The following is a 72089-nucleotide window of genomic DNA, read 5'->3' on the forward strand; positions in this document are numbered from 1 at the left end:
GAGTGGTAGCAAGTGAGTACTTAGAGCACAATGTGTGCTACATACTCCTTTTGTAATTTTTAGTTTGGTTTGAATACATTGTTTTGCTCATAGCACTTCATATGATGTTTTTGATTTGGATTCACAAGTACTCTATGATTGGGTGACATTCTATGAATGAGGAGCATGATTGTGCATATACTCATGGCACTCAAGCTCTCCTTGATAGGGTAGATTGTGAGGGATTCCCTATCGATTGGATGGAAGTTGCATGTAGTGTAAGACTCCGATCCTCCTTGTTCTCAATCATTTTTCTTTCCATTTTTAAAATCAAGCACTTGGATGAGGATGTATTCAAGGGCGAGGGAGTAGACGAGAACAAAGGTGTAGATGAGGAGGATAAGGACCGCGAGGATGATATAACTGTGTTTACCTAGCCACCTTTCAAAAAAATTGCCATTTTCTAGCTCTCTTTTGACATGCATTCACATTTTGTATGTACCCTGTTTTGAAGGGGACTTTTGTAATACATTATATGAGAGTTTATAGAGTATTTTTGTCATGTAGCCAAACACAATGGAATTCTACACATGGTAATGAAACTAATTTTGATTTTCAATTGTAGTGGGGCAAAATGCGGCTATAACAAGCCCCAATCTTTTGTACCCCCCCCAAAAAAAAGGAGCATAGTGTCAATGCCAGATGCATAGACCGACATTGTCAGGCTCTATCGGGGCTCGATGCATATACCAACAAGGCTCTTCCGACAGACATACCAATGTGTATACCGATGTTTCGACACTTAGGAAGCAAAATTCAATGTATTTTGTGCCAAAATGTTTGTTTGAAAAGTGGTGTATGTCTTGTAGTGACTTCAAGGATCTTTAGGTAGTTGTGTTGTGGAAATATGCCCCTTGGATTTGGCTATAGTAGGGGGAGGTATCTAGTGCATTATAGTATCAATGACTACTATGTGCCATATTTGACTAATGTGTGCCATATTTGAATGTGATCGTGCTTGAGGTTTGCGAGTGCGTTAATGTAATTGCACTTGAAGATGTGACTCACTTGTTTGCTTGGATCTTTGGGCCTGATGGAGCTTAAACCATGAGATGAAATCAAGGAAGATACACCATTTGAGCTTGCAAGCTCACAAGTAGAGATTGAGACAAACATACTTGAGCATAACTACCCCCATCCCAATCTCATGCATTCCCATCAAGTGAGGATCCACATTACCTTACTTTGACTGATTACCTTAGTCTATAGAAATCCAACTTCTTGACCTAATCTCTCTTCCCAAGCATTCCCATCTCACTGGCACCTTGTGAGGATCCACATTCCAAGATGGACTGAGAAAACCAAAATAGATCAAGGATGAACCATTGGTACCATGAGGACACGACTTCAAGAACAAGGTTGAACCCCGAAGAAAAGGTTCTCAACAACAATGCAAAGATTGATAATTTTGTATTTGATTGTCGCAATGGCAAATTTATTTAATGGTTATTTAGGAAGGTAGTGCTTCTAAGAAGTATTGAGTAACTTGCATCTTCTTGATTTATCAGCATAATTGTCATGTTTGGCATTCTCAATTTTTGTTCTCAATATCAGTGGACTCCAATCTATAGACAACCTGAATTTCAATATCATTGAACTTCAACATGCAGACAACACATGATGACATAACAATCATAAGTTTCAAATATCATTATATTTTATGGATCTAGCACCCAAGCTTTTTAGAGATCTAGCACTTAAGTTCAACATTTAGTAAGTAATATGACATATATTTTGAGGATCACATTAAATGTGACAAAGTCAATCATTTAGGTCATCTAATACCATGAATACATCAAAAGTATTTCAAGTAGACACAAAATATGTTATAGCTTACTTTGTTTCTCAAGTACTGTGCTCTACTTTTATAATCACACTCATGAATATGTGATCAAGCTATCAAAGCAAATCATGGCAACTTTTCAATAATTTTAGCACAGTACAGCTAGTGCATTGAGTGCTAAATAAGAACCTTTAAAAGAACACATGTTGCAAGCAATGGTGATGGCTGAACAAGCCATTGCACATCCAAGAATAACAGGTGCCTCGCTTTAGATACTATGGATCAAAACACTATGCCATTTCCTCATCTTATTGCCATACCTCTAAAGCTACAAGGAAATGCTTTCTTAAAATTGATTTGATGTGGGATATTGTTGCAAGGAATCAAACTCTCCCTTGTTTTGTGGATCAATTCCTTACACCAACTTGATAACAACTGAATTGTAAATAGACTATGCTTGATCACTTATAAACTCTATGGGACATACAAAATGACAAATAATATATATAAAGAGTAATTATTTTCCTGTAAGATCAAATTGTCTCAAAGTGCCTTAGTTTAAACTAGGCCCACACCTCTAGAAGGCTTCCCAAATCAATTTACTTGTAATGAAATGTAGTTGGTTAGCAAGGAGTTTCCTACTTATCGAGAGACGTCACATTGCTTGTAGTACTTGGATGCATCTCAAAGTAGAGTAATTATCCACCACAAAAACAAAATTTGTTGTCATTAAATAAAGGTCAATGATCAATGTGATGTGTTTGAATAGGTAAATTATGCGATCTGTGGGTTGAGGTTACCTACTATCACCAAGTTTGACTTATATATAGAGTTTTGTTTTCCTTAATATATATATTATTGAAGGTGATGCCCGAGGTATGTTTTGTTGTGTGCTCTGCCATGTCTTCTCTCTCATGATTTTTTACAAGGTATCAAAGCAACTCTTATACCTCCTTGTGTCCTTTCATTTTTAGCCACCAATTTGCCACGGTACTCAATATCAAAGCATTTTATATAGCTCTTCAATACTCCTATAGCCAATTATACTGAGAGGGTAAAATTTAGAAAAATCCATGTATCATAGACATGAGACCTCCAACTAAAGGGGAACTACTAAGACCCATTTGTACATAAGATTTTGTTTCCCTTAATAGATGTACATTTATAGGTCACGCTGGATATGCGTGTGGTGTGCTCTATTATGTCTTCTCTTTGTTTTCAAAATGGTCATTTTCTACATTTAGATTTGCATGGTAGTTGTAGGGGCTTCATAAAAACTACAAAGGGGGGTGCTTAAATCAATGTAACAACTCCCCCCCACCCATGTAGTACATATTTTTTTGGCCTTATTATTGCTAGACTATGTGCTGAATTGATGAAGACAGTGTGACATGCTGTAGCTTTAGAGTGTTCAATTATTTGTTGATGCTATAATGGCCATGAAAAGATGTGTGTGTGTGTGTGTGTGGAGAGAGAGAGAGAGAGAGAGAGAGAGAGAGAGAGAGAGAGAGAGAGAGAGAGAGAGAGAGAGAGAGAGAGAGAGAGAGAGATTTAATTAGCATTGCTTGTCCTTGTAGTTACAAGTCCATGAGACCCTTGTGCAATAACAATTAATTTATGCCCAAAGTCCAAGAAATCAATTTAGGTCGAAAGTCCAATTGAGACCCCAACAAAGACAAGGATAGAGCCCCTTGTGTTGAGGGCTCGCAAGGGGCTCATGTGCTTCTTGGAGTAGGTAGAGGCCATGCGGAGGCCTTTACCCGATGTAAAAGTGATGAGCGATGAAGTTGCGAGTTACTTTGACATAGGGTAAAGGTTGACCAATGGCTTCTACTGGCCATCAAAGTAGATGTGATGGGCGCATGTGGAAGTTTCAAACACATGAGCATTTATAGAGGGCTTGATTAGCCGGCCCAGATTGAGCCTCCGAGCCCTCCCAACGACTTTGATGGTGTGAGTCACGAACATGGGGTGCGTGTGCCCAGGTGTGCGTGAGAATGCCATTTTGAACGTACCACCAGGATGGCCAGACTCATCCCGCAACGCAGTTGGGTATCTATCGGATTGGGCAGCGTTGCCTACTTCTACAGAGAGCGGCCACTGCCATTGCACCCGTGAGAGCGGAAAAGCTTCTAGAGTGGGGTCACTAGAGTCTCAAAAAGTGACTTGATTGTCACTCTCATGGAGTTTGACTAAGAGGGGGCATTTTCCCCAAAGCGTACAAGGCACGATTAAAAGTAAGGAAAGAAAGAAATGAGGAACACTTAGGTTTGAACTTTTGGAGGGGAAGGTAGAAAGGCAAGGTAGAGAGGAGGAGCTGATCCGATGCTGCTGCTCATTCAAAGCTTGTGGAATGTTAGCGATCCTTGCGAGCTCTTCAATTTTTGCTCTGGTACGTCTTCTCCTCTCCGATCATCACTCCCATTTTGATCGCTTCCAGCATCTCTTCGTGTTTTGCTGTTCGTTTGCTCCCGCTTCCTCAAGCCTTCTCAGATTCTTTCACCTGAACCTGAATGCTCAGCGAAAAATGTTGCTCAAGCTTCACGCTAGGCATGCACGCCCTGCCTTTGGTCTCCGGAAGTATCTCGGTAGCTGTTCGAGCTGCGTGTCCTGGACCTATACATGCTAGATAGAGATCCCCCCGATCGCAGTTATAACAAGCATTTATCCTAAGCCCGAATTCTCTCCTATTTGTCTTATAAAGTCAGTTAGAGAGTGTATACATAGCATTTCCTGAAAAAGAGAATGAAAAGAAAAATGATCTCGTCTACCACGTGAAAAAAACCGGCTGCCCAGACAATGGAGGATAAACCCCGCCTTAAAATCCTGATTCATAACTGGAACGTTCGTCCTCCACTTGTGGATACCCTGTAGACCAAGGCCCATCAAAGGATGGCAAAAGCCACAGAACGGCTGACGAAAATCCCCTTTACAAATAACTGGCTGAAGTAACATAGAGAAACAGACCAAGCTATAAAGAAACTGGGGATCAATTTCAGACCCACGGATAAGCATGCTGCTTAGAGCAAACCAACGTAACGCCTCCATCTGGCATGAGTGATGAGGGAGTTTTGTTTTGCTTTAAGAGGATATTTCTGCACGTCCTGGATTCACATCATTCTCTCACTTGAAAACAAAAACCCTGCATTTCAACTTCAACAGAAGAATAACAAGGATAGCCAAGAGGAGGTACTGCTATGAATGACGGAGTTTCTGGTTTTAATCTTGTGCGTGCATGGATGGTTTTGCTTTAACATGCCGATTATCATCTAGTATACATCTGTCTCTCAAAAGCAGTGCAGTCAACGACGACACAACACAGCACACACCTTAAAATTGAGAACAAAAACAACAAGGAAAGCGAATTGTATATCCTGTTGGGTCTCCAACGGATATTAATAATTTCATGTCATATTAAGGAGGAGACTTAACCTCTTGGCAACGGACCATTAAAGCATGCAAAAAGCAATAGAACAGGTCAGGGAAAGCCTCTACACGAAAGTAGCTGAAGTGACTTCTCTTCACTTGCATAAGCATACATTGTGGCCATGTTGGAGATCAATGGCTATTTTGCTATGGTCTTAATTGTTACACACTTTTTTTGGTGAAATTCTTAATTGTTACACCCACACACACACACGCACGTACGGTACATACGTATGTATGTATGTATATGCATATGTATACATTATATATGTGTATGTGTATGTGTATATAGATAGATAGACAGATAGATAGATATAGAGAGAGAGAAAGAAAGAAAGAAAGAAAGAAATATTAACGTCCACGGGAGACCTCACGGGCCTATGGGACAAAGTACACAGAAAAGTGAACTCATACAAGCCTCGGTGGGCTGAAGCAAAGGGCACACTAGGACCCTTGTTGAGTACTATAGTAATCTATGCTAACAAAGTCATAATCATGAATAGAAATAGTCAACTGCAACTGCATAGTGGGCCAGATCAATCTATCTAGTACCAGGAACAAACTGAAAAACAAGTCAGTATCGGCAGTGGGACTCAGAACAGAATTAGAAACCGAAGCCTGGTATAGTGATGGCTCTCTGGGGGCTGCGAAGATGTCTTGTATCTGTGTCCGTCGAGTTGTCTCGCGCTGTGGTGGGGGATGCGGTCTCCTCGCTTTCTGGACTCTTTGAGCTATGTCTAGAGTGACCCCTTGTCTCTGTCGGTCCCACCTAAGGAAAGCTGTGATAGGTCGGACCTCAATAGATTGTACTCTGGGACTCTCTGTCGCGCATGTGGTCTCTGCGTCCCTCTCTCGGTGGTACTGTGCCGGCTGCTCATCCAGACTGCTCTCATGTCGGCTAGCTCCTCCTCCACTCCACTGTGTTCTGAGGCTGACTCAAATGTATAGAAGTCTGTGACGTGTCGTTGTGCCTGGTCATTCTCTATATCCTGTGGTGGTCTGGCCATCCTTTGTTGCTCTTTGATCTGTCGTAGAAGTGTCTCACTGTGTTGAGGTATCTCCATCAGATAAAGCCCGATACAGACTTGGTCATGGAAGTGGATCAGTCGTGACTACTCCCCTCCCGATAGAGATAGTGGTAGCGCCCCCATATCTCGTAGCAGGCTGCTCCTATGTCTCAACTGCCCCCAGCGTGCATAGCGTGTAGACCCGTTGCTCTCTGGGTATACCTGCTGCTCTCCCTATCTCGATCCTCAACTGATGGGATGGACCCACCTCCGACCAATGGCAATCCTCAGTACATGGGAGACTCCTTTGTCCTCGAGATATTGGGGTCTGATGATGAATCCCTCCTTTGATACTCTCAGGAAGTGGTCGCGATAAAATTGGGTCTTGGTGGGGAGCTCCTGGTCCTCCCTCCAAGTCGGGGATGTATGAAGCTGGAGGAGGTCTAACCGTATGATACGGTTGATCTCATCTTGCGGGATCGACTCAAGAGGCGCATCCATGTTGTATTGAAAGGGGCGAAGCTTGTCCATACCGTGCCTAGCAAACCAAGTGGATATGCGTGCATACCATGTGTCTGCCCCGCTCTCTGCTAGTCGTCTGGATGACTCTAAGGCCAACCTTGGAAGTCTCCAATGGGGTAAGTCCCAGACTCTGTGGATGAAAGTCACTGTCTGAAATGGCATCAACCTGAGAGGTGTCATGGTGAACTCTGCCTGTACTATCTCATGTGGGACTGAGGGCTTACATCGGATCATCCTGGACCCCATCGTCACCTGTAACCGCTATGAGAGAGAGAGAGAGAGAGAGAGAGAGAGAGAGATCAGAACTTACCACTATGATATGGATGCAAGAGATGGACGGAGAGGGATGACCAGGATCGTAGTAGTAGTAGTAATGATATCGCCAGCACATCACATGGTGATGAGTGGGATCAGCATTCAAATGTAGGAAGAGTGCATGAGTGCAGCAGCAACGGCTCAGCCTAGAGCAGCTCCTGAAGCTACTACAGAGGCACACGACAGTTCATGAGGATTTTGCAAAAAGATGGTGCAGCATACAATGCCATTTAGGGTGGTTACCTCAGCCAACATATGCTGCAGGTGTTGGTACATATTTGGACAGGTTTTGTACTTTGTTTCTACATCTATAAATGAGACCTTTTGGCTGTACATTTTAGTGTTCGAAAGTGTCGTCTATCTACTTGTGTGCGCATGTTGAAGGGAGATTAAGTGGTTGTAGTATCCAGGCATATCTTCCAAATTAGGATGATTTGTGTTCATAGTTGGTGATGCAAGGTGATTTGTCTTTTGCTAGGATCAAGACCTTTTTAGCCATAGGATAAGAACATTGTGGGAAACGATTGAGGTTCCCCTTTTCGTTGATCCTCAAGCTCCTCTATGATGACTGAAGTCACTTTGGCCGGGGCTGAGCATAGTAGACCTTCATCCCCATGGTTATCCGTTTCTTCATTTTTCAATAATTTATCTTTTGTCCGCATAGTTACGGGAAACGTGCGTTTCAGGAGAAAAAATAGGCGAAACGGTGTTTCGGGGTTGATCTGGAACAGAAACGGCGTTTCTGTGGGAAACGTTTCTGCCTGCAAACCCTGACAAAACAAAAAAATTCCTGCGCAGCCCGTCACTTTTGTCGCCGCCTGTTCGTCGCTCCTTCCTTGCTTTCTGCTGCCCGTTTTGTGTCCTCTCCAGTGCCCAAGGCTCAAGCCTCAAGCCTCAAGCCGTGTCCTCCCGAGTGCCCAAGGCTCAAGGCTCAAGTGCCCTCAGCCTTCAGCCCTCTCTTCACTCTTGTCCTCCACGGTGCGCAGGCCCAAAGGCCCCTTTGATCTCGTGTGAAGGTAAGCTCTCATTTCTGAATTTATTTTTAATCTTGACTCTTGAGTCTTGACCCATCCTACCCTCCTCTTTCAAGTTCCAATTTTCAGATTTGAATTGCATGTTTGTGCTGTAGCGTCCGTAACTTGCATGCTTGCCTTGTTCTCGCCATGGCTGAGAGAGGCACCGTGAGCGAAGTCACGCAGTCGGATTATTGGTGGCAACAAGTTGAACTTGAGGAAAAAAGGAGGAGCTCGTAAGTGGAGATGCAGGTTTTGTGGATTGCGTATACACATGTGGATTGAGACAGGAGTATACACATGACAAGTATATTGGTTTTCATAGACCAGATGGGACCAATGGTACTGATGATGATGATGATGATTCCATGCCAGAGGAGGAGGTTGAGGTTGAAGAGGATCCCATAGATCCGCCAGATGTTGATGTATAGGTCTTATGGGCCAAGGCTTAGGGCCTACACTTTTTGGGCTTTTTACCTTTGTAGTATGTACTCTTTCATTTTTGTCCTGGAGGCTGAGATGGAACTTGGAATTTTGCAATGCCATTTTGTTACTCTTGAGTCATTATGCAAATTGTAAATGCATGACACATGTGGTGTATATACTATAGTTTATAATGTATTGGAATTTGGCATTGATGATTGATCATTGGTTGAACTTTAATGTTGTCTTTCTTCATGTATTCTCAAATGTGAGTACTAAATGGTGGCTCCTTTTCCCTCTCGTAAAAGCCCCTTGCTGACGTGGTGTTTCCCCATTTCAGCCCTTTCAAAAAATCCCGAAACGTTTCCGTTTCCCCCCTTGCCGTTTTCGTTTCCGTTTCCGTTTCCCGTAACTATGCTTCAAACCCCTTATCTTCAGCAAATCCAATACATTTGAAATACGTCTTTCTATGGCTTTTGCAATGAGGCTAACACACCATCCATGACCCATGGGCCAATGTATGTATGTATATATAAATATACGTACATATGTATATATGTATGTATGTATGTATATATATATATATATATATATATATGTATCTATGTATGTATGTATGTGTTCGCATGTATGTATATGTGCATATGTATGTATGTATGTATATATATATATATGTATCTATGTATGTATGTATGTGTTCGCATGTATGTATATGTTCACATCCGTATCATAGACGGCAAGTTTCGATACCACACACTTTTTTTGGGTGAAATCCATGCAACTTTATATTACAATAAGCAGTTTTGAGAAAAGGAACATGCATTTACATCCGATAAGACAAGTAAGTAGGATAATCTATCTGTCAAGCACATAGACAATCATAAAACGATTGTCGTAGTGACATGCAGAAAAGTGAAAATTGGAGAAGGTGGAATCACCTGAGACTTGATGATTTCTGTCCTTCCATATAGTCCAAAGTGCCCAATAACAAACTCAATAATGAACACACACACACACACACACACACACAATAATTATCTTTTGAAGTGATAGTACTAGCATACTTATATTCAAGAATGACAAATTGCGCGCAATATCACTAACTTTAGATTTGCAAAGATAGCATTTTCAGCAATTTCTCAAGCATATTTTTAGAAAGATCGCAAAGTGGAAAGTTCGACCACTAGTTTTCAATTTAGATTGTTGATATTAAATTAAAACTAGGTATTCAAAAGGATTCTAAATAGCATAGCCATTGTTATGTTTCAGGTAGCTGTCTTGTAGGAGAATGACTGATGAAATGTTTGATAGTCATGGTGGAGGCTTCAGGTTTGATACCCTCCTCTAATCCTCTTTGTGAGATCTTTATTTTGCACCATTGTATTGCATGTCTAAGATATTGTTTAAGATCTATATGATCATAATTGTGTAGTCTTGATTTGATTGTTGCAAAGGTTTGATGTTGCATGGATTATGTTTATCTTTCATGATTTTAGCTCCCTATATGCCATAATTATGTGTATTTGTGTGATCGTTCTCAAAGGTTTGATGTTGCATGGATTATGTTTATCTTTTATGATTTTAGCTCCTCATTGTTGGAGGCGTTGTTGTTGTACCTATCCTACTCGTTGCTTTGGAAAAGGACTAGTCTACTCGCTTGTTAAGGAAGAGTGGGTTTTAAATACATATTAGGTTATCAATAGTGTGTTTAGTTTTGTGCTGTTTTTGGATGTTATGTGTTTGTGCCACTTTTCTTGGTGATTTTGCTTTCGGGAGAGCGCTTCGCCCTCCACCTAACAGATACAAAAGAAGGCAAGCGACATTGTTGGGTGTCTAGCTAGTATCTGTGGTTGAATGGCCGTAAGAATTTGGTAGACAAGCCATTGTAGGGCATCTTGGGCTCTCTCTTGGGATAGAGAGGGAACGTGCAGAGACGCCCCTCACTACCCTAGAGAATCCTTGGCCAATGGGCATACAATCCCATGAAACTCAGCTTTTATACAGAGCACTGTCTATAGATCTTAGAGGAGGGTCTCATCTACCTGCTTGGCTACACCCAGATCCACCTCCCCCATGGCTTGAGGATCTCGATTGGGTAGTTTCACGTTTCTTCTCATCGGACTGGACGAGTTGAGGGCATCCCAAGAGGGCCGCCACGACCTGCAGGACGTCGAGTCAGAGGGACACTTTGCTTTCACATGTCTTGTGTACTATGAGATTAGATGCTCATGATATAGAGGAGATTGTGAGGCCTAGTCGGAGTTTAGCCACAGGGTGATAGTTGGAGTTCAGCCACAGGGTGATTAGTGTTTGTTTTCCAGCCGGATAGCATCGTCGAGCAGTCCTAAGAGAGACAACGTAGTTGAGATCCGAAGAGAGAGACATGATAGACGTGGTAGTGGGTTGATCTATATGTGGATGACATGCTGATTGCCAGCAAATCTCAGCAGGAGATTAGTGCTTTGAAGAAACAACTGCATAAGTCTTTTGATATGAAAGACTTGGGTGATGCAAACCATATTCTTGGTATGCGTGTTCTTCCCACATTTCTAGAAGGTTTGGCTCAAGTGTGGTATGACAAGTAGACCAAAGACGTTCGCCAAAGCTGGCCAAGGTTGACAGCAGCAATGATTGAGTATTTCGGCAAAGAAGAGGAGCTGGAGAATGTGTACCTGTAGGTGGCAAACTTGAAGCAGTCAGAAGGTGAGACGAAAAGTTCCCATAAGAGGTCTTTTCAGCCTGAACATTGAACACAAGAGTATCAGAAATAGTAAGCATGATAGCTGCCCTTGCGGACAAATCAAGCTCTTCCCATTCATCATCTGCCATGTTAGATGGCTTGACACCCTTCACCCTTATGGGCTTAGAAATCTTCTTTAGCAGAAGTACATTCAAACACTGTTCTGCCCATAATGCATAATTGTGTGCTCCTTCCAATTTCTTTATGTTCAGAATTGAAGATTCACTTCCCCCTGATGCCATATCAGATAAGGAAAGTTCCTGACTCCTTGTAAGTCAAAAAATGACTGAATAAAGTTCTGATTTCTCAGAAAAAACCTGCTCTATCAAGAGCCAGAAGTACTCACAATAGTGCTGTTTTTTACTGTCAAAAGAATCTAGGAAAACAGTAAATTTCCCTCTAGTTACTGTACCTTCTGACACACTGTACCGTGCTCAAATAGGCATAAAACAGTAATTTCAGAATGCTGCAGCTGTTCCACAGGTGCTTTAACAGTGCATCATCATCTGATGAAGCATAAAACACTGCTGTCCTGATCACTTCTCCCACCTCAGATGAGGTATTGCACTGATTTTATATGCATAAACCACTTGTCATACACTGTTTTGTTCACTGTAAAAGAGGCTCCAGACACTTCAGCCTGTCACAAACCTGCAACAGAAAATGGGACAAATCCCAAGCAATCACCCTTCTGCCAAAGGGATAAAAGGCATCTGAAGGTCTCAAACACTAACCCAAGTGCTCTCAAGCAAAATTTGGGCAAAAGCCCCTTGATTTGACACCTGTACCAAGTGAAAAAAAACACCTCAAAAGTGAGGTAGCATACAAAAAGTAGCGCTCTCCTGGCACTTTCACCTGACAATGCAATGCATAAACAGCCCTGTGTACACAATAACAACACAGATCCCAACGTACAGACACTGAAGAGAAAATCTTTTGAGCACTGTCAACGATGGACAGTTAGGGACCGAGTAAACTCGATGCGCCCTGGCCAAGCGTGGCTCAACTGAGATTTTCCAAGGTGTCGTACACAAAATGTGACCTGCAAGAAATGTCACTCAATACACTGCGGAAACAAGACCAATGTGGGCTCCCTGGCTCCACACTGCCTCAAGGCATACACAGCATAGACTTCCAGGCAAAAGCCCTTTGAAAATGTCACCCAAAAGCTGAGATTTGCACTCAGCAAAAGCATAAAAGTCCTCTGCAAAATCAAGGCATTACCTTCCCGAAACAAGATAACTGTGCAATCAACCACACACTGTGGTACTAGTCACCTCAAGCACGAGGGACACGAAGGTACTTGCTGTACTTTCAAAACACAGTTTTGAGAACTGAAAATGATCCTGAATGAAGAGCAGAGTGCTCTCTCTCCTTTTCTTTCTCCCCCAAAGAAAAACTGATGTACCTGCTGTACTTTTGTACCTTTGTACCTGTGTAGGGTACAAATGTACCTCCTGTACCTATGCAGGGTACAGATCCAAGGAGAAATTTCGAAATGCACTCCTCTGACGCAGATCCAAAACAAAAAATGCACCTCCCTGTCGAAAATCCCTGACGCAGCTCCCTGTCACAGTCTGTACGGCGGCGTTCGTACGGCACGGTCGCCTGTAAGGTGTCCGTACGGCTGTACGGACGGCCGTACTACGCCCGTACTGTACAGTACGACGCGCGAAATGGCGCGATGCCTGCGCCCACGCGTGCGCCTGCGCGATGCGCTACCACGCGCTGCCTGACTGCGCTGCTGCCCTTGCTATTGTCCGCACTGCCCCGCTGCAGCCCGTGCTGCCCTGCGCTGCTGCCTTGCTGGCCACTAGGGCAAAGAGGTAGGGGGAGTGGGTAGACGGAGTGGAGAGGGAGGGGTAGGATCTGATACCAGTTGAGAGGGAAGGTAAGAGGGAGAAGTACAAGGGGGAGAGAGTGAGAGAGAGTGGTGACACAAAAGATGGGTGTGAAGTGATGAGCCACACCACAAACTCATAGGTTTTATTAGGATTAGGTTTTTCACCCTATGACTGTCTTAAGACAGTCATAGGTTTCATATCTTTAATAAAGGGGTGGCAATGTGCCTTTACCCCAACACATTTACATGGGGGGGGGGGGGGGAATTCACCTCGTGAGGACACCCCGTTCATCGTTCAAGACCAGAAATTTCAGAAAAATCCCTTGTCTCAGAACCTCGGAGATCGGTCGGTCGTGATCCTCTCTTCTGCAACTTCTCTTGCGACTTCCGTCGTCCGCAACTGTCGCCCGTCACCGCTTTGATACCAAATGTGAAGATCCACACTTTTCGAAAATGCAAATGTGTGCAATGCATGCAGAATTTGAATGTCGATTGGCCCTCCAATGGGGAAGAGCGCCCTCGTGAGAGTACTTGTTTCTTTTTCGACCTACATGCAAGGTGGGAGAGAGATGACGGATGAATGCAATGTGGTAGAGAGAATGCTACGTGAGATTTCCAATGAAAGGGTGATACCCTTTCATTAATGTCCCTTGAGATTACTCAAGTTCCATCTTCCCATTTACACCTACCCTTATCCTATGACCCATGTACCTACCATTCAATGCACTCTAATGCACCCTTTCCCTTTCCTATTAAACTGCTTGATCGATCATAAATACAAACATATAACTGCACCATCAAATTGGCGCCTAACAATAATAAGGTTCTAATGACTATTAATTAACTAAATAATCATTTCTCTTGTCATGACAAGCCACGCGTCATCATCCGTACTTAGAGACGCTGCTGTCCCGTACTGTTCCTATAGGGATCCTCCTCTATTCGCTGTGAGGTGCTGCCCATGTGGCAGCCCCGTCCCTCTCTCTTCTCTAGGCATCTTCTGCCCTAGGCCTCCCTCCCCCATGCTTTGCTCATATGGGGGCTTACAGATGCGGAGGTGACCATTTCAACATATCGATACTCCAAGTGAGGGGTGTTTCTCCCTCAAAAAAGTTTCCTACAAATATCTGAGGTGGCTAAACTGGTTGACCACTTCTTGTGTGGTCCTATCTAGGATGAAGACATTGTTCAGAAAAATAGAAGGATGAGTGTAAGGAAGCTTATATATATTGCATTGCCTTGTATAGCAATTGTTCAGAATGGATACTGATGTGTGTGCTAAGGCCAAAGTTGTTCTAGCACTCCCTAGATCCCCTCCTATTGCTACTTGACACTATTTTGTTTTATTGAGGCTGCCAACTTGGGCCTGTTAGATTAAGCAATGTAGAGCCTCATTAGAGCAATGTTAGCATGCTAGTAGACTAAGGTGCTAGAGTCGTAGTCAACCACACCGACAAATAGGCCATTTTTTGAGTAGACTAATACAAATCTGTGTTGGGGTAAAGGCACATTGCCACCCCTTTATTAAAGATATGACACCTATGACTGTCTTAAGACAGTCATAGGGGGAAAACCTAATCCTAATAAAACTTAAGAGTTTGTGGTGTGGCTCATCACTTCACACCCGCATCTTGAGTGTCTCTCCTCTCTCTCACCCTCTCCCTCTTGTACTTCTTCTTTTTTTCCTTCACCTTCAACTGGTATCAGAGCCTCACTTCCTCCCTACCCCTGCCTACCTCTCCCTCTACCCCCTCGGGACTTGTGCCCCTTTGGCATTGCGCAAGCAGCTAGGGCTGCAGCACGGGACAGCAACGCGGGGCGGCGAGGGTGTATCGCGGGCAATAGCGCGGGCTGCAGCGGATCTGCGAGCAGGGCAAGGCGGCGTCGAACAGCAACAGCAGCTGCTAGCTGCTACAGCTGTGAGCAGGGCAAGGCGGCGCGCACGTACGCGCAAGCAGCGCGGGAACACAGGCAGCGCATGCGTGGGCGCTGCGCGCAGGCAGCAGTCGGTGATCACGCCATTTTCGTACAGTCGTGTACGGACGTACGGTTGTCCGTACAACTGTACGGACAGCAGTCGACCGTACCGTACGGATCTCCGTACGGACTGAGGCAAGGGCTGCGTTAGGAACTTCTGCGTCAGGGAGCTTCATCAGAGATTTGCATTTCGAAAAATTTTTTTTTTCTCTTCTTGGATTTGAACCCTGCACAGGTACAGCAGGTACTTTGGTACCCTGCACTAGTACAAAGATACAAAAAGTACAGCAGGTACATTTTTTTTTTGGGAAGAGGAAAGGAGAGAGAGCACTTTGCTCTTTATTCAGGATCTTTTGCAGTTCTCAAAACTGTGTTTTGAAAGTACAGCAAGTACCTTCGTGTCCCTCGTGCTTGAGGTGACTAGTACCACAGTGTGTGGTTGATTGCACAGTTATCTTGTTTCGGGAAGGTAATGCCTTGATTTTGCAGAGGGCTTTTATGCTTTTGCTGAGTGCAAATCTCAGCTTTTTTGGGTGACATTTTCAAAGGTCTTTTGCCTAGAAGCTTATGCAGTGTATGCCTTGAGGCAGTGTGGAGCCAAGGAGCCCACATTAGTCTTGTTTCCGCAGTGTACTCAGTGACATTTCTTGCAGGTCACATTTTGTGTACGACACCTTTTTAAAATCTCAGTTGAGCCACGCTTGGCCAGGGCGCATCGAGTTTACTCGGTCCCTAACTGTCCATCGTTGACAGTGCTCAAAAGATTTTCTCTTCAGTGTCTGTATGTTGGGATTTGTGTTGTTATTGTGTACACAGGGCTGTTTATGCATTGCATTGTCAGGTGAAAGTGCCAGGAGAGCGCTACATTTTGTATGCTACCTTAGTGTTGAGGTGTTCTTCACTTGGTACAGGTGTCAAATCAAGGGGCTTTTGCCCAGATTTTGCTTGAGAGCACTTGGGTTACTGTTTGAGACCTTCAGATTGTTGGGGTAAAGGCACATTGCCACCCCTTTATTAAAGATATGACACCTATGACTGTCTTAAGACAGTCATAGGGTGAAAAACCTAATCCTAATAAAACCTATGAGTTTGTGGTGTGGCTCATCACTTTACACCCGCACATTTGGAGTCTTCTCTCTCTCTCAATCTCTCCCTCTTGTACCTCTCCCACTTAACTTCTCCCTTCAACTGGTATCAGAGCCTCACTTCCTCCCTACCCCTGTCTACCAGCTCCCTCTACCTCTACTTCCCTCGGGGCTTGTGCCCCCTTGATATAGAGCAAGCAGCGCAGGCAGCAACGAAAAGCAGCGCAGGCAGCTGCAGCAGGGCGGCGCAGGACGCGAAAAGCAGCGCAGGCAGCTGCAGCAGGGCGGCGCCGAGCAGCGCACGCGTGGGCTGCATCTAGGCATCGCGTGCGTGGGCGCAGGGAGCGCGCGGGCATCAGCTGGGCTTCGAGCCCATTCGCCGTACAGTCGCGTACGGGCGTACGGTTGTCCGTACAGCCGTACGACGACCGTACTGTACGGACCGCCGTACAGACTGCGACAGTAAGGTGCCCTCTTTCGATTGGGAGCAGCGTCAGAGATTTGCGTCAAGGAAGGCTTGTTTTTCGAATTTTTTTTTTCTTTCTGTACCCTGCAGCGGTACAGCAGGTACACAGGTACAAAAGTACAGCAGGTACATCAGGTTTTTTTTTTTCTTTTTGGGAGAAAAAGAGAAGGAGAAAGAGCACTCTGCTCTTCATTCAGGATCATTTTCAGTTCTCAAAACTGTGTTTTTTGAAAGTACAGCAAGTACCTTCATCTCCCTCGTGCTTGAGGTGACCAGTACCACAGTGTGTGGTTGATTGCACAGTTATCTTGTTTTGGGAAGGTAATGCCTTGATCTTGCAGAGGACTTTTATGCTTTTGCTGAGTGAAAATCTCAGCTTTTGGGTGACATTTTCAAAGGGCTTTTGCCTGGAAGCTTATGCAGTGTATGCCTTGAGGCAGTGTGGAGCCAGGGAGCCCACATTGGTCTTGTTTCCGCAGTGTATTCAGTGACATTTCTGCAGGTCACATTTTGTGTACGACACCTTGGAAAATCTCAGTTGAGCCACGCTTGGCCAGGGCGCATCGAGTTTACTCGGTCCCTAACTGTCCATCGTTGACAGTGCTCAAAAGATTTTCTCTTCAGTGTCTGTACGTTGGGATCTGTGTTGTTATTGTGTACACAGGGCTGTTTATGCATTGCATTGTCAGGTGAAAGTGCCAGGAGAGCGCTACATTTTGTATGCTACCTCAGTGTTGAGGTGTTCTTCACTTGGTTCAGGTGTCAGATCAAGGGGCTTTTGCCCAGATTTTGCTTGAGAGCACTTGGGTTACTGTCTGAGACCTTCAGATGCCTTTTATCCCCTTGGCAGAAGGGTGATTGCTTGGGATTTGTCCCATTTTCTGTTGCAGGTTTGTGACAGGCTGAAGTGTCTGGAGCCTCTTTTTCAGTGAACAAAACAGTGTATGCCAAGTAAGAAGATTTCTAAGCCCATAAGGGTGAAGGGTGTCAAGCCATCTGGGATGTCAGATGATGAATGGGAGGAGCTAGATCTGTCTGCGAGGGCTGCTATCATGCTTACTCTCAGTGATTCTCTTGTGTACAATGTTCAGGCTGAAAAGACCTCTTATGGTGTATGGCAGAGGCTAGCAGAGTTGTATGCCCAAAAGAGTTCAGCCAGTAAGGTGTATTGGTTGAAGAAGCTGGTTGATTTTCGCATGAAGGAAGGTACAGCTATGACCTCACACTTGAGTGAGTTCAATGCCATCTTCACACAGTTGATTGCACAGGGGTTGAACCTTGATGAGGAGTTCAAGGCTACTTTCTTGTTGTGTACCCTTCCTGAGAGTTGGGACACTTTCAAGACCACCTTGTCTAATTCGAATGTCACTCTTATATATGCTGATGTAGAGAGCTCTCTTCTCATGGAGGAGATGAGCAGGAAGAATAATGCGGGCAGCAAGTCTTCAAATGCTTTGCAGGTACAGGAAAGAGGCAGGACTCAGCAGAAGGGGAGATCTGCTAGTAAGTCCAAATCCCGCAGTCAGTCTCGTGGCAAAAAGGATATTGAATGCTTTTATTGTGGCAAGAAGGGACATGTGAAGTCTGAGTGCTTCAAGTTTATATGGGATCAGAAAGCCAAGAAGGCTGAAGTAAAGGATGCAGGCAGTGGAAGTAAAGGCAAAGGCAAGGCCAAGGCAGATGACTTGGATGCAGTGAATGTTGCAGCAGAGGATAGTGACAGTGACATACATGATGTTTTATGCTCTTCTGCTGTAATTGCACATACCTTGGTTATTGATGGCCATGACATGCACACCTGGCTCTTGGATTCAGGTGCTTCTTTTCATGTTACTCCTCATAGGGAGTGGTTTACTTCCTACACAGGTACTCATGGAGTTGTTCACCTTGGGAACAACTATGCACGTCAGATTGCAAGGATTGGCAGTATACAGATAGTATTCCCTGATGGACGGTCATTTATGCTTGATGGTGTTCGCCATGTGCCGCAAATCAAGAAAAATCTGATTAGCACTGGCTTGTTGGATGACAGTGGTTACCACACCACATTTGGGGATTCCAAATGGGTGATTACTGATGGCCAGGGTGTAGTGGCTGAGGGTTTTAAGAGTGATACCTTGTACCCTCTTTATGTTTCCAGTGCGGGTAATCATGTTGTTGCCATAACCGAGCTGCCAAAGGTTTCATTGTGGCATAGCCGGTTGGGACACATGTCTGTTAAAGGAATGCAAGAACTGTCACGTTTGGGTTATCTGCCGTCTCTTTCTTTTTCAGATTTGCCTACTTGTGATCATTGCATTTTTGGCAAGCATTCTATGACTCCTCATAAGAGGAGAACTCCCCAGAATAGAGCACCGCTTGATCTAGTGCACACTGATTTGTGTGAGATGCCACAGTTATCACTAGGGGGTGCAAAGTATTTCATTACTTTTATTGATGATGCCACACGCAAAGTGTGGGTCTATTTCTTGAAGCATAAAAGCGATGCCTTAGATGCTTTCAAGAAGTTTGTCGCTCAGGTGGAGAATCGGACAGGTCGTAGGCTGAAATGCCTCAGATCCGATAATGGGGGTATGTGTCACATGCTTTTGTACAGTTTTGTGAAGCTAAGGGCATGAAACAGGAACTCACAGCCCCTCATAATGCATCTCAAAATGGTGTAAGTGAGCGGATGAATCGAACTATTCAGGAAAAGGTTCGATGTATGTTGTCTTATGCTGCATTACCCCATGGCTTTTGGGCAGAAGCCGTGCAAACAGCAGTTCACATTATTAACAGGTCGCCAAACAAGGCTTTGGAGTTGAAAGTGCCAGAGGAGGTGTGGTCTGGCAAGCCACCCTCATATAAGCACTTACGTGTATTTAGCTGCGAGTGCTTTGCTCATGTACGCAAAGAACTACGCACCAAACTGGAGCCAAAGTCTATCAGATGCATCTTTATGGGTTATGGTGACGAAGGTGAAATGGGGTACAGGTTATGGGATCCCGTTAAACGGAAGATTATACGCAGCAATGATGTCATCTTTAAAGAGGATAGTGTACACAAGGAACCCGTGCGACCTGTGGAATACAGGAGGGTTATTTATGATGATGTTGGACAGCAAAGAATGCCCATTTATATGCAGCAGCAGGCTGCTGCAGATAACCTTGTTCAAGAGGGTATACAGGCTGAAAATCAGCCAGATAATTTTGCCAATGATGCACCACTGAATATGCCAGCAAATGGGGCTGTAGAACAGCCAGATATGGTGGTACAGCCACCCGTCATGCATGACGAACAGGCTGGACAGCAGCCTAATCCGGAACATTTTGTTAGGAGGAGCACCCGTGTACAACGGCCTCCTGCCAGGTTTGTTCTTGGTGCAATACCTCATCTGAGGTGAGAGAAGTGATCAGGACAGCAGTGCTTTATGCTTCATCAGATGATGATGCACTGTTAAAGCACCTGTGGAACAGCTGCAGCATTCTTAAATTACAGTTTTATGCCTATTTGAGCACGGTACAGTGTGTCAGAAGGTACAGTAACTAGAGGGAAATTTACTGTTTTCCTAGATTCTTTTGACAGTAAAAAACAGCACTATTGTGAGTGCTTCTGGCTCTTGATAGAGCAGGTTTTTTTTGAGAAATCAGAACTTTATTCAGTCATTTTTGGACTTACAGGGATTCAGGTACTTTCCTTATCTGATATGGCATCAGGGGGAAGTGATTCTTCAATTCTGAACATAAAGAAATTGGAAGGAGCACACAATTATGCATTATGGGCAGAACAGTGTTTGAATGTACTTCTGCTAAAGAAGATTTCTAAGCCCATAAGGGTGAAGGGTGTCAAGCCATCTGACATGGCAGATGATGAATGGGAAGAGCTTGATTTTTTCGCAAGGGCAGCTATCATGCTTACTATTTCTGATACTCTTGTGTTCAATGTTCAGGCTGAAAAGACCTCTTATGGCCTATGGCAGAGGCTAGCAGAGTTGTATGCCCAAAAGAGTTCAGCCAGTAAGGTTTATTGGTTGAAGAAGCTGGTTGATCTTCGCATGAAGGAAGGTACAACTATGACCTCACACTTGAGTGAGTTCAATGCCATCTTTACACAGCTGATTGCACAGGGTTTGAATCTTGATGAGGAGTTCAAGGCTACCTTCTTGTTGTGTACCCTTCCTGAGAGTTGGGACATTTTCAAGACCACCCTGTCAAATTCAAATGTCATTCTTATGTATGCTGATGTGGAGAGCTCTCTCCTTATGGAGGAGATGAGCATGAAAAATAATGCGGGCAGCAAGTCTTCCAATGCTTTGCAGGTACAGGAAAGAGGCAGGTGTCACGGGGGCGTGAAATTCTAGGTACTTTAATGTACTACAAGACCGTGACAACTTTGGTTTTAAAAGTCCAAGCGTGGGCTTAATAATGTGTAATTAAACGCGGCATGGTGCCTAGCACATAAGCGTAATTAATCTCTAGGCCCAAAGGCATTCCAAGGAATTAAAAGAGTGGTTGTTGGGAAATGATGACGTGGCATTTTTAATGGGCCCCCTAGAGGGCCATGTACCTTCAGTGGCCCCCCTAGAGTTCCAGGTGGCTCTAGTGCCTTCTACATGCTCCTTTGCCATTCCTGGACCTTCCTGGGCCTTCTAAACTTCACATGTGTGGTTTTCTCTCTCATCTTCTCCCTTTGTTGAGATTTTGGACTGGTTTTTCAGCCTCCTTCAGCTGAATTCCGTTTTTCTTCATAACTCCTCACCCGTTTGGATTCCTCGACTTCCGTTTGGCCCGATGGCTTCCCCTCTGCCTCCCCTTCGTAGTGATATGCTTTTCCCTCCGTGCGTTTGGTAGAACGGGCAGAGCTGAGCACTTCTTTTGCTGGTCGAATTTGCAAAAGTGGCTTTTTCTGGACCTTTTTTCTTCTACCGCCTCCTGGGCCTCTCCTCTTGCAAAGCTACAGCTTTCTGTTGAATTTCGAGTGGTCCGACGCGCTGGTTGACTGGTTTTTCTCAGTTTTGGAGGACTTTCCGGCGATGAAACTTCTCCAAAACCTTCTCAATGCATTCCTCTCTGAAGCACGCTTCTTTTGAGCCCAAGAACTCCCACTTCTTCGCGACAGAAGTGCTTCTTTTCGCATTTTTCAGTGGAATTCTTGCTGGTCGGCTCTTGTAAATGCTCTTTCTTCATGCCTTTGCACTCCTCTTTGGCTGAGAATGCAATTGGGCATTGGCTACTATGTCCTCTTGGTGATTGAGGACTTGGTTCGAGTTTTCAGGGCTTGGTGAGTTGTGATTTTGCTACTGCAATTTCTTTTTGCCATAAGCTATTGGTTGGCCTCGTGTGCCGCCTCTTTCTTGGCTCGCAGGTGCCCAGGCAGAGCTACATGAGTCATTCTTTGGTTGGGTACTTTGCTGATTTTATTTTGGAGCTTTGAAAAGCTTTGTGAATGCCACCTGGAAACCACTCAAAGAGAGTGCAGCTGGGGTGCAGTGTGATTGCATCTGGACAGCCAATGGAATTGCACTCGGAAAAGAGAATGCCTTTGGGTTGAGCCTATGGGTTAAGTGCACTTATGTGATGGTGTTCTATGCTTGAAAGCCTTGCGAAGGCTTAGTGAATTGGGGCTGCGTGCTCAGTTGCAGGGAAGGTCTCCCAGATGCAACTTGTAATCATTTCACTGTGAAATATAAAGAAATACCGAAAGGGGCGCCACGGTGTTTGGGGCCAATCGGGTGCACTTGTCTATGTCTGTTGAGCAGGGGCATTCTAGCCTCCATCCCTTTTTCAGTGGTTTTGTTTGTGAACAAATGGGTAAATGCCAAATGGTGATCATGCAATGGTTAATGGTTGTGATATATGCTTTGTGAGCTGTAAATAAGTGCTGAAGTGATTAAAGGTTTAGTTCCACTGCCCTCTGAGTGATTAGAGGCCGGTTTCAGGCAGGACTCAGCAGAAGGGGAGATCTGCTAGTAAGTCCAAATCCTGCAGTCAGTCCCGTGGCAAAAAGGATATTGAATGCTTTTATTGTGGCAAGAAGGGACATGTGAAGTCTAAGTGCTTCAAGTTTATACGGGATCAGAAAGCCAAGAAGGCTGAGGCAAAGGATGCAGGCAATGGAAGCAAAGGCAAAGGCATGGCCAAGGTAGATGACTTGGATGCAGTGAATGTTGCAGCAGAGGACAGTGACAGTGACAGACATGATGTTTTATGCTCTTCTGCTGTAATTGCACATACTTTGGTTATTGATGGCCATGACATGCACACCTGGCTCTTGGATTCAGGTGCTTCTTTTCATGTTACTCCTCATAGGGAGTGGTTTACTTCTTACACAGGTACTCATGGAGTTGTTCACCTTGGGAACAACTATGCATGTCAGATTGCAGGGATTGGCAGTATACAGATAGTATTCCCTGATGGACGGTCATTTATGCTTGATGGTGTTCGCCATGTGCCGCAAATCAAGAAAAATCTGATTAGCACTGGCTTGTTGGATGACAGTGGTTACCACACCACATTTGGGGATTCCAAATGGGTGATTACTGATGGCCAGGTTGTAGTGGCTGAGGGTTATAAGAGTGATACCTTGTACCCTCTTTATGTTTCCAGTGTAGGTAATCATGTTGTTGCCATAACCGAGCTGCCAAAGATTTCATTGTGGCATAGCCGGTTGGGACACATGTCCGTTAAAGGAATGCAAGAACTATCACGTTTGGGTTATCTGCCGTCTCTTTCTTTTTCAGATTTGCCTACTTGTGATCATTGCATATTTGGCAAGCATTCTGTGACTCCTCATAAGAGGAGAACTCCCCAGAATAGAGCACCGCTTGATCTAGTGCACACTGATTTGTGTGAGATGCCACAGTTATCACTAGGGGGTGCAAAGTATTTTATTACTTTTATTGATGATGCCACACGTAAAGTGTGGGTCTATTTCTTGAAGCATAAAAGCGATGCCTTAGATGCTTTCAAGAAGTTTGTCGCTCAGGTTGAGAATCGGACAGGTCGCAGGCTGAAATGCCTCAGATCCGATAATGGGGGTGAGTATGTGTCACATGCTTTTGTGCAGTTTTGCGAATCTAAGGGCATCAAACAGGAACTCACAGCCCCTCATAATGCATCTCAAAATGGTGTAAGTGAGCGGATGAATCGAACTATTCAGGAGAAGGTTCGATGTATGTTGTCTTATGCTGCATTGCCCCATGGCTTTTGGGCAGAAGCCGTGCAAACAGCAGTTCACATTATTAACAGGTCGCTAAACAAGGCTTTGGAGTTGAAAGTGCCAGAGGAGGTGTGGTCTGGCAAGCCACCTTCATATAAGCACTTACGTGCGTTTGGCTGCGAGTGCTTTGCTCATATACGCAAAGAACTGCGCACCAAACTGGAGCCAAAGTTTTTCAGATGCATCTTTATGGGTTATGGTGACGAAGGTGAAATGGGGTACAGGTTATGGGATCCCGTTAAACGGAAGATTATACGCAGCAATGATGTCATCTTTAAAGAGGATAGTGTACACAAGGAACCCGTACAACCTGTGGAATACAGGAGGGTTATTTATGATGATGTTGGACAGCAAAGAATGCCCATTTATATGCAGCAGCAGGCTGCTGCAGATAACCCTGTTCAAGAGGGTATACAGGCTGAAAATCAGCCAGATAATTTTGCCAATGATGCACCACTGGATATGCCAGCAGATAGGGCTGTAGAACAGTCAGATATGGTGGTACAGCCACCCGTCATGCATGACGAACAGGCTGAACAGCAGCCTAATCCGGAACATTTTGTTAGGAGGAGCACCCGTGTACAACGGCCTCCTGCCAGGTTTGTTCCAGGAGCCAATATTGTGGCTGATTTTATCATGCTGACAGATTGTGGTGAGCCTTCCAGCTTCAAGGAAGCTATGGGAAGAACAGAGAAAAGGAAGTGGGAGCAAGCCATGCAGTCAGAAATGGACTCCTTACTTCAAAATGATACATGGGACTTGGTGCAGCTACCTGCAGGCAGAAAGGTTTTGCCATGCAAGTGGGTTTACAAAGTCAAAGTGGATTCAAATGCTTTACCGAGGTATAAGGCCAGATTGGTTGCCAAGGGATTTAAGCAGGAGAAGGGCATTGACTTTGATGAGATCTTTTCCCCTGTCGTCAAGATGACTACTTTGAGAGCAGTGTTAGCTCTTGTTGCTCATGAGGACATGGATTTATGTCAGATGGATGTGAAAACTGCTTTTCTTCACGGAGATCTCCATGATGAGATCTACATGAGTCAGCCAGAGGGATATGCTGTTAAAGGGAAAGAGCAGCTTGTGTGTAAGCTCAAAAGGAGCTTGTATGGACTCAAGCAGGCACCAAGAGAATGGTACAAGAAGTTTGATGCCTTCATGCAGTCCCAAGGGTATCATAGGTGTGAGACCGATCATTGCTTGTACACCAAACGGGCAAAGGATGGCAGTTTGATGCTACTCATTCTATATGTGGATGACATGCTGATTGCCAGTAAATCTCAGCATGAGATTAGTGCTTTGAAGAAACAACTGCATAAGTCTTTTGACATGAAAGACTTGGGTGATGCAAACCATATTCTTGGCATGCGGATTACTCGTGACAGGTCCAAGGGACTTTTGTTTCTGTCACAGAAGGAGTACATTGACAAAGTACTGCAGAGGTTTAAAATGGAGGGGGGGAAGTCTATTAGTACCCCGTTGCCTCCACATTTAAAACTCAGCAGTAAGGACAGCCCCAGATCAGATGATGATAAGGCTGAAATGGCCAAGGTTCCGTATGCATCTGCAGTTGGTTCCTTGATGTATGCCATGGTTGCCACTCGTCCGGATATTGCTTTTGCGGTGGGAGTCATCAGCAGGTATATGGCAAATCCAGGCAAGCGGCACTGGGAAGCAGTGAAAGGTGTCTTTAGGTATCTCAAGGGTACCAAAGACTTGTGCATATGCTATGGTAGGCAGGATGCATTGGTGCATGGTTTTACAGATTCAGACTATGCAGGGAATGCAGATAACCGGAAATCTACTACCGGCTATATCTTCACATTTGCAGGAGGTGCTATATCATGGGTGTCTCGGTTGCAAAAATGCGTTGCTGTGTCAACTACTGAAGCCACTGAGGCTTGCAAGGAAGCAATATGGCTTACTCGGCTGGTGGGAGATTTGGGCATTATAGGAGATATGCCAGTTTTGCATTGTGATAGTCAGAGTGCTATCATGTTGGCAAAGAATCCGGTCTTTCATCAAAAGACCAAGCACATAGATGTGAAATATCATTTCATCAGGGAGGTACTGGAAGACAAGCGACTTGAGCTTGTGAAAGTGCATACTGATGACAATCCTGCAGATTTGCTCACTAAGAGCTTGCCTACAGAGCGGTTTGCACATTGCCGCCACATCATGGGATTAGGATGAGACCACTCTTATTTTATGGTCTTGTATACAGTAACTGTATATTGCTGTAATTTTTATTATTTTCTCCCCTTTAGGCATATTGGCCTTTAGGTGGGAGGTTGTTGGGGTAAAGGCACATTGCCACCCCTTTATTAAAGATATGACACCTATGACTGTCTTAAGACAGTCATAGGGGGAAAACCTAATCCTAATAAAACTTAAGAGTTTGTGGTGTGGCTCATCACTTCACACCCGCATCTTGAGTGTCTCTCCTCTCTCTCACCCTCTCCCTCTTGTACTTCTTCTTTTTTTCCTTCACCTTCAATCTGGAGGGAAATTCTTGTACAATAGTTTGCCACTTAAAACTAAGCCAAAACTGATTAAGTTTAGTGTTCCAGTCTGAGGACTTATTACCTTACAAATTGGACTTATCGTCCCAAACATAGGGCTCTCCGGGCTCTTACATAACAAGCTGATAGGACCAATTACAGCTTAAGACATGAAGGAATATGTAGCAATTGCAGCTTTGAATAAAGGTTTTTCTGCTGTATTTTATTAGATCTTGCTGGGGGGGGGGGGGGGGGGGCAATTCACCTCGTGAGGACACCCCGTTCATCGTTCAAGACCAGAAATTTCAGAAAAATCCCTTGTCTGAGAACCTCGGAGATCGGTCAGTCGTGATCCTCTTCTGCAACTTCTCTTGCGACTTCCGTCGTCCGCAACTGTCGCTGGTCACCGCTCTGATACCAAATGTGAAGATCCACACTTTTCGAAAATGCAAATGTGTGCAATTCATGCAGAATTTGAATGTCGATTGGCCCTCCAATGGGGAAGAGCGCCCTCGTGAGAGTACTTGTTTCTTTTTCGACCTACATGCAAGGTGGGAGAGAGATGACGGATGAATGCAATGTGGTAGAGAGAATGCTACGTGAGATTTCCAATGAAAGGGTGATACCCTTTCATTAATGTCCCTTGAGATCACTCAAGTTCCATCTTCCCATTTACACCTACCCTTATCCTATGATCCATGTACCTACCATTCAATGCACTCTAATGCACCCTTTCCCTTTCCTATTGCCCTTAGGACCTAGACACGTGTGTGCACATCTTTATTACTAATCATTGGCCAATGTTACATAGTTTTGGCGGTACTATTTACACTGCTTGATCGATCATAAATACAAACATATAACCGCACCATCAAATTGGCGCCTAACAATAATAAGGTTCTAATGACTATTAATTAACTAAATAATCATTTCTCTTGTCATGACAAGCCACGCGTCATCATCCGTACTTAGAGACGCTGCTGTCCCGTACTGTTCCTATAGGGATCCTCCTCTATTCGCTGTGAGGTGCTGCCCATGTGGCAGCCCCGTCCCTCTCTCTTCTCTAGGCATCTTCTGCCCTAGGCCTCCCTCCCCCATGCTTTGCTCATATGGGGGCTTACAGATGCGGAGGTGACCATTCCAACATATCGATACTCCAAGTGAGGGGTGTTTCTCCCTCAAAAAAGTTTCCTACAAATATCTGAGGTGGCTAAACTGGTTGACCACTTCTTGTGTGGTCCTATCTAGGATGAAGACATTGTTCAGAAAAATAGAAGGATGAGTGTAAGGAAGCTTATATATATTGCATTGCCTTGTATAGCAATTGTTCAGAATGGATACTGATGTGTGTGCTAAGGCCAAAGTTGTTCTAGCACTCCCTAGATCCCCTCCTATTGCTACTTGACACTATTTTGTTTTATTGAGGCTGCCAACTTGGGCCTGTTAGATTAAGCAATGTATAGCCTCATTAGAGCAATGTTAGCATGCTAGTAGACTAAGGTGCTAGAGTCGTAGTCAACCACACCGACAAATAGGCCATTTTTTGAGTAGACTAATACAAATCTGGAGGGAAATTCTTGTACAATAACTTGCCACTTAAAACTAAGCCAAAACTGATTAAGTTCAGTGTTCCAGTCTGAGGACTTATTACCTAACAAATTGGACTTATCCTCTCAAACATAGGGCTCTCCGGGCTCTTACATAACAAGCTGATAGGACCAATTACAGCTTAAGACATGAAGGAATATGTAGCAATTGAAGCTTTGAATAAAGGTTTTTCTGCTGTATTTTATTAGATCTTGCTGCCCTAGGATTCTTGCTGCATCACTGCTGAGTCAGACCTTTGCCTCCAGAGTTCTGACAGAGACTTAGTTCAAAGGCCTCTGTATGAATGGATGTTTAAATGTGTGTGGGTTTGTGGATGTGGATTTGTGAGAGCACATGTTTAACTATGGGTCTACAGCCACCGTTGGGTCCTGATGATTGCAGTGGGGATGTGGTGGTAGCCAGGCTCGGTTATGTATGATGGAGTTTATGGTTTTAAGCCTTGGGGGCTGTCATGAAGCTTAAACTGCACTGTTCGTTTTGTTATTAGAGCATGTGTTGGGGCATGTTCTCGAGTTGATATATAACTAGTTATATGTGTGTGTGTGCGTGCACGCGCACTATATATGATTCTGACTTTTCTTTGCATTTCTGTGGTTAGTACAGCCCAAAATGCACCAATTGCGTAAACTGTTTGTGTTGTGTATATATCTGATTCCTCTCCTCTTATTTTTCTGAATTCAATGCTTATCAGCTAAACATTGTACGTACGGCGTATATAAGTCGTTGATTAGCCCCCAGGAGCACACAAGCTTTTTGCATTCTATGAATTGCACGATTAATATCAACTCATCAATTGTTGTTTTATTTGATGAATTGTGGTAACATAAGGTGTAGGAAAGCTACGCCATTTTTTGACTGTATGGGGACAACAAATAGGAATGGTGATTTGTTTGCTTGGTTTTGGTTCATTCTTGGAATCCTATTTGAAGGTCCGAGTGTGCTTCTGGTTTACTTTTGTTTTGCTACGTTTTTTATTGTTGTAGACAACTGCTCTCTGAATATTGCTTGCTTTGACAGTTCTGTTGCTTGCTCTCTGAATATTGCTTGCTTGGTTTTGGTTCATTCTTGGAATCCTATTTGAAGGTCCAAGTGTGCTTCTGGTATACTTTTGTTTTGCTACGTTTTTGATTGTTGTAGACAACTGCTCTCTGAATATTGCTTGCTTTGACGGTTCTGTTGGATATTTGGTGCCAGTGATGATGGGAAAATCAGCTTTGGCTACGCAAGTTTGCGTGGGCTGAGAGGCTCCATGGAAGATTTTGTATATGCTAAGATCTCAGAAGTTGATGGTCAGGTTGTCGGGTTGTTTGGCGTCTTTGATGGTAAGGATTTGCTCCAGAACTCTTGCAGCCACAAGTTCGATCGTTCCTCTTTTTCTTTTTCTTGGAATGGTCGATAAGATTGACTGTCTAAGCAGGACATGCTGGGGCTGAAGCAGCAAAATATGTGAAGCAGAACCTGTTTGCAAACCTGATTAAGCATCCCAAGTTTGTCAGTGATACACACACTGCTATAGGTTTGTTTTTCTCAGTGATTGTAGATCACATTCCAGGATTGTGCCATTTCCTAGCTATGCTTTTGACAGTATATTGTACGATACAATATATTTATTATGGAAGAGAATCAACTTTATGTTTTTGATCTCTAACTGTATCTTGTAATATTTTACCACAGAAGAGACTTTCAAGCAGACTGACTCTGAGTATCTGGAATCTGAAACAAATCTGAATCGTGATGCTGGATCAACTGCTTCAACAGCTATCTTAGTGGGAGATCGTCTGCTTGTGGCTAATGTAGGGGATTCAAGGGCTGTGATATCACGGGCTGGCGAAGGTTAGTGGACATTTGACTCTGCCAAAACTATTGCCTTATTTTGTTCTGAAACATACTTTTCTTTTGAGTTGGAGATCAAATGGTGAGCATACAAAATTGTGTGCGTATTTACAGCTTTGTATTTAAAGCTTAAGTTTGAATCTTGTTTTTTTTTTTTTCCTTAGTATTGTTGGAGACTGATCTTAGAGAAGTAACATTTACACATATTTTCAAAGCATCTAGTGAATTCTATTCTTATGTAGGTTCTACCTTGTCTGGCCTACTGAATCTAAGTAAACTTATTGGTCTATCTTCCATTTTAGGTGAGTTGAGCAGCAGATGAGTAATTCCTGCTTACTGTTGTGATATCCTACCACTCATTTAAGCACAGCTCATCAAGCTCGACCTTTCAGACCAGGAAGTGCAGCTGTACATATGCTTTGAAAACAAGTTACTCTATTCATACAAGTTCTGCTACATGCATGTGTGCCAAGATTTAATAAAATCAACTCTTATCATAAACAAGCTGCATCTAAGTTGATATATAACAGTCCTGAATTATAAAACTCTCCCCAGAACTTCAATGTTGGAGTTAAGATGCTATCTCTGGAAAAACATGTCCATCTGTCTCAAAGAATAGCAACTTCAGACTCTATTAGGTCGGCACACTTAACATTACGAGCAAGCACAAAGATTGTTTATGAATGTAGTAGTTGTGAATCATTTCCTTATCATCTTTCTATGAAGGCCAATTACTCATGAATCAAATTTGGTAACAGTTAAAAGTGAAGGCCCTTTGGAACTAAGTGTGGGAAGAGACTACTGTAAGGAGAACAAAAATGCAGGAGGAGGGAAAGAATTTCTGGGGAACAAAAGCAAGCTGAGAATTCACCAAAGCAAAACCATACACATTTTAGGCTGAATAGGATCCTAGCGTCACTAGCTCTTCAAACTTTTGAGGATAGACAATAGAGTGAGGAAAGGTTTGATTCAAGGTATTACATTTCTGAGCAGGACAAACCCATGCTCTTGTGTATGACTGTTGAAAAACAGAGGTAGGTTGCTTTGCACAGCCTGCTAAGTTCTAACACTCCCTGCAGCAGAAGATTGTGTAAACATTTGCTCAGAAATCCACATGGCTTATTCAAATCTCTCTTTTCCTTAATGTGTACACAAGTGTGTGTAGAGAGATAGACATAGACTCGATCCTTGAACAGTGCAATAGTCGAGTAGAACAGTAGATCATGCATTAAAGATTGCTCAAAACAATGGGGAAACCTGATACAAAAGGGTGTGTGTTATGTTCAAGTTGAGATAACAGGACCTTGGAAGGGTCAGTTGGCATTTTCCCTTTAGAGGACCAACAATTGTAAATAATCTGCATTGCGCGTTGTGTATATGGTCAAAGGGATTTAATGCCAATGTAAGCGGTGAGGGTGATTACCATGACTAAGTGGGTCGACTAGGTGGGTCAAGGAACATCTAAGTGTGGCCTTACAAAATGGACATGAGGCAATCTAGGCCCATCTAGGGAGTTTGGGGGTTTTGCAGAAAAGAACTTTAGAAGTCAACGTATGAATCATGACATGAGTCTTAGCAGAACATCGTTGGGAGCTTATACTAACACAAATCACCTGTGATCATCAAAAGTGAAGCAATTTTTGTGTTTGTATATGTTCCATTTGGTATCAGAGCGCCAGGCAGATAGAGATCGTCTAGATCCCATGGCTGTGCAATAGATTCGGAATAGAGTCATCGCTTGTCAAAACCGCCGTGCTTTAATTTGATTCTTGGCAAGATTCTGTGCTGAACAGAGAGGCGGGCAAAGAATCTGAGGACAACGTTATGTTGAATGACACATGTGTTGGAAAGGTTACCTCCCCATCTGTAAGCCCCCATATGAGGAGAGCATGGGGGGGGGGGTGGACCTAGGTTCTGAGAGAAGGCCACGTGGGCAGCACTATGGCTGCCATGGGGGCAGAGATTAGAGAAAGGAAAGGAAGGTACCTGGAGGAGCCATGATGGCTGCAATAAATGGAGTCTGTGGACAGAGAAATGGCGATGGACAATCAGCCTGGATCTGGCCTGTCAGAGGCAGATTTAGAGCAGCATCAGATGGCTGGGATACCAGAGTTCATAGGCACCCTGATGGCATGCTGACTAGCATGGGCTGTGGGCAGGCTGATAGGCTGCAACAGGCCCTGGAGATGGCACAGCAAGCAGAGGGAGCCAGCAGGCTTGGTCGGCCAGTATTGGGGCTGGTAGGGCTGGTCAGAGCCAGCCTACCAAGCCTAGAAGAGCAGGGCCAAGGGGGGATGACCCCACATAATATGGAGGGCTTTATGCCCTGGAACAAATGCAGAACCAGCAGGCCTGGAATTGCAAGTGAAAGCCCTTATATAGGGCCCTGGTTGGGCTGGTAGGGGCAGCCAGCCAGGTCAGTTTTGGACAGACTGAGTCGGCCAGCAAGGGGCTGACCAGTCAGCTTTTTTCAAGTGGCCCTTGGGGCATATAAAAGGAAAGGCGCTGGACCTCATAATACATCCAGCAGCCAGCACACTTGGGAGCAGCAGCACACGCTGCCTCAGGCGTACATCTAGGAGGCAGAGGAGATCAAGAAGAGCTGCAGACTGAGCTCACAGAGGGCTGGGACTTTGCTAACTTTTAGGGCAGCAAGGAGCTGAGATTTGGACAGAGAGTCTACATACGCTCGAGGTGGAGCACGCAGGCTCAAGTCTAGAGATATCCGGCAGATAGGAGAAGTACGTGGTGGTAAGATCAAAGGACCATGCTCTGGTGGGACTTTGGATCTCTCTCTCTCTTTTGTATTGTGTCCATAGCTTTGGACGGCAATGGAAGTTTAAGAAGTTTGTGATTCCACTCCCCACACACATTGTGTGAGCTCCTGCGCTATTCTATTAGTCTTCTGCTGTGCGTACCTCTGTTGGTCCATTTCTAACATGGTATCAAAGCCCAAGTAGGAGGCTCACTAGTGTGGGAGCGGACTTTGCTGAAGGGCGACCCTGATTCAGAAGCTCTTGGGAATCGACTTCCACAATTGGAGGACAGTGCCCTTGCGAGAAGGAGGGTGACGCAGGTTGAGTCATAGATGCATACGGAGTTCTGGTCTACAGAAGGTTGAGTTTGTTTGATTTTGCTGTGTGGTTTAGCAGCAGAGATGTCGATTTCAGAAGCCTCTTCAGCCACTTCTCTCCCTTCCTCCTCCCCTAGATTTCTTTCTTTCACCATCCCTAACTTAGGAGAGTCTGGGAAACTGGATGGGACAAATTACCCTATCTGGAAGATGAAGATCCGGAGTAATTTAGTGGCTCGGAAACTGTGGAAACTGACAATGGGGTCGGAGGCAAAGTTGGAGGATGTGAAGATGAAGAACAGCATGGAGTGCTTGGAATCTTCCAGGTGCGTGGTTGTTGATACTGACACGAGGGTGGATTCCATGGAGTTCCGTAGGGTTTCATGTTCAGATGGTTGCTGTAATTCAGAAGTGGAGAGTATAGGATTGCTCAAGTTATTGGTATGTGCCTCGATGAGGTGCATGATTTGCTTTCAGAGCAAGCACACAGGCGGTACGTCAATCTGGTATGTACTTGATGTTCTTGACTTAAGCCTTTATAGCATGCTATGGAGAGAATTTGCTCTTCATATGTCTCAAGTAATGCGAGATTGGAAGGAACGGGCCTTCTTCGAAGGCAAAGGGGAAGTGTGGGTGCTTCTTCAAATCTCGGACACAGATTGCTGGAAGGTGATGGACAAGGTGTGCTGAAGCCAGAAGAGTACATGCTTGAGAGCTCAGTGAGAGTTTGTGGTCCAGGTTATGTGGAGATATTCTTGGGATTTCATTTCTCGAGATGGTGAAGGTGGTGGTGCCAATGGGTGGTACCGTGGAAGGACTTGTGTGCCAGGATGGTTTGCTTGTATAGGACCAGACGTGGAGGAACAAGAGCCATTGGTTGAAAAGCCAATAACCGAAATCGACACCGAATTGTTCCAGAGGGTTCCATCATGGGAACAGCTGCGGCAACGTCATCGACGTGTTGGCATTGGGCCTAGATGTGTCGGTGAGAGGGGGTGTTGGAAAGGTCACCTCCCCATCTGTAAGCCCCCATATGAGGAGAGCATGGGAGGTGGGCCTAGGTTCTGAGAGAAGGCCACATGGGCAGCACTATGGCTGCCAGATCAGAGAAAGAAAAGGAAGCTACCTGGAGGAGCCATGGTGGTTGCAATAAATGGAGTCTTGGACAGAGAAATGGCGATGGACAATCAGCCTGGATCTGGCCTGTCAGAGGCAGATTGAGAGCAGCATCAGATGGCGGGGATAACAGAGTTCATAGGCACCTTGATGGCAAGCTGACTAGCATGGGCTGTGGGCAGACTGATAGGCTGCAACAGGCCCTGGAGAGGCACAGCAAGCAGAGGGAGCCAGCAGGCTTGGTTGGCCAGTATTGGAGCTGGTAGGGCTTGTCAGAGCCAGCCTACCAAGCCTAGAAATGGCAGGGCCAAGGGGGGCTGACCCCACGTAATATGGAGGGCTTTATGCCCTGGAAAGAATGCAGAACCAGCAGGCCTGGAAGGGCAAGTGAAAGCCCTTATATAGGGCCCTGGTTGTGGGCTGGTAGGGGCAGCTAACCAGGTCGGTTTTGGACAGACTGAGCTGACTACTCTGCTATTTTCAAGTGGCCCTTGGGGCCTATAAAGGGAGAAGCCCTAGGCCTCATAATACATCCAGCAGCCAGCACACTTGGGAGCAGCAGCACACTCGCTCAGGCCTACATCCAGGAGGCAGAGGAGATCAAGAAGAGCTGCAGACTGAGCTCACAAAGGGCTGGGACTTTGGCTGTCTTCTAGGCAGCAAGGAGCTGAGATTTGGACAGAGAGTCTACATACGCTCGAGGTGGAGCATGCGGGCTCAAGTCTAGAGATATCCGGCAGATAGTAGAAGTACATGGTGATAAGATCAAAGGACCACGCTCTGGTGGGACTCTGGATCTCTCTCTCTTTTGTATTGTGTCCATAGCTTTGAACGGAAATATATATTCTTTTGGTAGCTTCTGTATCTGGCTGGAATAGTCCATTGATGAGTCTACACATCTATTCCATGCACATAAGTTTAAGAAGTTTGTGATTTCACTCCCCACACACACAATGTGAGCTCTTGGGCTATTCTATCAGTCTTCTGCTGTGCGTACCCTCTGTTGGTGCATTTCTAACAGCATGGTAGACTGGGTCAAGTTCTATATGAGAGTAGTCAAGTTCTACCTTACTTGAAAAAGGAGTTAGGCACCGAGGGAATGTCACCTTGTGTAGCACGTACGTCATTTCGGGCCAAGCGTTGGACACTTCTACTACGCTTGTTTGGTTGTGGGTCGACAATATATTAAGAGTAGTCGTTCAGAGGCACCTTCCAGCATTTTTCTGTTTTAATTCCTTGGAAGATCATGTTTCGGAACCATGCCAATCTGTTGGATTGTGGAAGATAAGGAAGGCGACTAACTTAGGCTTCGCATGTGGTATTATGTTTTGGTTTCAAAGTTGGTCGGCGAGGGAGTTGGTGGAGCTTGACGTGGGTCGACGTCAGTGCATAGGCAGTTGCTGAAGCGTATCCTTGTCTCCAACAATTTTTCAGATTCATGATTCAGCAGCTTGGACTGTGCTTCTTTTACAGGCATCGCCTAGCCTCATGTGACGATCAAATTACAAGAGATTTGACTAGGGGGCTTCCATCCTTCCTTCCCAAGTTTTTTTTTTTTTTTTGGGTGCAGTTATTTGGGGTTGCAGTTTATTTGGTATTTGTGGTATTCTAAAGTTGCATTTACTTTGAAGGTTGCAGATATTTCCCTAGTATAGGAAAAGAGTATTGTTTTAGTGGATGTGAGTATTTCAGGTTATGCCTATATGGCTGTGAAATTGGGATTTGTTGTATTGCCCTCTGTAATTTTGGTTTTTGGATAGTGTGTGGAAAAAAAAGAGAGACCCAACCCAAGCAGGGTTAAACTCTTGGACTCTAGTTTTGAAACTCCATGGATAAAGGCAAAGGAATTGCACTTGAAGTTGAGGAAGGAGCCTCACGGGTGGATCTCGTAGATTTGGGAGTCCGGTCGACATTGTAGGTGTCGTGTTTGCAACTCATACATTGTTAGGTAGGATTGCTTTGTTAGAGGATGCCGTAAAACAAATTTGACTCAAGCAGGGTTAAACTCTTGGACTGCTTTGTTAGAGGATGCCGTACAACAAATTTTAGAGGATGCATTGTTAGGTAGGATTGCTTTGTTAGAGGATGCCGTACAACAAATTTTGGTTTTTGGATAGCGTGTGGAAAAAAAGAGAGACCCAACCCAAGGAAGAATAAACTCTTGGACTCTAGTTTTGAAACTCCATGGATAAAGGCAAAGGAATTGCACTTGAAGTTGAGGAAGGAGCCTCACGTGTGGATCCCGTAGATTTGGGAGTCCATTCGATATTGTAGGTGTCGTGTTTGCAACTCATACATTGTTAGATTGGATTGCTTTGTTAGAGGATGTCGATATGCCAGTGGAAAAGCAGAATTTGCAGCTGCCATCAAGATACTCTAGTGGGTGATGCCTCAATTCAGCCTATGGCTGAGCCTGTTTCTCAGGAAGAGATTGATGCTGTTGTAGCACGTGAAATTACAGTAGTACAGGAAGCAAGATCAATACCTCGTTGGCTGCTCCGTACTCTTGAGGACATCAAACTTTCAGCACCACTTTCTAGCTTTACAAGGAGTGGCACTAGAGACATTGAGGATGCCCAATATTGTGAGTCTACTTGGGTCAGCATCATACTTGAGGCAAATGAGCTTGACAGTTTTGATGATGCACGAGACAATGTGCATTCGATACATGCAATGCAGGTGGAGATTGGCTCCATTAAGAAAAGCCACACGCGGGAGTTGGTGGACTTGCCTGCCAGCAAGAAGACAATTGACACGAAGTGGGTTTACAACCTCGAAATAAAATCAGATGGGTGCATTGACAGGTGCAAAGCTCGCCTTGTAGCAAAGGGCTATGCAAGGCAGAAAGGCATAGATTATGATGAAACCTTTGCTCACTTCTCATATAACCACCGTTAGGCGTGTGGTTGCATTGGCCGCCATTCGTGGATGGAAGATCTATTAGCTGGACATTAAAACTGCATTCTTGAATGGGGACCTTCAGGAGGAGGTCTATGTTTCTCAGCCCATTGGATTTGTGGAACCTCGCTGGAAACCGAAGTATGCAAACTGAGAAAGCCCTTGAAGCAAGCTTTCGGAATTTAAGGAAAAGGAGAGAGAGTTTTTATTCCTTTACACTCCAAAATTCTTTGATTGCTGGAGAGTGCTATGCTGTCACCCCGATATTGTGGGCCGTGGTTGATTCTTAAAAGAGTAGGCAAGGTGGCCTATAGATTGGCATTACCATAGGGTTGTAAGGTGCACCTAGTGTTTCATGTCTCTCGTTTAAAACGGTTTTTGCACCTAGGGGACTCACTAATCGAGGATATTGTTTTGTCTCGAGATAGAGGATAATGCAAGGCACAAACCAACAAGAATCCTGGACCGAGGAACATTACAATAACACAATTGGAAGATACCCACGGTGTTGGTTGCATGGCATGGTTTGCCTCTATATGAGGTGACCTAGGAATTTGTGTACCATATGCGGAGAGCAGGACCGAGGAACATTGCAATAACACAATTGGAAGATACCCACGGTGTTGGTTGCATGGCATGGTTTGCCTCTATATGAGGTGACCTAGGAATTTGTGTACCATATGCGGAGAGCATTCCCAGATTTCATCACCGAGGGCGCTAATGCCTGAAGAGGAAAGGAATGTTATGCTCAAGTTGAGATAACGGGACCTTGTTCCACTTCTGACTCAAGTAGTAGTGCATCTTTTGTGGCAAAGAGGGGAATAGCTCTTCACCTGAGCACTGGCAAGTTTCCAAGCTGGAAGGTAAGGGTATAGGGCCTTGTGATTTACCCCACAAGAGGTAGCCGATAAATTACTCCGAGAGCATGCTGATTTGACAGCCATAGCAGCAGCACAAGCTCTTGGGGCTTCATCAGAGTTAGAGGAGGATACGCTATTAGATGTTGGAACATCAAGAGCCTCCAACAAAAGGCAAAGAAACACTTCCACATCTCCATCTCCTTCTCCCTCTCCCTCTCCCTCTCCCTCTCCCTCTCCCTCTCCCTCTCCATCTCCATCTCCATCTCCATCTCCATCTCCATCTCCATCTCCATCTTTGTCTTTGTCTCCGTCTCCGTCTCCATCTCCATCTCCATCTCCATCTCTATCCCTCGTCCCAACCCAAACACCCGGTGACACCCTTGCCTAGGTGAGGTACCCTCCGTAGCTCTCACACTACTGAAGTTGCTACAGCCTTGCAGTCAGCCATTCAAGCATCCGGGGTTTCTTGTCATTCTCAAATGCAATCCCATGTGGGCTGCTTGTAGCATTCTTTTATCTGTAGGCATACTCAGGCTCGAAAACCTCTGCGCATTTGGCAGCTTGCTCAATGGTCTGAGGGTCATGAATCCTCATAGTGGAGGCCAGAACTAGGTTCAAACCATGGGCTTTTTTGCTATGTTGCACGAAACGTTTCCATGTAGGAAACGTGATAGTTTTGAAACATTTCTGAAACGCCACTTGATTTAATAGGAAACGGCAGGGGTAGGCTGAATAAAGTATATTTCTGCTCACATATAGAAACTAGCAATCAAACAAAACATGCGCCATATAAGCTAGATGTGTGATTAAGGCGAGCAATTGGATTCTTGGAGGGCATGGAGCATATGATCCTTGATGCAATTCGTATAGTGCATCGACAAATTAGTCATGACCCATGTAGATCGTCTACTCCCAGTCTTGTGTTACTTCTAAAGCCTTTGCTATGCACCCACCATGATAATGCAAGAGCCTGCCATCGTCTCTTGTCAATACCTGCCCTTGTTGGCTTTCTTCTGGCGCACTTGTAGATTAGGCGTTTCCAAAACGTTTCCAAGTTTCGGAAATGTCACAATTTTGGAAACGTTAGGAAACGGGGTTTCCTAACTTTTTTGGATGTTTCCTACAACTAAGCTTTTTTAATCTACTTGTCATGACTGTAATTGTTGCCATCATCTTGCTGTCTATGTTTGCAGAAAGTAAAAGAGATCTATGTGACTGTTGTGCATAAGATATTGATTTCTTAAGTTGCAATACGAATATGAAGTGTGGAAGCGTCTACAAATCTTTTGTGATCCTTTAGGTTTGAAAGTGAGCCACAAGATGACCAAATTTAGATGTGGGGGTAAGATCGTGTATGATAGCGTTCTTACTTAAGAATGTCAAATAAGTTGAGAAGAGGAGATCTTGGGCCTGTTGGGTACACGTTCTGATTAATGTCTTGTGTTGATGTGCGTATTTCCGCTTATCTCACTCTCTGGCATGTGCATCTCAACTTATGGCCTAAGGCTTGTGGAGATTTATCTTACGACTGGAGATGCGTTGCTTATTATGCTCCAGGTATTTGAACCTACTCTCATTCGTACATATTGTACATGGAGTTTTCAGCCACACTGCTACACCGTGGATCACAAAAGCGGCTTGAGTTGGCCATGCGGCTTGTGCTAGCTAGGCTTACGGCTGGTCGTAAAGCGTATCTATACCTACTCTCATGCATATCATGCTTAAGCTAGCCATCCTTATTGTCTTGCTAGATGGATATGATTACTACATGTCTTATGATTTTGTGTACTGACTCATGCTTATGTAACACATGGAGTTAGCCACAAAGCTATTACAATGCGGCTGCCTCACCAAGGCAAGAGGTAGATTGAGAAACTAGCGAGGCTCACAATGTGTGTTGGTAACTTGAAAGTTGTTTTCGGAATTCTATAATTAATTCGGGCATCTGTTTTCTTTCATGTTGGAAGGTGTCTCAATGCGATTGAATAAGCTTATTGACATTTAGAGAGCATAATATTGTAAATTTCCTAACCTTGATCCTAACTTGAGGTTTGTCGTAAAAAAACATAATATTGTAAGTCCCCTAACCTTGATCTTAATGTGAAGTCTGTCGGACCCATTTATTACCTAGGTGAACTACCCTTTAAAAACAAATTTCCTATAAGCTACATTATGTGTTGGAGCTGACCTAACTTTGCTTTCTTTACCAATTGTGCAACTCTCTTACCTGGAAACCTGTTGAAAATGGGGAGAGGGTGAGAGACAATCAATCACATGATTGGAGACAAGAGCTGAGGCACGAACTGATGTTGATAGATGGATAAATCGTAGCAAGTACATGGCCTCATTTATAGGCTGGGCAAGCCTTATCTTCCCACACTGACACCTCATAGATGAGGTCACACACAAGAGAATCTAGATCCTATAATCTAGGGGAGGAATCACACCTACCACATGAGAATGTTGGAACATAGTCTATGGTATGGTTGTATAGGCTAGTCTAGATGTTTTTATGTTCATTTCTAGCCTAGTTATTTCCTAGTGTTAGGTGGGTCAGGTATATATACCCCCTACACTCATTTGTATTTGATTCTCTCAGTTGCACTATTGGATCCTTTCAGTTATATCATTTTCATGATTCATTGCTCTCTTGCTTTCTCTCGCTTGTGTCCTGGGTGTCTACCCCAACATTTGGTATCAGAGCTCAGCTCTGTGTTGAGAGAGTGAGGTGAACTCACTGAGAGAAGCGCTTGAGGCTCAGCCTCCTGTTTTGCGCTTTTGCTGCAAATTTTTTTGCTGCAAACAGGCTCAGCTTGTGTGTTGTGAAAGTCTTTTGCGAGTGAATGCTCTTTCTCTTTAGGGGGGGCTCTTCTTTCTGAGTTTTCTGCTGAATAGCTTGCTGGGTGATCTCCTTAGGGGGGGGTTGTGAGTTATTTGCTGTGAAGGAAATTGCTGAGAAGAGTTCTTCGTGAAAAAGAAGAGAGTTCTTTGTAAGGAAGAGAGTGTTTCTTGAGAAAAGAACAAGTTCCTTCGTGAGATAGCATTCTTTGTAGAAGAGCACCTTGCTGAAAGAAAAAAAAAAAAAAAAAGAGACGTTTTTCTTAGAGAAAAGAGTGTTCTTCGAGAGGAGTTCATTGAGCATTCTTTCATTGAGCATTCTTTCTGTGAGAGAGGAGAGTTCACGCAGGTGGCTGGAGAACAGTGTCGCAGGAAGGCTTCTTTGCGAGGACTTCAACTCCTCAAAGCAAGTGCTCGTTGTGCGTTCAGGAGAAGGGTGGTGACACGCGCAAGCGAAGCCAGGCTGCTGGAGGAGAATCGCGGCGCAGACGAACACAGAAGCAGAGAACTGGCGCGAGCACGCCACGCCACAGGCGAATCAGGCCATCGCGACCAGCACCCGAGCACTCGCGGGTAGACAGAGGAAGGCGACGCACGCAGTTCGTGGTCCAGCCAGGCAAGGCGAGCGGACTCAGCAACACACGCAGTCCGCCAAAAACGCGGCAAGCAAGCGGCGACAGGCGAAGGCGACGTGCAGGGTGGCGGCGAAGGCCATAGCCACAGCCAACTTTGGAGCCACACCAAATTTTTAGGGCATTTTTCCCAAGTTAGACTAACTGTGGTTAGTTTAGCTAACCGGTGCCAATTTGGTTTGATTTTTGGCCCCAGGCCAAATTTTTGGGGAAAGGCTAAAAAGCCCCCTAAACTCCTTTGTATTTGGCATTCCTTTGTATTTTTGGGCTTTCTTGAAAAATTCTAAGTCCTAACAAAGGATTTTGCTCTTTGTAAAAGGGCATTCGGAGCACATTTTGACGTGCTGTAGAGCACCCGCTTGGCCAAATTTGGTCAAACTGAGCCTGCACATCAATTACCTGTATACAGGTCTTGAGTTGTGACACTCCAAGTGTCTGATAAACTCTGCCTACCTGTGGTATTTTTGACCCCGAAAGGTGCCCCCAGGAGCAAACTGCGACACAGACAAAAAGTGCTCACAGTCCAATTTTTGGACCATTTTCTGAGCAATTTTCGGGCAGTTTCAAGCAAAATCAACAGAGGTATTTCATCTTTGTCATACCCTCTGTCCATTGTACTGTTGTTCTATTTCATTCGGTATCACTTTTGGATACCCGGGCATCTGTTATAGCCCTTCAAAAACAGGTGCAGGGACAGGTACAGGACAGGTGCAGGTCAATTTTTCTTCCAGATTTCTTGCAGATTTTTAGCCATGGCATCTGAGTCATTTTCATTTGCTGAGCATGACAAACTTGACGGCACAAACTATGGTCTTTGGGCCTTCATGGTCAAGCATTTGCTGATAGGCAAAGACCTATGGGAGCTTGTGTCAGGTGAAGAGAAAAGGCCAGCAGGCCCTACTGCTAGTGCATCTTCAAGCAGTACATCGTCTTCTAGCAGTACAGTCACTGCCACTACCACGCCCGCGCAGAAGGCATTTGACAAAAGGAATGGACTTGCCATGTCCATCCTTGTGCATTCAGTCAAAAGGAACATTATGACCACATTGAAGTCATGCCAGACGGCACATGATGCATGGACCACATTGGAAATGATGTACAATGTGAAGAATGAGGCGAGAATTCTAGCTTTGGAGAATGAACTCAAAGCTCTCAAGATGACTGAGCATCAGTCTGTTCTTGAGCATACATCCAAGCTCACTGATATCAGAGATCAGTTCGCTGCCTTGGATGAAGCCATTAGTGACCGGAAGATGGTCACTCTCACTCTGAATAGCTTGGCGCCTTCTTACAGAAATTTTACGTCATCTTTAAACCAGACCATGCGGGTTGCACCAGTCTCTTACCAAGAGCTGGTTGGTTTGTTATTGCAGGAAGAGCAAACCATGAGAAACTTTGATCAAGGTGGCACTCATGAAAAGGATATGCCATGCATGGCCGAGGCAGAGGCAAAGGCCAGGCCAAAGGCAAAGGACCGGCTCAGCCGACACCTCAGGTGGCTCAGCCACAGAAAAAGCAAAATAGGTGGACTCCTAAGAAACAGGAGCCACAGCCGAAAGCACAAGAAGCGAAGCCTATCAAAGGCACCTGCCACTATTGTAAGCTACCAGGCCACTATGCCAATACATGTCAGAAGAAATATGCAGACTCTTTGAAGAAGGGTAAGGCCAATCTTGCCCAAGATGATGCAGATGAGAAGTCTGAGCAGGCACACACAGTGTCAGATGAGAAAAGCTACTGTTTTGCTGTAGATCTCAGAGAGATTTCTGATGCAGACAGTTCCCAGCCCTCTACTTCAGAGGTGATGCTTGTTATGAATGATGCTTGGTGTATCGACAGTGGTGCATCAAAGCACATGACTCCTCGCAAGGAGTGGTTTGATGAATATGCATCCTCAGAGGGCAGATTTGTGACATGTGCCAACAATGCTAGACACAAGGTTCATGGAATTGGGGATGTGCCAATTAAATTTTCTGATGGCAAAACCCAATTCATTCGTGATGTGTGGCATGTTCCGGGTCTGAAGAGGAACTTGATTTCAGTTCCTACATTGGCAGTGAAGCAACACATGCTTGTGGAATTCCAAGATTTGCAATGCCGGATCAAGGATCCTACCAAAGATTTTCAGGTTGTTGCTACTGGTTCTTTCCATGATGGTGTATACACATTGGATGCATCTTCACCAGGAGAGGTTGCCATGGCAGTGACATCTCAGGATTTGGTCTCTTTGTGGCATGCACGGTTTGGGCACATCAACACCAGGAGCTTGCAATTTTTGTCCACCCATAACATGGTGACAGGCATGCCGGCTCTACCAACACCCAAATCAGAATTATGTGAGCATTGTGTGCTTTCGAAAATGCACAAACAGAAATTTCCCCTTGCAGGAGCAGTCAGAGCTACCGAAAGGTTGCAGTTGGTGCATTCAGACGTGTGTGGGCCACTCAGTGTTGCCACACATGCCAAGGCAAAGTACTTTGTGACGTTCATAGACGACTTCTCAAGATTTGCATGCGTCTTTCTGATGAAGGACAAATCTGAAGTCTTTGCCTATTTTCAGGAATACAAAGAGCTTGTTGAGAACAAGCTAAACTTGAAAATCAAGACCCTACGGTCTGATAATGGGGGAGAGTATCTTTCCAATGCCTTCACAGCTTATTTGGCAAAGCATGGGATCAAGCATCAGCTGTCCACTCCCTACACACCACAGCAAAATGGTGTTGCTGAGCGGAAAAACCGCTCATTGCTTGACATGACCAGGTGCATGTTGTCTCACAAGCACCTGCATAAGAAATTTTGGGGAGAGGCTGTCATGACAGCCACATACATTCAGAACAGGTGTCCAACCAAGGCCTTGGTTGACAAGACACCATACGAGGTGTTCTATGGGTCTCCACCGAAAGTGGGACATCTCAGGATTTTTGGTTCTGTTTGTTATGCTCTTGTGCCAAAGAAACAGAGAAAGAAGCTGGACAATAAGGCAGTGAAATGCATATTTGTGGGGTATTCACAGGCCAGCAAAGGTTACAGACTCTGGAATCCGGACACACGGTCCATTGTTCTTAGCAGAGATGTAAAGTTTGCTGAGTGTGACACTTTACCGGACACTCTACCAGATGTCAGAGATAGCATGGATGCACCCTTGACTATTCTCAACTTCAGTATGCCTACTGAACAGTCCGAGCAAGTTGCTACAGCACCCCAGAATATACAGCAAGGTCCTCAGCCCGCTGTTGCATCAGAACAGCCCCTCATTGTCTATAACAGGAGACCAAAGGTTGCTCCAGTTACTGCTGTACCAAAACAGCAAAAACAGGCTGTCATTCTGCCACAAGAGGCCCAGCCTCATGGCATGCAGACAAGGTCCAAAACAGCCCAGAAAAATCAGGTCAATTTCGCCTTGATGGCTGATGTGCTTCAAGCACCTGTAGAGCCTGATAACTACAGCATTGCTATGCAGGATCCACGATGGTACAAGGCAATGCAAGATGAGCTTCATGCCATCTCGAAGAATCACACATGGGACCTAGTTACTCCACCTGTGGGGAGGTCAGTCATTGGCACCCGGTGGGTTTACAAGGTCAAATATCATGCCGATGGCACAGTAGAGAAATGCAAGGCACGATTGGTTGTGCAAGGCTATGGGCAGAGAGAGGGCATTGACTATGAGGAAACATTTGCCCCGGTTGCCGGGATGACCACCATTCGTGGTGTGGTTGCAATAGCAGCATCGTATGGATGGCCCATCTTCCAGTATGATGTGAAAACAGCGTTTCTGAATGGAGATATCCAGGAGGAAGTTTATGTGAGGCAACCACCTGGCTTTCCTGTCACAGGACAGGAGGATAAAGTATGCAAACTCAACAAGGCATTGTATGGGCTGAAGCAAGCACCACGGGCTTGGTATTCAGTGATTCATTCATGTTTGTTATCTTATGGGTTTGAGCATACTCCCACGGAGCCCAATCTCTATGTGCTACAGAGGCATGACTACATATTGATTCTCATTTTATATGTAGATGACATTATTTTCACTGGCAGTGATCAGTCACAGGTAGAGGCAGTCAAGAAGCTACTGTTTTCACAGTTTGAGATGACAGACCTAGGCCTCTTACATTATTGCCTTGGATTGGAGGTTTGGCAGACACAGGATGGTATTCATGTCACTCAGTCCAAGTATGTCGGTGAGATTTTGTCTCAGTTTAACATGAAGGACAGCAAACCAGTGGCAACTCCTATGGAGAAAGGCTTTAAACTTTCAAAGTTTGATACGGCGGAGAGGTTTGATGGCACATTGTATAGACAGCTAGTGGGAAAGCTGATTTATTTGTGCTCTACACGACCAGACATTGCCTATGCCACGGGCATTTTGTCTCAATTCATGCATGATCCTACTGTCACTCATTGGCATGCTGCCAAGAGAGTTCTTCGTTACCTGCAGGGTACGCAGACTTTGGGTCTGTTTTATGCGAGGAACACTGACTTGCAGCTATCTGGATATTCAGATTCAGATTGGGCAGGGGATTGTGATGACAGGAAATCCACTTCTGGGTATACTTTCTTTCTTGGCACCTCATGCATATCATGGCTAAGTAAGAAGCAGCCCAGGAATGCACTCTCATCCAGTGAAGCGGAGTACATGGCAGCAGTCACAGCTACTACAGAGTGTATGTGGTTGCAGAAGTTGTTGTATGACACGCATATATCACAGGCTTCACCAGCGACAGTTCTTCATTGTGATAGCCAGTCATGCATAGCCATTGCCAACAACCCTGTGTTCCATGCTCGCATGAAGCACATTGAAAACCACTATCATTACATTCGTGGTTGTATTGAGGATGGCACACTTACACTCCATTATTGTCCCTCTGAGGACAATGTAGCAGATCTCTTCACTAAAGCCCTTGGTGCGGACTCGTTCATCAGATGCAGAGATCGGCTTGGTATGAGAGACACACCAGTGTCACGGGGTTTTTTTTTGTGTATGCTACCCTAAGTTGCTATATCCATGTCCCTTTGGATGAACATGTGCAACCAGTGGTACTTTAGGTATCACTAGGTACCTCTGAGACGTTTCCAGGGTACTTGACCATACCATTGAGGGGGGGAATGTTGGAACATAGTCTATGGTATGGTTGTATAGGCTAGTCTAGATGTTTTTATGTTCATTTCTAGCCTAGTTATTTCCTAGTGTTAGGTGGGTCAGGTATATATACCCCCTACACTCATTTGTATTTGATTCTCTCAGTTGCACTATTGGATCCTTTCAGTTATATCATTTTCATGATTCATTGCTCTCTTGCTTTCTCTCGCTTGTGTCCTGGGTGTCTACCCCAACAGAGGTGGCACAAGTGGCCTCAAGACTCTTCACACTCACACAACTGTAGGACACTCCTAGGACTCTAGGACCACACACACTAGGACTCCGATAGTGCCAACAAACCCCCCTTCGGAGTTAGGGTGAGAAACTATGACATTATCCAGACTGTGCATCCCAGGCAATCTTAGAGGCTAACAGCTGAGCATAATTCAGAGGTTGAACCAAGCACTCTCATGGCTTAGGTGTCAACGTGATCAGAGACTCAAATCTGAGCATGGATGCATGACCAACTCATAGGTCTAGGGAGTACACCAACATCCTGGAACTCGGCCAGGCTTGACATAACAACCCCCCTGTCTCCTAACTGGGGACATGAAAATACGTGGATCCTTTTATAGGACGAGGCACACAAAATGACAAATTATTACATCATTTTAGGGAGACTACCCAAGGCAGAGTACCTAACACACACATGACCCTAGAAAGCCCACTCTTCATCTATCACCTCATGGAGGGATAGACCAAAAACAACAACAGTGCAGGCTTGTTCCTCAGGTCCAGAAGGTGTAGCTTCATCATCTTCATCCTCGCTCTGCTCCGCAACCAGATTGGCATGTTCTTTGGCTTGTACCTTTGCCATCTTCTTGAAGCAACGATCCTCTGTATGGCCAAGCTTTTGACAGTAATTACATTTAAGAGGTTTTCCTTTCTTCTTGGGCTTATTCTTGAGAAAGAATGCTTTGTCAGGTTCAAAGGAAGATTCTGCTTTCTTTGTAAGCCTACGGTCCTCATCAATGAGATGAGCTACCATATCCTTAAAGCTCATATTGCGGCTGATTCTTAGGACAGCAAGGATCTCACTGTACTTGGAAATGTCTTCAATACTTGAGAGAAGTACAGCAACTTGATCATCATCTTCAACAATGGCTTGGATGGCAGATAATTGTTGGAGAATTGACCCAAGATTGCTCAAGTGTTCATTGAGGGTTTCAGTTTCCTTCATCTTGAGCTTGAAGAGTTTTTGTTTGAGAAAGACTTTGGAATTATTGATCTTATTTCCAAACAAATTCTCTAATTTTTCCCAAACGTCATTTGCAGTCTTATCAAAATCCACATGGTGGATAAGGTTGTCAGCTAAAGCTAGGCCAATGATAGCCATTGCTTTATAACTTTGGTTCTCCCACCAAGTGATTCTAGCATCATCACTTTTGGGTTTTGGCTCCTTGCCATTGGTGATATTCCATATGCCTTCTCGCATAAGAAGAAGCCGGAGTTTCGTCTGCCAAGTTGGGAAATTTATCCTTGAGAATTTCTCGATGAACGAGGAGATTTTTATGCTATCCATTGGTGGGAAGGTCTTAGCTGTTATTACAGCCAGTGTCTAAATCCCTTACAATGTTTACTCAAATTTTGCAAAAAGCCCCAAATTTTACATGCCTGAGGCTTCAATTCTGGGTAAGGAAGTAAAATCAATGTATGTTTGCGAACAATAGATAAGTGCAAACAGAAAAGCCCCAATTTGTTTCAGAATAGTACCGGTTGTAGCAAGATCTAGACCACAAGAGTGAACCGACGAATTGAAAGAGCAAATCTGCAATTTCTGCCTTCATGCTGCTGCGTGAGAGAGATTTCAGATCGTGGACATGGATCCCAAAACAATAAGCGAAATGTTGTTGGAGAACTCGCACGACATTGTTGAAATGAAGCACGTGATGGGTAGAAAGAAATCGAGGAGATAAAGGCAGTGGCGCACGCTACATCATCAACTGGGTCTTAAGCGAAATGTTGTTGGAGAACTCCCACGACATTGTTGAAATGAAGCACGTGATGGGTAGAAAGAAATCGAGGAGATAAAGGCAGTGGCGCACGCTACATCATCAACTGGGTCTTCGTCATCGTCAGATCGTGTGTATGAGACGTTTCTGTTCAACGTATGGGGCATCCTTTATGCATTTCACACCGTCTTTGTCAAGCGCATCAAGAACCATTCATCGTTAGTGACTGAGCAAGTGATCTTGTTGCTTATGTGGACGAAATTCCTCTTTACGTCTGGGCAGCACGGAGTTCATAGAGAGAAGAAGAGTCGAAAATGCCGTTTATTTGCAATCTCGTGCAGGAAATGAGCAGCAACCAATGAAGCAGGGAGCCACGAATTAAATCCACGGGCAGTTCGTGAACTGATCGAGAGACCAGGGGCAGATTGCTGGAGCAAATCGTGGGCATGAAGCTGGAGCAGACATTTGATCACGAACAACAGCAGCAGTAAAACGGCCTGACTTCAGCTCGAGCAGTCAGGGCAGCAAATCGTAGCAAAGAATGGCAGGCTGTTTGCAGGGCATTGGGGCAGAATGCTGCTGCTGGAGATTGCGCAGAGCAGGGGCGGAAGGAGGAGAGCTGAGAGGCGGCAGCAGCAGTGGGCAGAACTGAAGCGGCCATCAGGAATCTTGGGATAGAGACTGCGGGCAGAACTGGAACGGCCTGCTGGACAGCAACGTGGAGATGGCGGGCAGAATTCCTGGCCGAGATGGATGCGTGAGCAGATTGCGAGGGAGGCCGACTGCTTCAATGTGGCTTCATCTGTTGCTGGTCGGCAGCTTCTCCAGATCTGGTGGGCGTGGAAGATAGGCGTAGAAGCAAGTCGGCATCAAGATGGAAATGTGTCGATTATCTCCAGGCAATTTGTGCTCATGGCTCTGATACCATTTGTTGAAAATGGGGAGAGGGTGAGAGACAATCAATCACATGATTGGAGACAAGAGCTGAGGCACGAACTGATGTTGATAGATGGATAAATCGTAGCAAGTACATGGCCTCATTTATAGGCTGGGCAAGCCTTATCTTCCCACACTGACACCTCATAGATGAGGTCACACACAAGAGAATCTAGATCCTATAATCTAGGGGAGGAATCACACCTACCACATGAGGTGGCACAAGTGGCCTCAAGACTCATCACACTCACACAACTATAGGACACTCCTAGGACTCTAGGACCACACACACTAGGACTCCGATAGTTCGAACAAAACCCAAGATCTGTTTCGAAAGAATTAGGGATATCCTTGTCTTTACTTATGGAAAATCTATTCCAAATTTCAATCCATCTAAGCCTGTAGTAACGTATAGGATTATGTCTAGCCTTGGTTTACTCATTGAGTAAGGTAACCTCTAGGTGTGATCAAGGCCTAGGTACCATTTTCTTGTTGCCATCTTGGCTCTTGGGACTAATTCCAAAATGTTTTTCAAGCTGGGAAAAGATTTGTCCTTGGGTTAAAAGGATTTTATACCACATTACACAGTGGAGACCCACTAGAAGGATATATAGCTAAGATCGTTGTCTAAACAAGGCACAATTACTAAGAAGGCATAGGGTCATGGGGATGACAACTAGATTGTCACCTCCTAGTGCAATATTCTCGGTGAGCCTTGTTCATTTTTGATGAACTTGATAAACTAAAAAATTTGAAAAAATTATGAGAATATATTAAAGTTCTAAATGCGTAATAGAATTTGCATAATAGAACCCACTCCTGTGGATAGGCATCTAAATCGTACTCATGTCACTCTTTCAGTTGGTGATGTTCCATGAGGTCGAGGCTTAAGGTGTGGACGTGAATGTGTACCAGAGTCTAGTACATACGAGTGGGCATTCTATGTGATCACCTCTCCTATCTCCTTCTTGTACTAGTGCTACAAGAGGATGCATAGGTGGAGGCATTGGAAGCTTTTGAAGAGGTGGCCTAGGAGTAGGAGAGCTTGAGTATGATGATGATGACAGCACTGTCATTGAGGCAGACTTTGGGTCTTCTTCATCTTTTGATAGTGACTCTATAGATGATGGTGATGAGGAGGAAGATGAAGCTAATGATAATGGTGGATAGCATGTATTTGCATATTCCAGCTTGAGGCCTTTGGAGGGATTACATGCAGCGCGTTGTACATTTTCTATATTCAGATGAGACTGGACAGTATTTACTAGTTGCAGCTTATGATTTTGTCTATACTATTTAGCTTGGTTGCTGAAGCCTTGGCTTTATCATGTAGCAGGCCTTTTTGCTTAATGTTCAACCTGTCTATGAAGTATGTGGCTAGACTCTGAGTTTTCAGTTTATTATTTTTGTTGCTTCTAAATACTTAGGATTCATTGATGTATCAGATTTATGTATTGGGTGTTAACTTCTCAAGCCTCATGGCTAAGGCATTTAAACTTTCTATATAGTTTACTAAGAGTACATGTACTTGTCTTGTGAATCTGTGATAGTTTTTAACTCTACTCCCCTCTTGTTGAAAAAATACGAAATAAAAAAACACAATGAATGCTTCTTACACTTCTAAAAGCTCAAGAGTCTTTATAGTCTTGTACGACATGCGCCTCTTACCACTATAGCTTGGATCACGCCATCGTGGGGATTCTGTATATGTTATTTCAAGGCAATGCATCTGTTGGACTGATAGACAATGGGCTTCGATGTAGCTCAATGACTAAGTCTATAAGTTTTCAATAGTTTTGATTGACGCCACTAACCCTTATTTATATCCCACATGCCTGGACAACAACCCTAAGGGCTAGGCAATTTTTACTTCAATATACTAAGTTAGCGAAGTTAATTTCCATTATAAGCTCACTCTTGTCCCTTCATAACTATTTCTAATTTCTAAACCCTTGTTGTAGTCTAACTCCTTGTAAATCTTCCCTAATGTTTCACTTTGGCAAGGTGTGCGAGCTGTCTCACATCCCCAAGTTAAGCTCAATTTACTAAGTTAGTTGATTGGAAAGTTAATTTCCATTATGAGCCCACTCTGGTCCCTTTATAATTATTTATAGATTCTAAACCCTTGTTGTAGTTGAACTCCTTGCAAATCTTCCCTAATGTTTCACGCTGGCAAGATGTGCGAGCTAAGGGCATAGCAATGTATGCATGCATGCATGCTTGTGTCACATTAGGTAATAACTTTGGCTCACATTGCGAGCGAAGTACTACTCATTGTGATGTTGCTCCAATTTTGTCATCCAAACCATCTGTAAATAATAGATGTACTTTCCTATCCCCTGTGCTGTTGTCTGTCTGCTGTTTGGCTTGGCCCATTTTCAGTTTTGTAGCTGATTTGAAGGTCTTAGCTGTCGAGATCTTCCATTGTATGATATCAACATGTCTCCAGTTTTTAGAAGACGAGATATGTTAGTCATGTGTATGTGGTAGTGCCACCTTTGCAGAGTGTTTGTGAGCTCCTCAAGAAGGCTTGTATCTTTCATTTTGATTGCTAGGTGAGGTCAAGCAAGCGAGAAGTTTTCCATTATGCTATTGGTTTCTCTGCTCTGTTCATTTCACTGAACTCTTCGTTTGTGCTTTCATATATATCTTTTCATCCACATATGCATGTGGGGGTGAGACTCTGCACAGGCATGCATGCAAACATGTGCAAGTGGGCACTGTGAATTTATTCAAGTTTGTGTGAATGCTGATTTGGATTCATTCCCTGTGTTTCCTCTTAAATGCTCTGTGCTGTGTGCTGAGGGTAGGTTTCTGGTGCTTTTGCAGCTATTGCTCTTTCAAAGGACCACAAGCCAGATCGAACAGATGAGCGGAAGCGTATCGAGGAAGCTGGAGGAGTTGTGCTGTGGGAGGGTGGGATAAGCTTGTTCTTAAAGCTGATAAGAAAGAAAATGTAGCCTTAAATTTGGCTGATGGCTAACTTTTTTTGAATACCTTAAAATTACACCCGTTTGAATTCTTTAACCGCTTGATACAAAACATTGCCGACATAGCAAATGCTTGTCAGAAAAAGACTTTGTATTGAGTATGGGGCACATAGCTGGGAATGTTGGGGAGATGTAGACAGGCCAGGTGAATTTCAGTACATGCTTTATGTTTTGTGTTCTTGTCTACTTTGAATTAACTATTCTGTTTGTCTCTTCATTTAGGCACTTGGCGGGTTGGGGGCGTGCTGGCTTTGTCTAGAGCTTTTGGAGATAGATTATTGAAGCGCTATGTGGTAGCAGACCCTGAGATCCAGGTAAGTTTGCAGTCCAAGTTAAGATTGAATAGTCGTTGCACTGATAAAAAATGCTGATTGATTATTTGATGCTTATCTTTCTTTACATTTATTTTATGAAACTTAAATATATTGTTGTATCCAATAGTTACATCCAAACGTTTATCATACTTTGCAAACGGTTGTATGGGTAACTGGTGCCATTTAAACGTGGTCCCTGATATTTAGCTCCTTCCCTGGCCCCCCACTGCACCTAAAATCCCAAGGATATCGTAGGGAAGCGTAGAAGTCATATCCAATGCAAAAAAACTCATAAAAACCTACATACAAGCCTCTGCAATAATTAAACCAGCCATATCTAAACTAAGAAGTTAGAAATGCAACAAATTAAACACCGTATGGCAACTTTCATCAATGCTCCAGATTCAACTACACAAACTACACCTACTGCATACAAGATTTGAGCATAAACAAATAATTGCCTTCCAAAAAACCTTAATTTTTTTAGTGCTCCAGATTACACACTCTAGAGTCCTCAGTCCACCACAAATCGGGCATATGAAATCCAGAAAAGGAAAACGTATGAGGGCGTGGACCTGCAGCTAGAAGTCCACACAAAGGCCAGAACATATCAGCTGTGTATGGGCTCACAGTAAACAGCCTTCAAAACCTGCAAAAGTCTGTAACCTCATGTGGAGCCAAGGCTGCAGAAAATATTGCCATGACAAAAGCCAAAAGTGTCAGCCTTTGATAGGGCCAAAGCTACACAAAATGAACCGTGAAAAAACTTCAAAACACAGCTGCCTTCAATGTGGCAAAGGTCAAAGCTAAACTGGCCTAAAAAATGCAAAAAACGCTCAGCCTCTTAAGGGGCCAAGGTTGAAACATAGAGGGCTGCTTTATCCTTGCTTCTCCTCCTCCGCATCTTCATCCCCTTCTGCATCCCCCTCATTCTCCTCCTTATCCTCCTCGTCCTCGTCGTCTAATGCATTTCTGTCCACACCTATTGTGGCCATACTTCTTCTTGAACGGCCTCATGAGCCAACAGCTGGTTCACATCCCGCTCCTTCTCAATCATCGATGGGGTCACCTCAAGCTTCTCAATCATCTATGGAGTCACCTCATTGAAGCTGATCTGGTGGGTATTTCAGGGGGTTACCTGGCTTCCTGGAATAGTATGCAATGGGATGAAGATGATCGAGGTTATGTTTTCTGTTCCCGCATTGATTTTTATTTCAATTGGATGTTTTTGGGCACATTGTTTGTTCAGATCGGAGGTGAAGACCTATCGGAGAAGCAGAGGGAGATTGTCATGGCAGAGACATTTGGAGCCTTCTTTGTTGGTTGAAGAAGCTGATGCATCGAAGTAGCATCTCTTGTACAAGGCACATACACTCGAAATATTGGTCATGGACACAAACACATGAAATAATGTTGATGCAGAGATGCAACATGTAACATTGTGAATTTGTCCTATAGATCCATTTGGGTCTCCAATGGAAATGAATAATATCGTATCAGATCTCTCTCTCTCTCTCTCTCTCTCTCTCTCTGACTCTCTTTGTTTCAGCTTCTTGTTTCCTTTCCCTCTCCACGCCCTTGCTATTCTACCCCTCTTGTCTATACTTCCATGATCCCTGGTGAGGCATGGTGGATTCTGTACATCTTCCTAGCTAGGGTGGGTATCGATTTGCCAAATTCCAGGTGGGGTCCAACTGTATGATACTATAAGCTGTCTGTATGACATTGTTCATCCTATTGCTGTTGCCATTGAATGGAATTTGCTTCTCATGCTTACAGCCGACCTTATCTAGTGTTTTCTTCTTTTTTTGACCCCCACACCTCGTAGGGAAGTGTGAGTGCAAGTGAGCAAGAAGGCAGGAAGAATTCGAACTGTAGAATTGTATTGCAGCAGCACTCAAGTGCAAGAAGGTACAACTGAATTGAAGAAACAAGCCTATGAAGGGTAGCCCTAAACCTCACCTTGGTCAAGTCACGGGGAAACTTTATGCTAGAAGAGTTGACTTTGTTAAAATATGCTAATTGTACTAGAACACTAACCAGCACTTACTAGCTTGCAATGGCCAAGGCACTCTGACTATCGAAACAAATTCTGCCGTAGCCAGATACATTTGACCATGGTTGTAAAGCTGCCTTGTACTCAGCTTCATAGCTAGAAGTAGCAATTTTTGCTGAACCAAGAGATGCATGAAGTTTGAAGCAAAAAACCATTGCCAATATGTGATATGTGACATTCTAGTGTCATAGTATCCAGCCCAGTCACTATCTGTGAAAGCATGCAGAGTAAGTGAAGAATGGTGGCCATAGAGAAGGCCCAAACCTTGAGTGCCTTTCAAGTATTTAAAGACACGCTTCACAGCCTACCAATGCAATGTACCAGGACTATGCATGATTCAGAAACAACATGCTGAAGATCTGGCTGTGTGTGACACTGACATATTAAACATCCAACAACCTGCCTATAGAGAGTGGGATCAAAGAGCTCAATAGCATCATCAATGGAGAAATGGAACTTAGACTCAACTCTTTTGCTGTCCTCAAACTGAGATCTCTATAGGAGCTGTCCAATGTATTTGGATTGACTCATTAGAATGCCCCATCAACATGAGCAAACTGAATGCCAAGATAATAGTGAAGCTGGCCCAAATCTGTCATAGCAAATGACTGGTGCAGATCAGCCTTAAAGGCTGCAATATGCTAGGGGAAGGTCTAGTCAAGAGCATATCATCAACATAGAAAATTAAAATCAGCAATGGACATCATGCTTGGGGATATAGAGTGCTTGTCTCCTGCAAAATCTGATCTGATTATGAGTTTGACTAGAAGAGGGCCAGCAAGGAATCAAACACATCAGAGGCTTCACTGATAGCTATTTTTTACAGTCCAACCAAGGTAAAGATGCACTCTCAGAAAATACCTCGTCTCTAATGACAATAACCTTGCATGTGCTAGGCTGGTATAACCTGTACACTTTGCTCTATGAGCTGTAGCCAATGGAATGCATTTGTTTGCCTTACCCTCTAGCTTATGCCTCAGCTGAAAGGCAACATGTGTATATGCTAAGGACACAAACTCCAACATGTTTGAAATTGTGGGCTTCCGGTGTGTCCATGCTTCACAAGGAGTAACGGTCTTCAATGCCCATGTGGGTACTCTATTGAGCACATAGTTGGCACACATCTGATCCAACCAAAACTTGTTGGGCAAAGGCTTCCCCTTAAGCATGCATCTGGCCATTTTTGTCAATGTCCTAATTTTCCGGGCTGCTAAGAAATTGAAAATTCACGAGACACTCAGAGCTTGTTTCCACTCTCGTTCTCAGCCATGGAAAGAAAGTGCTTGAAACAGGAGCAGAACTAGACTTGGCCTTCCAAGGGTAAATCCAAGTATGTCTAGTGAAGTCATCTACAAAGGTTACAAAATATAATAGCCTCCAACTGATGCTGTCCGCATTGGCCCACATACATCACTATGCACAAGGTGCAATTTTCTAGGTGTATCAGCAGTCCCCTCTTTGGGAAATGAGTACTGATGCACTTTACGCAACAAGCAGCCCTCGCAGTCATGTTTTGTAAGTGCATGCATGAGTGGGAGGTCTACCACCATTTCTTTGGAATGCATTTTCACCAAACTGCAATAATTGAGATATTTTAATCTCTCATGCCTCCAATGTGTATTTGAAATGAGAGACTTAGTAGTGTTTGTAAAACAGCTTGTTTGTCATATGCATCAAGGTGGTGCTGCCCTCTGGAAAGTGTCAGTAAGTATATACAGTTTTCGTGCCGGTTGTCATACACAACACAACCATAACCGTCAAAAATAACCTGAAAGCCATTTGTGGAGATGGCTGAGATAGAAATCAGGTTCTTTTTTATACCTTGAACATATAACACTTCCAATAGAGTTACTGCATCCCCTCACACGGGAGTGACTTCAATATGTCCAATTCCTTTGATGGGATAAGATGCATTATTTGCACAAGTAACAATGCCCCTGTGTGGAGCATCACTCAAGGATTGAAATCGAGATTTGTAGGAGGTAATGTGCTTAGAAGCACTGCTGTCAAAAATACTAGGGTGACTTTGAATCTGAAATTGACAAAGGTCACAACAAATGCCCACTTCTCATGAGTCATGTTTGCTGCCGCATGAGTGTGTTCATGGGAAGTAGGAGCATTTATAAGTACAAGACTCGTTGCTGTTTTTTCTTTTCTGAAGCAATGCGCTGAGATGTCATGGCCAGGTTTCTTGCAATAATTACAGCGCTTTGATTTCTTCTTCCCATCAGCCGGGAGAGAAGACGATGAGGTACCAAAAGGCGTGGGTTTACTGAAACTCTTACCCCCCTTACCTTTGTCTTTGTGATCCAAGGCAAAGGCTTGGTATGCATTGATGGATGCAGCCCCATGGGAGCGGCTCTACTCCTCTTGCAAAAACAAGGAAACAAGGTTATCGAAGGAATAGTGGTTGGGGTTACCCATGGCCACTAACCTTAACATCGTAGCAAAACCATGGTAAGACTCGGGGAATCCATTTAGTATTGTGGACACAACTTGTGAATTTGGTATAACCTCACTAACATTGATGAGCTGCTCTCTAAAGTCCTTGATCTGTGTGAGATAGGCGTCCATGCTATCCTCTTTGTTCATCTTCAGATTGTCCAGCCGCCTGTACAAATAGGCAACCCTAGCCTCATTCCGAATTTGATATAGATTGGCCAAAGTGTTCCATGCAGCCTCGGCTGTCTTGCAAGACCAAATGTGAGGTATAACAACCCTCTTGCTAGACATAGCAATCAAGGCATGCGCCTGTGCATCTCTCTAATCTGAACGTATCTGCTCTGACGTGGGAGGCGCTATGGGAAGCACTGCTGCAGTAGTGGTAGATGAACTAGAAGTTGCAATAGCACCGACACCCATAGTAGTGGGCGTGGGTGCTTGTGCAAGAGAGACAAGACTAGTCTTTGATCCAAGTACAACACCCTAGAGATTCTTGGATACCCACATGGAATAGTTGGTACCATCAAGCTTGTCCTCAGCAGGAATCATTTCAAGCAAGTCATTCTTGGCTATTGCAAAAATCTCCAAAACTCAAAGCCTCAGGAGTATCACTGCAATGAGCTTGCTGCTCAAAAAACTGACTGCAGTTTTACAAATGTCAAGGCAGAAATGACAGCAAAGTATGCAAATGTGAATGCCGAATGGGCTGCTCAAACACTGAGCCAAATGCAAAGGTTTGTCCCCAAAGTTTGCCTGCAGATGTTTGACCAACTAAACCTTGTCGGCCAACTCCAAGAACAACTGGTTACTGGATCAAAAGCTCCAAATTCTGAGAGGGCAAGTGTGCCAAATGAGGGGCAAAATGAGAATTTCACCTTCCAAATGCAATCTGGCTGCAAATTGGTAGAAAAGGCCCAATTTCTTGGGAGAAATTTACCAAAGGGGCTAGGGCGTAACCATGTCGCACTGAGTGGGAGAGTGACAAAGTTTCCTCTGGGTGTCGCATTAGTAGGATATATCTTGGATGCTGTGTGTGTTGCATTAGTAGGATATATCTTGGAGCAGGATAGCCTCAGCAGGAGTCATCCCTTTTGAAAATAAGTGACAAGATCCCATGCAAAACCTAATATTTAATAACTACTTTGACTCACCTACAAGTTACAACCTCGTCACTCATGAACGTTTCACATCACTAGAAAAACTCAGCCTAGCTAACTCAATACAAACAATATCTTAAAGCGATATGTTTTCAAAGCATCGATACAATAAATTATAGAACAAAATATAAATATCCATCGGCATTAAAAAATGCTGCTGGGTTGCTTCTATCCAAAGAAATGCATATCCAGGTGCTTTCCGCCAACTTTTTCGATGTACGAAAGAAGTAAGAATTGTTATAAGAGATTATACTACTAAAGGATTGGTTCAATTTGGGGGAAATGTCAACGTTCTTGAAAATGCTATGCAAAAGTAGGCTATATTATGAGGCTGTTGTCTAGGAAAGCTTCAATTACTCCTTACAAATAGCTTCACGCAGGACCAACCCTCAAACTCCTTGCCTACTGTGTTGTGAATCTCTTCACAAGCAATAATAACCTATTGGAGAAATGGACAGAAAGTATTGGAGCTCCCTGATGAAACTGGAGAGAGATTGTTGAGGGAAGGTTGATAGGGGTTACTGCTATTTCTAATGCCTTCCAGTCTTTAATGAGCATCTCTCTTTTTGAGTATTTGTAGCAGCAGCCTCTAAAGCTGACCGATTTGAAGCTCACCCCTCTCTGAACTTTAGTACGATTCTTAAGTGTGATGTTTATATATATATAAATGTGAACTGATTTTTGTGACAAAGGTATTCTTATCTTGCCTGCTACAGGAGGAGCAAATAAGTAATGATGTGGAGTTTTTGGTCATAGCAAGTGATGGGCTGTGGGATGTTATCACCAATGAGGTTTGTCTTCGATAACCATGTATCGCATTGTTTCAAATAGTCAAAATTGATATTCTTGAACGAGCTTGTAAATATGCATTCCTTCATTTTGTCAGGATGCTGTGTCAAAGGTACAGTCGATTGTAGAACCAGTTGAGGCGGCAAAAAGCTTGACTGACACTGCATTTCAGAAAGGCAGTGCAGATAATATCACTTGTCTCGTTGTCCGCTTTCACCACAATAAGCGTTGATGCACACATTGTTTGGAGTTTGATTCTTCAAGGTGCTTGAGAGAGGACATTTATGAATGAGTTGGGGGCAAAGCAGTTCCCATTTACTGTAGCTGTCTGAAGATGTAGTTACCAGTGTACTTGCTGCAATCATGCAGTAAGTTTGTAATTTTTCTGACCGTCTTTAGTGTGCCAGTCGTCAATGGGGGGTTTGCAGGACAAATAATTTACGTATGTTTATGTATTTATCCTTCTGTAATGAAATTGCCAAGTTGCATTTCAAGCACTCAAGGGCACTCTTCCATAAAACTTGATTCAAATTTTGCTCCGGCTCTCTAGGTGGTTCTTTCTTATAGAGCTGTCATCCTTGTGTTGGCTTATTGTGGTCTGAGACACCTTGGATAGTATCAATGCCACCATGACTTGTAAGCATGTGGGTGAGATTTCAAGTGATGCTTTATGTTAAGGTGGCATATCAGATCTGCCTTCAGGCTGTCTAGGAGCTACTACCAAGCACTGCGAATTGTTTCTGGCTGAACAGGAGCTATCTATAAGGATTTTGACCTATTTCTGCTTGCTTTTTGGGTTGTCATGATCTTGCAATTCTCTAAGCTTGGAAGACTTCTCCTAAGCTGTTTGTAGGCCAAGCCAAAGCTGGATCTACTATTTCTCACTGGATTTAGGGTTTTCCAGCCCCGATGACCTGTTTTCAAAGGATTCTTAGCGAAGAAAGGCTTCTCTTTGCCTGCTTTTCCTGTTCTTGGACTTTGTTGTTGGCTGGTTATTGCGTTTGGAATTGATTCCTCGCAAGGAAGGTGGAGTTATGCAACGGTTTGTGGCCAAGAAGGCTCCAGGTTAATTTCAACCTGTTTTGGGATAGCAATTTGGTTTGATTGCACCAGAATCTAGCTGTGTGGGAGTTGTCTTGCAATTGTGTAGTCGTGTCTGGCTGGTTGGGCACTTGGTTGTGCAACTGCAGGTGTGGCACAGAGAGTGAATGCTTTTGGAGTCTCTGTTGCATGCTTTGGTTGGCTGAGGACAAGGGTTGTCTAGTAATTGGATGCCATTTCAACATTTGGAGTTAAGGAATTACAAGGTGGGCTGGACGAGGACTCTGCAGATGTTGGTTTGCATGTGGTGCAACTTCCCAGAGACCTTTGTAATTAGCCGCATGGCTTCAAATGAATGTTAAATAAATACCACAAGGGACGCCAACGTTTGGGATCAATCGGTGTCCTTGTATCTGAGTAGGAGCGCTCTAGCTCCCTTGTGATTTAATCTGTGGTGCATAATTATTTGTCAAATTACTATGCATGTTGTAATTAAGTGGATCCTACCACCCTTTACGTTGTAAAGACTGGTTTCAGCTGCCAACTATAAGCATCTTTGCAATCCATAGACGAGACACAAATGGACACCGCTCTCTACGACTCGCTTGGGAAGTCTATAACCAACCTGGAGGAGAAAGAGGATTCTGAACTATGAAGAGGCAACCCTTCACAACACTCAAGCAACCCATCACGAGACTCCAATCATGGCAAAAAATTCTCTAAAAGTTCACCCTACAAAGTTTACCAAAGATTGCCAACAAACATGAATATAGCCAACTAATGTTGCAACTTTGACATGGCTACTTATGCTTCTTATATGTTATCACCGTCTCTCAATATTTAGTCTAGATGGCGACAACCTACACAATGTCAGATCCTCATCCATTTCATGTACTGGGTCCCAATAGGGCACTACAAGGAGGTAAGCTTAGTGAATATGGCTAGCAAGTCCAAACCATGGGTATAGAGGAGTATTACTTCATATGGAGGTTCTCCAATTATCTTTACATGAAAAAGCCCGAATTCTTTTCCAAAAAGAATAAATAAAGCGTCTTGTATGTAAATTTCTTATGAAAGGTGCCGTTTTTAAATAACCCTCCTAATCTGAAGGTTCCACATTATCTAGTAACCCACCAAGTGGCAAGTGAAGTAAATGATCTATGACAAGCAACAAGCAAAAGCCAAGAGACCTCAACTCCTACACTGCTAAGGCAGTGGACTTCTATTGTATGGGTGGTAAAGCAATTGAAGTAAATGATCTACGACAAGCAACAAGCAAAAGCCAAGAGACCTCAACTCCTACACTACTAAGACCGTAGACTTATATTGTATGGGTGGTAAAGCAATGGAAGACATCCTTGATTACATATGAGCTAATTTACCATGAGCATGTACTACCCATGAAGTGAGACAATGGGATGAACTTGAACATTAATAGCCAAAAGAAAATATACGAGTGCAATTGCACATATTGGCAAGCGAGGGAGAATTGAGGGAGGTAAGTGCCTAAAGGAGCGTGTCCTTAGAGCAGAGTTCACACTATGAATTCAGCAAAGATGTAATAAAATGGATGTTGCTAGGTCAATATGGAGGCCTTATGTTTTGCCTCTTCCAAACTCTAGTCAAATTCAAAGGGTTACTCCATATGATTGACATACAAACATTGAATCAAAAGGATGTTTTGGAATAAGTTATGTACTCCTCTAGCTCCTCGAAAAACAACGTCCCAAGCTTCTCAAACACATGTAGCAGCTCCTGGCAAGCCCGACCAACACATGGTAGCCTCCTGATCAGTTGCAGAATCCCCAGACAGCCTCTTGGTCAATTGCGAAATCACTAGGCAGGTTCTTGGGTAGCTCCTAGTAGGTGGCAACGCTCCCTAGCAACTCTTGGCAGGCTCTGGCAGGTGGCGAATTCCTTTGGCAGCTCTAGCAGGCTCTGGCAAACCTCAAAATTTGCTCTAGCTCCTTCTATTGATGTTTCTGGCCTTCTAGATCCAAAAGAAGGTCCCTGTGCTAAAAATAGAAAACTTTAATTGCACAACTCTTTTGGCCCCTTGTTGCACACTTTGGCCCTAGAAATTAATTGCCTAGTAACTAGGCGCACATTCACAAATCCCAAGGGCCCATTAGGGAATTTTAATTCCCCAAGTCCCACACACATGGCCGGACCCTCGTGCCCTAGAGGCTCAACGTAGTCATGGGCAAATTACGAGTCGCAAATCAAAAGTCCCATAATATCACGTCCTCGTGACAACAACGAGCTTGTGGATTGGTCAATTGTGTTGGATCATCTCCTTGGTATGTTGCTGTGGCTGGCAACTTGGTGGTTATTCCTATATGACGCTTTCTTTAGTCGCTCTCTCCGTGTTTGTGTGGGTCTATAAAGTCAAGCTATGTGTCAGTCCTTCTTAGCTTTGTTATTGGTCTTCCTTGTCATTTTTTGGTTGTGGTGAACTACTAGTGTTGTAGTATAGTGACTCTACATGAAAGATGACGACTAAATAAATATCCCAAATGCTATTACAAAGTTGGGATTGTTGGAAACCTCATAGGGTGATCTTCTAGAGAATTGTCTACCACATGGCTAGTGATCATGCATGATGACGACATGACCTGGAGTCCTAGGGTGACGGGTCGCTTGAGTCTCACCTCTTCATGTTTTAGAATCTTCTTTCTCCTCCAGGTCGGTTTGAGGCTCTTGTGAGAGTCGGAGTAGGCGGTGTCCATATGTCTCTTCCATGCATTGAGGTGCTGCTTATAGTTGGTAGCGAGCTTCTGGATTCGTCAACTGTGCTAGATCATCTCCTTGATACTTTGCTGTGGTTGGTAGCTCACTGGTTATTCCTACAAGGTGGTTATTAGATCTCAATATATATATGGCACTTTCTATAGTCTCTCACTCCATGTTTGTGTGGCTCTATATAGTCAACCTGTTTATCGGCCCTTCTTAGCTTTGTTATTGGTATTTCTTGTTGTGCTGAACTACAATTGCTGCAGTACAATGCCTCTACATGAGGCTTCAATAGTTTATGTAGAGACTCTCTCATCTTCTGTGTTTGGAGCCTTTGTGGTAGAATTGAGCAGCATCATTTGTAAGCTACAACAATTGAGTGAGACTGAGCGGCATGTCATCTAAGTTTGAAATAGCATTTTGGATATTTATATAGTCGCCATCTTTCAGGTTTTCAACTGTTAGTGTCATTTGACGTGAGATACTTTTATGTTCCAAGAACTGAAATAGTATCAATTTGCAAAAATACTTTATTGCATGTTCTAAAATCCTACAATGTTGTCCCAAAAAATAGGAAAGGGATGAGCACATCATATATTTTAGTTCACAACTATAAGCATTTTCATTATCCATTCAATGCACTCTATTGTAAGTATTTAGATATAGTGAACCCCCTAGAAGTTTCAAAGCTTTGGATTTCAAGGTTCAATGTAGTCTATTGTAAGTATTTAGATATAGTGAACCCCTTAGAAATTTTAGAGCTTTGGATTTGAGGGTTGAATGCTTTTATTCTCCTCATTATTTGCACGAATTATACTTCGTCTTATCTCGTTCCTTGTTGTCACAATTGATGTCTTGCCTAAAGAGGATGTCTTGATTTTTTCTCATGTTGTTTTTTATTGTTGCAGATGGCTTCCATATTTCAATCTACAAAGTTGAGGATTCAAGCAAGGTTTTATCATCCTAGCCTTTTGGAAAGGGCATTATGTTACCTCTTTTCCTCCCATACCACTTTGATGGGTTAAGTGATTTTCATGTTTACTCCTCACCTTTGCGCACCATACATGCTAATTCTCTATTTTTGTTTCGAGAAATTTGAATTCCGTTATTTTTTCTTACTTTTGGATGACATCTGTATTCACAACTTGCCACCTATTTTTCTCTTCTTTTGCCAATCATCACTTAGACAACTCCATTGGCCTCCAATAGCATTGACTATTTTGATATATTCCATCTCTATATAAATGAGAGGTAGCTTGACTATTGCTCCAATAGCATTGACTATTTTGATATATTCCATCTCTATGTAAATAAGAGGTACCTTGAGAAAGATGAGAGTCCCACATGTATCACAAAAATGCTGATAATGATGTATCACAGAAATAAGAGGTACCTTGAGAAAGATGAGTGTCCCACATGTATCATAGAAATGCTCTGATACCAGGGATGTGAGCTCCCTCTTAATCCCACATGTATCACAGAAATGCTGAAAGTCATGAGAGAGATACTCTCCACCATTGTCAGTCCGTAGGCATTTAAGCGTTCTACCTGACTGATTCTCAACCAAGGCCAGCCATTTCTGAAATACTTGGAACACATCACTCTTCTGAGCTATAGCATAAGCCCACATTTTCCTAGTTGCATCATCAATGAATGTCACATAGTATTCAGCCCCGCCTAATGGCCGTGTAGGCATGGGACCACATACGTCTGAATGCACCAAATCAAGCATTTTAAACTCTTTCTTTCCCCTTCTTTTATGGGCTGATTTAGTCTGCTTCCCATAGAGACAATGCTCACAAAATTCAAAATCAGAGAAACTCAAATGCAGCACATAACCCAAATGGCATAAGAGTTTCATTCCATTCTGGCTCATGTGCCCCAACCTGCAATGCCACAAAGAAGTGCTGGCTGCTCGGTTATTACAACAACATGATCAAATACCCTTGATACATGTAAGGGATACAAAGTCCCACACTTGGCACCCCTGGCCAAAAGCATAGAGCCCTTCTGAATTTTCCAACTCTAAAAGCCAAAAGTGGTGTGAAAACCAGCATCGTCTAGCTGACCCACTGAAATAAGACTCTTGGTCATCTTAGGCACATGTTTCACATGTTTCAAAACAAATGCAGACCCATTTGCAAAAGAAAACTTTATGTCACCTGCTCCCACTATGTCACATGCATAGTCATTTCCAAGATGCACACAACCTGTCTTTCCACTGTCATAAGTAGAGAACCATTCCCTATGGGGAGTAACATGGAATGAAGCACCAGAATCCAAAATCCAATCCTGGGAATATGCATCATCTGAAGTGGTAAGCAACTCTGCAGATAAACTAGACATGAAGAGAACGTCATTGTCACTATCATGTGTGACTGCATTGATCTCCTCGATCTTCACTTTTCCTTTGTCCTCCCTTGGACTCTCTTCCTTTTGATTTTCACCCCAATTTGCATTCTTTTTCTTATCCTTTTGCTCTCTTTTTAGCTTGTAGCAATCCTTTTTCATATGGCCCTTCTTGCCATAGTGGTAACACTCAATGTTCCGTGCCTTGGATTTGCTACGAGATTTTCCTCTTTCTTGGGACTTCCTCCTGAACTGTGATCTGCCCCTTTGCACATTTAAGGTTGTTGCCGTCCATAGACTTCCGTCTAATCTCCTCGACCAATAAGCTACCCACAACATCATCAAGTTTCAGTACTCCACCAGGTGCAGAGTTACTGACAGCTGTACGGAAGGTATCCCATGAGAATGGCAATGAACATAAGAGAAATATTGCCTTAGTCTCCGCATCAAAATTCATCTTCTGAGCCTGAAGCTGGCTGAAAATAATATTGAATTTATTCAAGTGAGAAGCAATGGAGACCCCTTCCTTCATCTGCAGCTCAAACAACTCTTCATGAGGTATACTTTATTAGAGGCAGTTTCCTTCTCATAAGTGGCACATAGTTTCTTCCACAAATCTTCCGTAGTCTGCTCATTTACTACTGTGAAATAAACTGACTCTCCAAGATGAAGTCTAATAGTAGACTTTGCTAATGCATCCAACTCATTCCAATCATCCTCAGACATATTTGCAGGCTTAGCTTTAATCCTCCCTGCCAAGGGTTTAATCTGCTTCTTTTGAATAAGCACATCCCTTATTTGTTCTTTCCACAAAGAAAAGTTTGTCCCATCAAACTTTTTAATGCTGAAAAAACATGGAAGAGGATGCCATGATGCAAATGAAACAAAATCCCAAATGCTAGTGCCTGCAAGAGAGAATCACACTAAATACCAGGTGCACCCAAATGTGTATGCCACAATAGAGTGAAATATCACCAAAACTCAAAGCTCAAAGCATCAAAAGATGTATCTGGCTCATGTGCATATACTATGCATCCATATGAGCAAATCTGGCCCAAAAGAAAATGCCAACTGCAATGGCAATTCAAAATGCCAATAAGTGCCAAATGACTCAAGCATAAACACCGCGTCCACTGGCATATGCATTAATAATATCTCATCCAAGAGAGCATAGCACTATCAGTGCATCACCTGCAATGTGTCAAAGCTGTCCCTCAGCATAAAATAGCATCCATGTGCAAAGCGTCCATAAAAATAGCATCCCACAAGGCAATTTGGGCCTATCAGCACATCCAATAAGGACCGCAATGCATCCAAATGGCCTATAAATCATCCACTGCAACCCAATGCACACCAGGAATGAGCGCACACTGCTCAAACTGCAACCAGAGTGATCTGCATAAGGTATGCTCAAGAAATCATAGTCTCACGGTAATGACCGCTACTGAAAATAGAACCTGAGATGCCTCAAAACATGGGCGCCATTGCATAATCGAACTCAGCAAGAAAATCTGCAAATATCTCTCTTCTGTCGGAACTCCAAAATCCCAACCGATGAGTGAGAAATGGGAGTCAACATTTATCCACTGCCATGTGGCATAAATCTAAGGTTTCAAAACCTTAGAATGAAAAATGCATAACAGAGAGACGAAATCGAATACACAGAGATCTATAACTCTGAAAATCCTCCACCGAATTGCGTAAGAACTGACAGGTAGGGGTTTTTGGGCGTCCGGAACGCAATGGGACAGACGGTTTTGGAAACCGTGGTCTCAATCACTGGGTCCAACACACGGACTGAAAAACGTTTTTGGAAATAGAGTTGTTTGTAAACTCCACCGGAGTGCGAATGATGAGCAACATAGGAGTTTTAGGACCTTGTGAGTCCACCGGAACTGACAGATCTGCAAATGGTTGCTCCAAACTTGAGTTCCAACACCCGGGCAGAAAAACGCAGAAACTGACACAGTGAGTCAGAAATCCAATGAAATGATCCCAGATTCAAGAATGACGGTGTTTCCAAGCTCCTGAAGTGAAGTGGACACGAAAAGCAAGCAATAGTTGCCTCTACAAGTCAATATGGAGTCTCTGTCATCGAATGGAACAGGGGAAAGCTCAAAAAACGACTTTTTCTTTGAAAACACTTAACAGGCTCTCAAAACCACTTCGCAAAACCAAAGTGACTTTTCCAAAGGCTTCTCCAAGGTCTCTACACACTCGGATGCAAGTAAAGTCACCTACAAAGCTTTCCCACAGAGCTTCTCCTTCCTCCCACAGAGCTGCTGAGCTTCAAGCATTCATGCACGCTCAGTTAGATCACCCGGGCTCTAATACCAATTGAGAGTGCTCTCAACGGAAGCAAGAACAGAAGAGGGAGAGAGAGAAACAGAGAGCCACACAAGTTTTGGTGGGTGCAGAACCACCCTAATCTTCTTTTTCATTCATTTATATATGTGTTTGAGTATTGTACATAACCAGGGTAAAGGCACAGTGATCTTTAACCCCCACAAAAGAGGCGTAGTCCCATCCTGAGTAAAGAATACTATTAGGGCCAGGAGATAGGTCAACTTATATAGGACAAGAGCAAGTCAAATAGTGCACATGGTGCCCCCTAGTTGTGGCCATTATTTATGCTCATGAATTTCTTTTTTGGCAGTTGCTTTTTTTAGAGTAAAAAAGTGGATGGTGTAAATTTGGAGATCGCATATAGCTATTTTCAAACCTACAAGTATAAACAAACAACTTTTGTTATGTTTAGAAGTCATAAGTTTTTAGTATCTCAAGTGCATAAGCTACTATTACATAAGGATGAGTTTCTATGTTCCCATAAAGATGCTACATAGATTCTTAACAGGGTTCATATGTGCTTGAAATTCTTGATTTGACAAAAATAGTTTTGGCGTAAAACTAGTGTTGACAAAATGGAACATTCGGAACAATCTCACATTCATGAGATTTGGGATACACCACAGCTCAAGGATATTATTAACTTATTGTGAGCTCCCTCTTTGACAAGTAAATAGCCATGGAATTCATCCTCTTTAAATTTTGTGGTCCTGTGGAAGCTTTTCATGAACACAAAGCATTCATTCATGTTCCAATGTGGAAGCCACATGATGTAGGGATCTCATAGGGTCCTTATTGATATACATAAGGCGTCCTATGTACAAAAAAAACCATATACAAAGTCAAATCATGTCAGTCATGTTGGCCCATTGCATACTCCAAGGCAAAAATACTAATATGGGATATGAAGTGACACTTGGGATAATGTTTGCAGAGAGGAAGTATAATGACAGAGAAGCTAAGGACGAATTTGGAGATTCCAAAGCTCTTAAGGACCCCTGAGGGAGGATACAACCCATAGCATAAGTCCTCTATATATGGAATAGAAACTAAAAAGAGACAAGGTATTTCTATATGCAAAGGGATGATAACTTTTTGGATTGCTGTATGAGATACATTGAGTAGTAATGGCTCTGCATGCATTTCAATGGTCTGTATTAATGTTAGTATAAGTACTCCAACTCACTAGTGGGAATCATGCAATGACAAAACAACGATTGCATAAAATTAATACAAAAGATGGAGCATCTGGAGGCATATGAATCCAATAATGAGATCCCTCATGAAGCACCACCTGTTAAGGTGCTATAATGAGATTGTAAATTTTTTATGTTGTTGTGACATCGATAACTAGTGGGGTTCGGTGACGAAGTTTGCAGTCCCATAGTTAAGGTTTTTTGTTCTCACAATTCCTTTTTATGGATGGATCTAGGTGAGTGGAACTCCCTCAACATCATTATGAATTACAATCGTCTCATCAATCTTAATCAGTAATGTATTCTCTGTCCTTGATTTGTTCCATCAATACATGGTCACGTCATGTAAAAATATTGTTCAAAAGTTGTATGGGTTTTGTCAAAAGTTAGTCTTGCAACACACACACACACACACAATAACTTTGATTAGTAAATGTATCTCACACACACAAGTACTTATTTCTTTACACACACACACACACACACACACACACACACACACACACACACACACACACACACACACACACACACATGTATATTTCCCAACTATGAATTATTCTTTCATGTACCCTCGTGAAATCTCCCCTTTACACTCTCTTTTTAACCACCCCACACACCAAGCCCACTAATCGTCCCATATCTCCTCTAATCTCGTCTCAGCCCATGCAGTCATTCGCTCCTTCTCCACTTGTGACTTAAACTTCACTTGTGGCTTAATTTCTTTTAAATTATCTAAGAATCCATATAGTTGACTATATTCCTAGGTAAAGCGATAACAAGCCGGGGAAAACAAGCATTACCTGTCTACCCAAATGTAACTATGATGTTCTAACACCTAGTTTTTTTGGATGGTGGTAGGTAAGTGGACGCTGACCTTAGAACCTGGACTGCCTGAGTATTTGACATCTTTTTTCAATATTTTGTTTATCAAACTCAATATTATTAAAAGTACTTAATTTTCATCAAAATTTTTGCAAACTCTAGTTATTGCACTTTTCAAATTAGATGTCTCAAATATTTTTTCCTTATATGTTTCCCTTTTCTTACTTTTTATCCAATGGATGTGAATTATTTGTATGGCACTAACCCGACCAAAGGCTAGTTGGGAAATCAAAGCGTGTGTTTAGATTAAAAACTCCCATCAATAATTGAGCCATATAATTAATTCACATCCATTGGATAATCTCTAGTGATTTTGTGATTTGCCTTATTTTTTACTAACTTTTATGTATATTTTGCAGAAGTGGTTTACGCATTTACTATTAGCATCATTTTTTCATTTTGACACTTCTTATACAGATCCACTTTTATTCACTTATTGTCAGTAAGTGGGGAAAGTTCCACATGGTGGGCTTATTCTCCACCATGTGATCTTACCCTCTGGGTTGGGGGTGGGTCACACACACACATACACACACACAAAATAATTTTGATTAGTAAATGTATCTCACTCACACACACACACACACACACACACACACACACGTGTACTTCCCAACTATGAATTAGTCTTTCATGTACCCTCATGAAATCTCCCCTTTATACTCTCTTTTTAACCACCCCACACACCAAGCCCACTAATCATCCCATACCTCCCCTAATCCTGTCTCAACCCATGCACTCATTCACTCCTCCACTTTTGACTTAAACTTCACTTGTGGCTTAAATTTTTTTTAAATTATCTAAGAGTCCATATGGTTGTCTATATTCCTAGGGAAAGCGATAACAAGCTGGGAAAAACATGCATTACATGTCTACCCAAATGTAACTATGATGTTCTAACACCTAGTTTGTTTGGATGGTGGCAGCTAAGTGGACCCCGACCTTGGAACCTGGACTGCCTTTTTCCAATATTATGTTTATCAAACTCAATATTATTAAAAACTCTTAATTTTGATCGAAATTTTTGCAAACTCTAGTTGTTGCATTTTTCAACTTAGATGTCTCAAACATTTTTTGTTTATATGTTTCCCTTTTTTTACTTTTTATCCTATTGATGGAATTAATTGTATGGCTCAATTATTGATGGGACTTTTTAATCTACACACACACACATACACACACACACACACACACAAATCTCTCATAAAAATTTCACACATACAAGCATACATCTCCTTGACTCTAACCCCAAAACCACCACTTTGTTGTAAGTTGGATAGATTTTGAAAATCACCATAAAGGTGATTCTTAGAATAAAGTAAAATTCTCCACACTTTTTTAATTATAATAAAATAATATTCTTGGTAGCATGTAAACACGCTCTAGACCCTTATACACCCTCATGAACCTTTGCTTAAGCACATCCCAATACCATGCTTGCTTTTTATGATGTAAGAATTGTTTCAATTAGTTTTATTTGCGCTTGCTGCGAGTTTGTTCTTTGTTAGAAGATAAATATAAAGCTCCCCTTGTTATGTGTATAGTCCTAGTACCCCCACCCTTTACTTGCAAACCAAACCTTAGCCCCTAGTTAAATGCATACTCTAACCTATTTGTAAATGTTATCCAAGATGATAGTTACACCGCCTTGCTTATTGATTTATTTCTACGTGTACTTAACTGGTCACCATCCTTGATTTTATGCTCAACCTTTCTTTTTATATTTCGCACCTTACTGCTCCCTTTCCCTTAGCCTCGCACCTTCGTGGTCTCCCTGCGGAGTGCTCTCTCTTTCTCTACTAGCTCCCCCTACTAGCTACGTGAAGACCTGGACCTTGCCCCGTTGATCCGTATTACCTCTTCGCCCCCTTCTAGCTCCTGTGGACCTTCTGCTTTCTCAGGTTTTCTCTGCCATGCTTTATTGTTCTTTATTTATAGTTAACACACACACATACCCTCATGGTTTTTTTTTAAATTTACATAAACTACCCTTCTTCCCTAGTTCTTAAGAATCTCAAAATTAGCCTTCTTCCCTAGTTCTTAAAATTCTTAAATTTAACCTTCTTCCATAGGGTTTTCTATATGTTGGCTCACTCATCTTTATATTAACATAGGGATTTCTCTATACCACCATAGGAAATTCTCTAGGCCTATCCCTTAGATGCACTGACCCATGGCCTCCACTGCCCTTCTATCTCTTTCTTTGGCCATATTAACCGTTTTAATGTCGTTGTTCTTTATAAGGCCACCACCTTTGACATCTCTATTGTGCTCTTACAAGACTACTATGTGCATGCAAAATTCTCGATTACCTTCGTGTCTCTTAGCTCCCTCTTATCCTTCACGTTTCGTGCCTCCCTGCCAATCTTGTTCTGAGGAAACATGAGGATCATCATGATTACTTTGCTCAAAGTTATCTTCTCCACCATTAGCCATAGGCATGAAGTTCCCCCTTTTTTTCTTCTCTACTCGCAACAACTCATGATTGCTGCTACGTAACAACCATTCTTGCTATTCCTCATTGCTCTAATGTGATTCTCCACTGCTGGTAATCTATTCTTGTTCTTG

General features: G+C 43.5%; 1 protein-coding gene across 1 annotated transcript; it reads left to right on the top strand.

Annotated features, from left to right (window-relative positions):
• The first annotated feature begins 4060 nt into the window (after positions 1–4060).
• LOC147903700 (putative protein phosphatase 2C 59) lies at positions 4061–59536 on the top strand. The gene is made up of 9 exons (XM_087372559.1): positions 4061–4214; positions 9798–9857; positions 29137–29264; positions 29360–29458; positions 29617–29775; positions 52053–52139; positions 52436–52527; positions 58899–58973; positions 59069–59536. Exons 2-9 carry the CDS (start codon positions 9817–9819, stop codon positions 59201–59203), a joined length of 816 nt encoding a protein of 271 aa, XP_087228685.1. The 5' UTR covers positions 4061–4214; positions 9798–9816; the 3' UTR covers positions 59204–59536.
• Positions 59537–72089: the final 12553 nt, after the last annotated feature.

This window comes from Dipteris shenzhenensis, chromosome 3 (genome assembly GCF_047967505.1).
Source record: "Dipteris shenzhenensis isolate YYH24624 ecotype China chromosome 3, Dip_SZ_1.0, whole genome shotgun sequence".
Taxonomy (NCBI): Eukaryota; Viridiplantae; Streptophyta; class Polypodiopsida; order Gleicheniales; family Dipteridaceae; genus Dipteris; species Dipteris shenzhenensis.

What these genes read in the sequence shown, in the direction of transcription:
- LOC147903700 (XM_087372559.1), top strand. Translation starts at nt 9,817, where the DNA reads ATGACTGATGAAATGTTTGATAGTCATGGTGGAGGCTTCAG. An exon ending in TGATACACACACTGCTATAG is followed by an intron (nt 29,459 to 29,616) that starts GTTTGTTTTTCT and finishes ATTTTACCACAG; the next exon opens with AAGAGACTTTCAAGCAGACT. An exon ending in AGGAGTTGTGCTGTGGGAGG is followed by an intron (nt 52,140 to 52,435) that starts GTGGGATAAGCT and finishes CTCTTCATTTAG; the next exon opens with GCACTTGGCGGGTTGGGGGC.